This window comes from Haemaphysalis longicornis, unplaced genomic scaffold (genome assembly GCF_048455015.1).
Source record: "Haemaphysalis longicornis isolate Haplotype H1 unplaced genomic scaffold, Haemaphysalis longicornis Haplotype H1 scaffold_2, whole genome shotgun sequence".
NCBI classification, from domain to species: Eukaryota; Metazoa; Arthropoda; class Arachnida; order Ixodida; family Ixodidae; genus Haemaphysalis; species Haemaphysalis longicornis.
In genome coordinates, this window is record NW_027526295.1 from 272,306,751 (window position 1) to 272,366,864 (window position 60,114).

At 48.6% G+C, this 60,114-nt stretch overlaps 1 protein-coding gene across 1 annotated transcript; it reads right to left on the bottom strand.

Moving 5' to 3' along the window:
- Positions 1 to 9,608: 9,608 nt before the first annotated feature.
- LOC144170724 (2-acylglycerol O-acyltransferase 2-like) lies at positions 9,609 to 49,074 on the bottom strand. Its single transcript, XM_077700702.1, has 6 exons — positions 48,907 to 49,074; positions 40,799 to 41,074; positions 34,287 to 34,519; positions 20,123 to 20,297; positions 18,296 to 18,495; positions 9,609 to 9,838 (listed from the first exon to the last, which is right to left on the bottom strand). Exons 1-6 carry the CDS (start codon positions 48,975 to 48,977, stop codon positions 9,687 to 9,689), a joined length of 1,107 nt encoding a protein of 368 aa, XP_077556828.1. The 5' UTR covers positions 48,978 to 49,074; the 3' UTR covers positions 9,609 to 9,686.
- Between the last annotated feature and the right edge of the window lie 11,040 nt (positions 49,075 to 60,114).

Consider the following 60,114-nt stretch of genomic DNA (forward strand, 5'->3'; position numbering starts at 1 on the left):
TTTTGTAATACCTGTTACAACACAACCAAATTGGTATTCAGCAATTTAGAAAGCGCAGTCCCATTCGTGAAACGCAGTGCGCTAAAGGTGGCGTTTCTCTAGGGGCCAGATGTCTGTAAGTGGTCTCTACATTTTTTTCCGCCCTTCAAACCAATCCTCAACGTATCTTTGTCGTGCGACCGCTTAATTACGTCCGGTCCGGGTTACCCAGGAGGGGCTTTCGAACAAGTTAATCAAGCCGTGCGAAGTAAGCGCGCAATGGATGCGGAGCTGCGCCAAAACAGGCCCAACACGGAAGCTAAAGCAGACGACAAAGCCAACGGAAGGGTCCCGCCAACGTCCTCGCGTGGGTGAGCACGGGGAACGCTGGGTAATAGCGCCATATCGCCGCGCTATCTACACTGTACTCCGTGAGTGAAAAGCGCCCTCCACCTCTCCAGCCGCGTTTGGAGTTTCTACGCCACGAAAGAACCGTTGGCTGGTAGAGGTAGAAAGCTTTGCTTTAAAACTTCTTGCAGCGATTCGGAATGCTAAAACTTGGCCCAAACATCGAGGCGAGCTTTGTGGCATTAGCTGAATGAACCTCACTTTTTTAGGCATCAATTTTTTCATTTTTGTTGTATCCTAAATACGCGCGCTAAACCGGGTTAGCGCCGGGCAATGCTGACGCTGAAAGGAGCCATGAAGAGACAATGCAAGTTGGTTTTATTCGAAAGATTTCGTGTTTTATAGTGCCCCCAGCGCTTGTCCGGATACAAACGATGCTTTATTCACTGAGAAATTAAACAATTTAAGTTAAAATTTTGATTTTCCCGCTAAATCGTTTGTTTTCGGGGTCTGCAATGACATCACAGGAACCGACCGCTCTGCAGCCTAGAATACCTTCATTCACGCATCCGCCGTACAGGGTAGAGACACGTATACGCTGACGCCGGCATTTTGGGTCGCTCGCTCGCCGCCGAAACAAGTCATTGTGTCAAAACCGCGCTAAAATTATCGCCGCAACGCGGTTTACTGAAGAATTTTGAATCATATTGTCTGTTTTGCGTTGCCAGGTCTCATGGGAAACGAAAAGAACAACGCGTTGAGCACATTGGCCCAATTGCGGCGGCACGGGACCGTTCAAAGGTTGTCTCCACCCTGTACAGCGGTGTTGGTTTGTTCCCGCGTTTCTTTACGTTACCCGAACCTAGATGGCGCCACCATACCGTGGCAAGCGTTTGGCTTGTTTTTGCACGTATTTAAACCTGGGTAGTTTTTGTTCTGGGAGAAAATATTCGTTCCCTGAAACAGTGCTCGCTCGACAAATGTGGTCACGTAAGACACCGTTGCTCGCGTCAATCGCGAAGTTTACGTTAAAAGTGGTGTCAGTATGATTCTAACGAGGCAATCTTTTGAATGAACCAAACTTGTGTTTTCTCTTCATGGCTCCTTGAAATCACATGGAGTACGCTGCATGAGGTTAGGCTCCCCGACCAGGTACGCCGTAGGGTTATCATGTAGCGACCACAAGGTGTTCCGTAGGACCACTGTCCCAGCAACGGAAATTTATGGTATGGGAATCCCACGATCCTTCCGAACTGCTGATTACGAGAAGTTGCATTTTTAGAATAGCAGATAAAGTTGGCACAAGACCTCAACACACAACAAAGTCGAATTCGTCACGTTGGGTTTAGAGTAAAAATGTGATTTAGACTCAACAAGCCAAAGGAAGAACTATATGACTTAATGAGACAGATTGGGGGAATACTTTGTTTCGTTCGTGCAAATTTTTTGTTGTCCACAATAAAAAGTAAGAACAAAATCCGCAGGACTGTAGCTGTTTCCGCTCATAAAGCTGGAATTAAGAGACCGAGCACAGATGTCTTGGTAAGAAATATAGTGTGTGATAAAATCGCCCAATTTCTTCAGTGCTGTTATCTTACAGTGTGCTCTTTTGTAGCGTGCCCTTTCGTCCCCGTGCTTTTTATCGCTGTGCCCTTTTGGCGCATGTTCTTTTGATGCCGTGCTGTAGTACCGGTGCTTATTGTCGCGGTACCAATGCTTACACATTCAGAGAACGTAAATAGACATTAACGGAATTTTCCCCTGCCAGCTTTACTTCCCAAGGCATATTCAGGATAATTCCTGAATGTTTGTGGGCGTCGATTCATGTCATTTTAAGTGTAATGGGAACCATAAAAACCCACCTGACAAGGGGCGGCGTCTGTGATCCGGAGTTGTATATAGGAATGAAGTACCGGTGGGAAACTTCACGCACTCCGATATTTTACAACGACAAGAAAACTGAGCACAAATTTTCCCCTACAAAACATAAGGGCACAGTTCCGGTCAAAAGGCAACGGGAAATTTACATGGACACATTTATTCTCTTTAACGAAAAGTGAGGTGTAATTCACAAAGCCACTTCCAGACAACCTCTTACCGAACTGCGCCACCGAACATGTCAATGCAGGTGGTAACATGCTCGCCACGTGCCTCGGTGGACACTTACTTGAATGGCCACTTTTAAATTTTGAGGACCGCCGTATTTCGGTTGCGAAAATTTGTAAGCGGAAGGCGCTGAAAACCTCATTGCAAAAAATACAAGCGAATTAGTGGCGTATAGGTTCTGCGTTTTCATAGCACAGAAGTGCATGCATGCCATTCCGGCTACACCGAAACATTACCCAGCAGTGGCAGCAGTGCGCATGGCATCCGCACGATGCTTCGCGTACCAAAGCGCTGGCTCAGAGGCGCAGCGCTCGCCTCGTATGCGGAAGGTACCGGTTTCGAATTCGCGTGCCGCCGGGCACCCACCGATTTCTTTAATGGGTCCCTGGTCGAGGAGCGCGGACCCTTGAAAGAGGAATTCAGGCCTGTAAAGCTGCCTTTACCCTTGAGAGGGGCATCTGACTTATCCACCCGGCGGGCCCCGCCCTTCATGTCCCGTTGCCGCATTGCCAGGGGTGAAAAGTGTGGCGTCTTGTCCTGCCACTGGTGGTTACGAGTTGAGCGTCCACCGTGGCTGTGGGAGCAACCATGTGCATTCGTGTGCCTTCGTGGCGCCGGGCACCCACCGGTAAACTAGGTACAAGCTGCACCCTGGCCTCGCTCTCGGCCCCTGCGAGGGACTACAACGCTTCGAAAGTGAACCCGGCTTGCACAGAAAATCGCCCCTATGGAATGGGGCGGCTGGAAGAATGCGCGCCACTTTTTTTTTGTTTATGGCAGGTAAGCGACCGAATTTCGCTAACGTTAATAATTGCATTTTTACGCAGTGCTGCCAAACTTCAATTGTACTGTTTTGCCAGTGTTGAACCTCGCTACGAGAACAAAGAAGCCATGAAAGTGCTCGAGGATTTCACGAGAAAGCCTCGGGCAGCAATGCGCTCTTTGAAAGATAGCGATTTTTCTTTTATATACGAAACTTATATGTTGTCTGTATGGCCCATTTAGGACACCCATAAAGTGAATACTCTCGATTGTAGACAATCGGTGTGAGCCCATCTGCTAGCCCATCAGTTCTAAAAATGCGAGACCGCATTCGTTAGGGCTTTTCCATTTATGACGTTCCGATGTTCGACAGGGCACTTCTGAATATTTCGTACGCCATGACACCGTCAAACCGTTACACATTTTAAACGCAGCATTTCTCTCCACGTAGGGGTTGGGACGTTGTCAGGGGGCAAGAAAACTAAACTCTACAGTTTCGCCGAAATAACAGGCTTCATTGAAAGAAAATCTTTTGGCAATGTGGGCATAATAGCAGATTAAGAAAGTTACACTATGGATGTTGCGCGGGCGTACACTACTTCAGAAGCCAACCAGAACTGTTACACAATACCTTCCGTGTGACATGAGGTACTTTTTCAGGGAAGCATGGGGAAAATTTTTAAGTCACTTCACGATTGACGCTCAACCACAAGAACAGGGTGCATAGCACAGCTGGTAGAGTCCGGCCGTCACACGCACACGGTTCGACTGCAGCTAGGACTGCGTAATGCATGAATGCATGTATTTAAAAAGATCGTTGGTGCCCAATAAAGGCATCTCATATGTGGGTACACCAATGCAGATCAATGAACTAGGTAGAGATGAATATATCTTAAAACTAAGTTGGCGCAGTGTCGTTGCACCTGCATACGAGCAGCGGAGGGGACGGTGAGGTCAATGGCAGTTCCGGACCCCTTCTGTGAAATAGACACGGAGCAAGAACATATAGGAGAGGAAACGCCCATTGCGGCCGGCGCGATCGAGCGACCAGATAATGTCACAGTGATAACTACGGCGACCTATGGAGCTCCGCCGCTGCGGCGGGGAACAATTTGACAGCGGCACCTGGATGAATGTATTAAAAGCAATACAACTGTTTGCAGCATTCGCCACAAGGCGTGAATCGCTGTGCGCTCGAGCTGCTCCGCTACGCGGGGACGGAGCGCGCGCGCGCGCGTTCACGCGTCATCGTCCCGTAACGTCGGTGATTCTGGCCCTTTTCAGTGCATTGTCGCATAACCAATAAATTGGCCGGTGCACTCAACTCGCTTCGAGCGCATCGCATGCGAGATAAGGCCTTGCGTTTAGAGGTTTGCGTTTACGGGTTTGTAGTTTGGGCTTGCTGCTCGCGCAATATTGCTTACGAATTAAAAGAAAATGCCCCTTTTGTTCGCTCGTCCTGGTCGGTTTAAATTTGACAGAAAATAATCGCGAAGGCGGGCTCTTCAGCCATCGGAAGCGCAGAAGAGTGCACACACTCTCACTTCAGCTACGGAATGTTTCGGCGGCCCGGCGGGCGCGAACAGAACGCGCGCCGGCCGTGACGATGACCGCGCACGTCCTTCGCTTGCCGCCAGATGCCGGAAACTTGACGTTCGCGAAGTGTTTGTGACGTTATCAGGCTGCCACGGGAAGCTAAGTTTCCCCTCCTATTTTATTCTTGCTTTGTGGAAATAGACAAAGTAGTAAGACGCGTATGTACCTGGAATGGGGGGGGGGGGGGGGGGGATTTAGGCGAGGGTTGTGCCGCGCACTGGACGCGTCTGCCGCAGCTGGGGTGAAACGGGAAGCTGGAGGAGACGGAATGCGGTGACGCAGAAGCCGGCGCCAGGATCCAGTGCGCAGCTCTAGCAGACGCTCTTCCGGAGAAGCAAAATTGACCGCGTATCTGCTTACTTCGTTCTAAATGTCGTCGAAAGACTATAGTCGTCTGCCGCCGGGCCAATTAAATAAATGCCTCTCTTCACTTTTTAGCTCATTCCTCCTGCTGTTCCTCTCCCGCCTCGCTCCTCCCACGATGGACACGCTAGAGGTTTGCTCAAGTCGATCCAAACTTACCGCGTTGCACTGTTCCACGCGAGTTCCACGCGCCATCTACTGGAACCTTTCGTTAGTGTTGCCGTTTGACTTCTTGGAACGGCGCCAGGAGAGCTAGTGTCGCGAGGGACCGTTGTTTGTATTTCTCGGGGAGTATTTTTTCATTCAAACACTCCTAATTTAAAACGACACTGCAAATAACACCTATGTATTGATGTTTTGCCTCAAATATGCCTAATGTCTCCTTTTTGCTCAAAAATGTTCGCAAGTATGAAAATTGCCACCAGATTTAGAAGTTTAAAAATGTTTTGCCTATATAAGCGTCGCGCTCATTAACTCATAACTTTGCCCGGGTGGCTGAATCGACGGACATAAGTAGTTTGGAAGAATAAAAATGAGAATGAAGTGCCTCAGCTTATGCCATTGAGTATAACAGCCTTAAACCAATCGTAAAATAAATGGAATGGCCTTACGGCAATTGTTGTGTAGGTGCCCCAAGGTAGAGTTAAAGTAAAGGAGTGGGGCAGCTACTCAGGGACACCACAGCCATGAGAGCGGGCCCGGGCAGACTACCCTGATCTCCTCTGGGAAGTAGCTGGAGAGGTTGGGTTAAAAGGGAATGAGGAATGGGATAAAAGGGAGGGGTCATGGGCGGTTGGAAGGGAATGGAGGCAGCGAGTTCTTTTTACTGGTCCTTAGATTTCTGACGTCTTATTCATTTTCCGAATACTGTTAAGCCTTTCGGCTGTTACAGGGGTGGCACATACTAAGAATGTCAAACATCAATACATTCAAATCATACAGCAATATAAACAATAACACATCAACCTGGAGGTGTTACATGGCATACATTGGAAACACCGATATTGAGGCTAAAGGAAAAACAGTGCAGTCGTAGTAAGCATACAAAGGACAATAAATAAAAATAGTACACCATCCTCACAGAAAAAAATCATTGAGCCTAGGGCTCAAAGCTTCCTCAAGTTTTTCCAGTGAATCACAATGAAGCAGTGGTAATGGCGAAGCATTCCACTGACAAATTGTTTTTGGAAAAAACGAATTCGGATATACATTGACACGCTGTTGCGGAACTTCGTATGTGGAATCGTTTATATCTCTCAGGTTTCTTCCGCGGTGCGGCGTTAAGTCTTTTCTGGTGTTTATGTTTAATCTTTTTTTTTTGACAATAAAAATAAGAACTTCGTCCTTGCCAATTGCCGAAGCACGGCTAAAGTGTGCAGTTGAAGAGAGCGGAACAATTCCATTACTGACTCGGTCGACGAGTGCTTTGAAAGAATAAACCTGGCAGCTCACCTTTGTACTCTTTCCAGCATATTAATGAGGCCGATTTCAGAGGGATCCCAGATAATGCTGGTGTATTCTAATGTTGGCCGGATATACACAAGCTATGCTGCTAGCTTAACGAGAGTCGAAGCAAATCTTAATTTTCGGTAGTCGAAACAAATCTTATGTTTCGCCGCAAGTACCATAGTTTCCTCTCCGCCACCGTAGAAATGTTTTCCAAATGGGCCCTCCAATTTAGATTACTGCATATTGTTACACCTGAACATTTGATTGCATTGACCGTAGACAGGCGGGTAGACCATAGAGTATAATTGGAATCGAAGACACGCTTACTTTTGTTTGGGACGCGCAAAGCAACTGTTTTGGTTTGGCTTATTTCCATTTTAGATCCGGTGCACCAATTACTGACAGCATCAAGAGTGTCATTAAGCGTTTTCTGATGAGCTGCACCGTGTATTTCTTTATACATTAGGTAGTAGTATGCAAAACGTCGCACTGAAGTACTCCTATCTATGCCGCATGAAATGTCATTTATGTAAGTTAAGAATAGGATCGGTCCTAAAGCTGAACCTTCCGGTACCCCTGAGGTAAGATTTAGTGACTGAGATTTGAAGCCATTGATTTCTCCATATTGTGTTCTACCAGTCAGGTACACACCTATCCACTGTATTATGTTATAATTTATGCCTAGGTGTGCTAACTTATTAACTCCCTAGGGAGTGAGTAACCTTGCCAAAGGCTTTGGACAAGTCGAGGCATATTGCGTCAATCTGAACACTAATATTTAAGGCACGCGTGAAGTCGTCGACTGTTTCTATTAGTTGGATTACAGTGGATAAATTTTGCCGGAAACCATGCTGATCAGGAAAAAATGTTTTTGTGCCCTCAAGATACGTATACATAGCTTTGGATATAAGTTGCCGGTCAATGCTGTGAATTGTTCTACGCTGGAATCTTTTGTCAACTGTCTAGAAGAGATTGATTTTTTCTAAAAATGTATGCATGTGAATCGCGAAGTACCCTATGCGTATCAATACTTTTTCTTTTTCTTTTAGTGGAGCGTTATTGTGTTTCGTTTTACCTATGTATCCACTCCTGCAAGGGCCCGGCTACGGCCGGCAGTATGTACAAATAAATAAATAAAATATGCTTTGACAGTTTGCAGCATACACAGGTAAGAAAAATTGGACGGTAATTTTACACCTTTTGTTGGTCTTCACACTTATGCGTTGGTACAAGCTTCGCCACAAGCCAGTCGCCTGGGACACACTTTTGTTCAATTGAGGCATTAAATATTATGTATATATGGATGTCTGAATACCTCACGACTGTGCCAGTTCGAATTTTGGCGGCCCCTGCGAGCGGGTTGCCGCTAACAGCTGGGGTCCGGCTATTGGAGGAGAGAAAAGCTAGAAAATGTGGCTACACTAGGCCCGACTAACTCCCGCTCCTACAACTCACGCATTCAGCAATCCACAACCTAATAAGCACTAAAGAATACTAGAAAACGTTTTCCGCTAGCTACAAACCCCCCATCTCTTTGCCAGTTTTCGGGTTTAGCTATAACCCGCGAAGCCTTTCTCAGTTTTCGGGCTCAAATACTAACACCCCACGCCTTTCCCGGTTTTTGTCTGAGACTTACTAGCCGGTATTTAGCACACAGGACTCTCACCATTCCCTAGACGCCGGAACACATCACAGAGTACGTTTACAATATGCCCTACTAGCCTGTATTAAGCATAAAGGGCTTTCGCTATTGGGCGTAGTCCCTCCCGCTTTCGTCATTTTCTTCACCAGGCCATGGCGTTCCTCCAGCGGGGACTGCCTTCCGAATGGTTTCGAGGCATCGGTCACCATGAGCCCCTCGCGTAGGACCGGATTCTCTGTACCAGGAACCTCCGCGTCTGCGGCAATAGCTGGAGTGTCCCCTGCAAAGGGGACTGCGGCGTCATCTTTAAAAATAAGACATTTTTGCCTCTTTTTATGACTCCAAGAGTAAACCTCGGTTGCGACCCAGGCTGTCCGGGCCTGCCTCCGCATCAGGCGTCAGTCTCTTAGGCAGGAACTGGCCCATACAGTTACGGGGAGTCGCTGCCCTTGGGGCTTTGCCTGCCTCAGTGGGCACTGGCGTACTCACCCACCGCTGCCGTTCTAACTGACCAAAGCTAGGCAGCCGAAGACCAGCCATTTGGCAGGGGCGACCACGGGCAGGTGGCAGTCTAATTTCCCCTCCCTCCCCCCGAATCGACAGACAGACAGACAGACAGACAGACAGACAGACAGACAGACAGACAGACAGACAGACAGACAGACAGACAGACAGACAGACAGACAGACAGACAGACAGACCAAGAATTTCCGTGTTTAATTAGCCATAGAAATACTACCAACTTTAAAAGCTATGCGCCAGTCTAACGCCTATTTATCTATCTATTTATTGTACACATGCTCTCGTTTTTATTTATTGTGCACTTTTGTCACCATGTCTGGAAACCCATATGTATATTCTCTAACCTGTTATGTTCATGTGACAATATTTATGATGTATAAGTTTGCTTGATTTTATACTCATATTGGTTTCACTCGTTTTGTACTAGTCTGAACCACTGAACTCTTTACCGCACCGTTACCCCACCTATTAGATATAGGAGGTCCCCCCGACAGTCGCTGAATTTGGGACCTCCTCCTGCAATGTTTTCATAATTTATTGTTTCTCTGTTCTGCAATAAATTCAGTTCAATTCAATTTAATTTAATCAATGTGGAATTCTGACATTACTCACCTTTCCTAAAGGAATGACTACACCTTTGAGTGTAGTCATTCCCAGTCAAGCCAGCCCCATTTCACTGCGGAACGTTGTGAGAGAGAAACTGACGAGTATGTTCACGAATTCCGTTCACCCGATCGGTGCAGCTGAAGCTGCCCCAAACTTCAGCTTTACAGAGAAACGCAAAAACCAGCCGGTTTTACGGCAACAGAGTCGCATACAACGTCTCCAATGTTGTCTCCAATACGAGTTTCGCCATAAGCGTGTGCATAAATTTCTTGTGAATGCATTATGATCTAAAAATCTGAAGTTCCGGCGGGGCTCAGATGATGACGAGCTCCGATCCAGTGGCGGCGTACTTGTCCTTGTGGTCGTTGAAGAGTTGTATTAGTGCATCTATGTACTGCTGATGCACCCTGTTGACTTCCTCTTCGCTAGGACACTCCACCTTAGGAACCTCCAGGGGCTTCCCCACTGCGCGAAAAAGGGAGCAGTGCAACTTATTTAGAAGCGCGCCAATTTCACTAATGGCATAAACCAACGCCCACATGGTGATATACAGATCACTCTTACGCTTGAGGAAAATTTTGTGTGCAGTGTTTAAGCACGAAAGTACTTCTCTCATGCGCGATCAACCCTTCAGATCCCCTCGATCACCGTCAAGGCGGCCCCTCCATTTTGAACGTTGGAATCTTATCAGGACAGCACACTGTGTAGCTTCCGTTGTGTTTCTCAAGTCGTCCATTTCTATACACCCTTCTTTCTCAGAAAATGTACCCTTAAAATTAGCAGCCCCACAGTATGCAGCATCATGACACACTTATTTTATGTACCAGTCTCCGAGCGCACGTGAGTGCGGGCCTCGGGGCGACCGCTCGGCAGTTAATAAAAGGAATAAATGCCGAGAGCTCCGGTGTGCGTGTTTTGCGACGACCGCCCAGCGTTCCTGGCGCATATTTTTCAAGCCGAGCATACGCACTTAGGGAGATTGGCCAAGATTTCGGTGACCTCCCGGCAGTTATAAAATAAGGAAATGCCGAGGGCTCGTGTGTGCGTGCCTCGAGGGCGACTACTCAGTGTTCCCGACGCACGCTTGCAAACCAAGCGTAGCCACCTAGGAAGATGGGCCAAAATTTCCTCCCCGCCCCCTTGAAAAACAAATCTCCAGCGTTCGCCGTAATCATGGCAACACTTGCTCGAAACGAAAAAAAAAAAAAAACTGCAGTGTTCGCCGTAATTGTGGCAGCGGTTGCTCGGAACAAGAAAGACACGTCATAGCGTACGCCCCTCCAAGGTGATGTCCTATGATTATCACTTCCAAAAAATTAAGAAGGCTCACACTTATAGGAACAATAATAAAGCTCCTCAAAGATACCCAGGCCGTCAAAATTAATCCGGAGCCTAGCTCCCACTACGGCGCGCCTCTTCCCCAGCCTTGCGTCGGCGCCTTGAACCGTACAATCAATCACGTGAGTCTCGGCTAATGCGTACACGTTTATTTCTTCCAGTTCAGGTTGGGTTTGCATTTCCGCCCACTTATCAGTCTTCCTTTCGCATATTCATGTCGCTGATTAAATATATATTCCATTTATTTTTTCCTTTACCTTCCACTTACGGGATTAATTTGCCTTTTACTGAATTGTTCCTTCTATTGTTTTCACTTATATATCTCCTTTGTCTGCGTTCTCAATTATGTCTCTAGGTTCTCCGGTTAGCTCTAGCCCTGTTTGCATCCCATCGCTGACTCTGCCTACGTCCCTCGCTTCCCCATTGTGGCCTAGTTTGCCTTCCTTAGCTTTGCGGGGCCCCCTAAAAAAGGTACCGCTCTCCTACCTAAACGCCACCCCACATTGTTTCGTAGCCTGGGGCTGAAGTGAATCCCGCCCCACTGAAAAGCTTGTATCTGTCTAATGCTGCCCACTACTCTATTTGCATATATCACTTCAAACCCAAGTTCCCTGGCGCTCCTCTGCATCTCGCTGCCTGTTCGGTGATCACGCCCTGCTTTGTCACCTTCGGCACAGTGCAGACTGTTACATCACATCTGGGGCCGTCGCCCGCAGTTCGTTCACCCCTTTTCGCAAGCTCCTGGGCAAGTTTTCCCTCCTCACCCTTGGGAACATTGTTAAACCTCGCGGCAATCACCACAGGATTTCTAGCTTTACTCGACACGGCAAGCTGCCCCTTCACTTTTGTCATCACCGTCTGCATCTTCTGACAGGGGAAACACCCGACCTATACACGCTTATCCCGCTCTACCCTTTCCTACGGCAGCGCTGCTCCTCTTCATGTTTGAATTTCCCGCTATTATTACAACGATATCTTCTGCCACGTGCTGCTCTTTACTGGCACCCTGTTTTTGACTGGATTGTCTGGTGTATCTTGCAGCAAATGCGTCTTTCCTTTTTGTTAATTTACATCCTGGAATAAAGTTTGCTGTTCTTTCGTGCAGGAAACGTCCCTTTTGTTCCGATGAGCGTGACCGTGCCTTACATGCGCATTATCTGTGCCGCATCGGAAGGGCCCGCGTAACAAGAGCGCACGAGCAGATATCGCGAAATTGGCTGCGCGCACCGCCGGGCGTCTACCGTCGGCGCACAAACGCGCTCCAGCGCTCCTAGGGCCCCTCCTTAAGCGCTCTCCGGGCTTACAGCGCCCCGCTGTCGCTGAGGGGAACCACACTCCCGCTCATTGGCAACCGGAACCAGTAAGCCTACGGTCAAACCGCTGCCACCCTTGCGGTATATACCACAACGCCACACCTCGCTTCCAGGGGCGTCCACGGGCGGCGCTGCATGTGCCAGCGGCCACGCGCTGGCAGTGTCGCGTTTCAGTCCATGAGCATTGTACATCAGCAAGGCATGATGCGTCAACTGGTATTCCAAGTTATCCGTTTGCTCCCCAGACCTGCATTCGATTTCTTGTTTGTTGGGGCCAACACCTGGACATTCAAGAACGTGATGTAAAATGCTTCCACCGAATGGAGACACCAAGTCAGATTCCTTAAGGACTTGTTTTCCCGTCAGATGTAGCCAGGCAGAGGGGCCACCACGTGCCAGGAAGAGGTACCGAGAATAGACAAGAGTGACGTCAACGACTGGAGAGTTCTTGTGGAACAATTTGCGACCGACTCTGTCTACGAGAAAGAAGAACACAAGTGGAGACATAATGATCATTCCGTAAGTTCAAATACAGGAGGATCACAAAACCTTGGTGAAGCGGTAACCCAAGTTCTGCGTAGAGCCTCTAACAAAGGTAGTGGAGAGACTGACGATGTCGAGGACCATCACACGACAGGCTCGAGGGGAGCACAGGGCAATGTGCGCCGAGGAGCGCTTTATGAGGGTTACCAGATGCTCCAACCAAAAACCGCCCAATCGTCAAGTCAAACCCGCCCAACGCCAAGAAACTGCGGCTGAATATAGACAAAAATTATCCCAAATGTTTGGAACACATTAAAAAGTTCATTTAAGCTCAAACTTTTCCAGAACGAAGGAAAATCATCTGGAAGTTACGTAACAGGCAACGATCCAGAGAACTAAAACACCTGGCCTCTGTGGCACGCCATAGTGGAGGGCTAGTACACCAGGACATTTTCATCTTTCGCCTTCATAAAAAGAACAGCCGCAGCTGGGATCGGACACAGGTTTCCCATGAGCCTTCACAAAATACAGTAGACACAAGGCGGCAAGAAAGGGCCAAGGTCAGAAACCAGAAACAGCATTGATCAAGGTAAGTACAACACTCAGCGACACAACTTGGTCAATACAGAATACGAGATTCAAACTTGGCTCAAAACTTTTACAACATTCTGTGCTTCTTGCCAAAGCAGATTTAACATGAAGAATACTTTCTAGTGTTTCGTTACACATACGAAATTTTCGTCACTTTTGTCAAAGACACTTGACTGAAAAAGCGTTCCACGGTGGCACTTGATATCGGCAAAGATAAAAGGGAGACGGCAAGCTAAGAGAGGAGAGGAAATATCAAGTTTTCTGCGCTGTTTCTGGCTCTTTTTACGTTTTTAGAGAATTTTATCACGCATATGTCCGACCGGCTATCAATATTTGCGTGCAGAATGGGATATTCAGGCTGAAGCGCTGGAATGGGCGCAGCAGAAATTGGCACACTGCAGGGAATGGCACACAGATTTCACCAGGATGTGGCGGGGGCTGACCTCTAAATCTCGTGTACAGGCTCTTGTTTTGCCTGAACGTAACCTTTTCTCCATCTGTTCCAAAATATCTACGCGGAATTGGTTCACCAAATATCCGTAGGGACGCCTCCAACGCGAACAGGTGTTTTGCTTAAATGCCTAAATTTGGTGCACGTGCTCGAAAATAAAACTCGCCCAACCACCAGAAACTTTTTTTCTAGCCAAACGGAAGTGAATGTCGCCCAATTTAGCGCTTTCTCGCCCAATTTGGTAACCCTGCGGGTTACTGCGGTTGCTGGGTCAATGACTGCAGCGAAAAAAAGCGAAAAAAACCTGCAGCCAATCATAAAGCATCTTGCCAACGAGAAGCTGCGCCTGTTGGTGTCAGATAAAGAAGGCACTTTTTCGTTCCAGCGGAAGGGAAATTCCAGGAAAAGAGAGAAGCTGCGATACCGAACTTCATGTAATTCCTGGACAAAGCCAGAAGACTTAAGTCCGAGCCGTGGAATTAACAAAGAAGCAAAAGACAACAAGATTGCTCTCGGACGTCAAAAAGGCACCTGGCCATTCGTTGAAAGCATTTGTTGTTGCAAAGACGCACAAGCAAGGGTTTAGTACCACTGTTCTCAACACGGCACTTCGCGTCACGCGGTGTCTGGCTATCTACAGAAGTACTCAGTCATTGACAGACCTGTTCGTGGTTCTAACTATATGGAAGTTGGCTAAGGGAAGATAGCACACAGGGTGTTGAGGTGTTCAGCGTTGATTTTGAGGACCTATATTATTTCATTCCGCAGGACCACCTAATTTCGTTGCGTCCGTAACTGCGAATGCGAGGACAGCGACGAACAAGCCTTTATTGACGTGTGCGGAATATCCGTGGAAAGGTTCTTGGAAGTCCTGGAATGCTATCTAAAAGCGACCGTGATCAACTGGAACATCAGGGCGTTTGTCCAACGTTCCGGTGTGTGCATTGGCTTTAGGTTTGCTCCAGTGCTCAGCACCATCTCCCCCGGAAAGGTGCACACAGGAAGACAAAGCCCCATGAACGGAGTGGAGAAAGTCTTCAGGCGCGTGGACGACTATCTGGCAGTAGTGGACGGAATGGATTTCAGCAAGACCCTGGAAAGGGTGGTGCAAGTTATCAAAGAACATCGCTTGGATGTGAAGTTCACCTCTGAGGCCCCGGAGGATAGCCAGATTAAATTCCCGGATCTGGAGGAATTTCAGGGCGGACATGTTTGCTGGTAGTACAACTCAAGGACCAAATTATCGCTTCTCGGCTACCAGTCGGCACACTTCAAGATAGTAACAAATGGCCTCACCACTTCGTGGATTGCAGCGGCGCTGAATAAGAGCTACGTGCAAAACACAGCAGGAAGTGTTTCTGAACAGGTAAAGACTGAATGAAGCCGGGTATCCTTTGTCAATTGTGCGAGCGGAAGCGCAGAATATCCTGAAGCGCTTCAAACAAGAAAAGGAACAGGCACAAAGGACGGGCGAGGACGCACCACGCAAGAAGGTGGCCGTCATATTGTATATACATGTCCTTTTGCACCGGCTAAAGAAGGTCGAAACCCGGTACAGACCCAACGTGGTTCTGTCGGCAAGTAACAGGCTCAGCGGCGGCATTTGTCCAGCCGTTCAAAAGCGATTGCAAGGAGAAAACCAACGCGTGCGGTCAACGTGCGCGGTAAAAGACATGGAGAGGTTCATCAGTTGCGCATGCGGGTTCGTGTACAACATTCCTATCGCATGCGAACGCACGTATATTGGACAGACCGGGAGGTGTTTAAACAAAAGTTTGAGCTAAGTTTGAAAGTAGTCTCCTTCAACTTGCATTTACATACCCAGCTTTCTCGCTCAAAATTCCGACCTCTCAGGAACCTAGGAAAACCACTTCAGTAAAGTGATATTAGGCACAAAGCAAGAAGTCAACGTAGAGATGAAAACACTAGAAGAAGATTCCAGGATTCTGAATATTTTATGTGCAGTTCGGTGTCAAATCTTACTCCCCATGCGTTTCTATGGGATAGTTTCCATGGCTCAGGAACCTAGCCGCAAAGCGTGCAAGACTTGAAACTGTGCGCACAGCACGTTTTCACCCCCAATATTAGCAGCGCAAAATAACTTTCGATTACGCTAAATAACTGCAAAGTAATCGCTGTTGAAAGGACTGCCATGAGCGGGAAAGCTGCACATGAGCGGCGCACTGCAACGATTGCGGGGACCGCGCATGTAGCCCCCCAATCGACCAGAGAACCATGCTGTTTAAAAACAAAGACATTTTGTCAAGAGATATCATGGAAAATATCCTACCGCCTTTGGCTCCCTGGAACCGCCCTTATGTCACGGACTCTACGGCCACCCATGCCGTCCCTCGTAACACCCACCCCGTCCGCGCAGCCCGCATCAGAGCCCTCCGGAACAGTAAACGCACCCACGAAATTGATATTTACACCGACGCAAGCATAGTTCATCCACTAGTTGTCACCGTATGGACATCACCTGATCTCCCCGCCATCCAAGGCAAACGAAACCTTGATATTCCATGTACTACCATTTTGGAAGCGGAACTCAATGCCATCATTCAAGCCATCATCTTCCTCATGTTCGACTTTCACTCCTCCGTCCCTTGACAAATACGCATCCTGACCGACTCATTCGATGCGCTCAAGATTCTACGAAGTCCCACATCGACCAATCTCATTGTCAACAAAATCCTGCATCAGATATCCATCCTACAATCTAGCGGCATCCATCTTCGCATCGACTGGGCGCCTGGCCACGAGGAGTCATCACCGGGGAGCCAGGCAGCCCATACGGGCGCGCGGGAGTGTATAACCTCCAGTCCTCCGCTGCTACCCGACTTGGCTCCTCCGCCTCCAGAGAAATTACCACCGGCCATACAGATTCTACGCTACAAAAAAGAAAAAAAGACCGCCTGAAGACCCTCACTCCAACCGTCTTTTTATCTGCTCTGCCCCCGCTCCCAAGATCAGCCGAAATTTTTATGAACAAATATTTTGCCAATACTAGCTTAACCCCAGAGACATTCCGTAAATGGTACACCCCATCCCTGCCGCCTCGATGTCCCTTCTGCTCCTCCCTCACACCCGCCAATCTCCAGCACCTAATTTGGCACTGTCCGAAATTTACGCGTTACAGAACCTTCAACCCTCCTCTAAATGCCTCCTCCTCATACATCGACCCTCGAACACTGGAACCCTCCACGCTGACTTTAATTGCGCACTACTCCCTAGAAAGCGGTCTAGCGCGAGCAGATTAGAGCCGTGAGCCTGCTCTCCTCACCCCACGTGGCCTCTTCCGCCTTCGTAAGGAGCCAGCCAGCTTCAACTTGAGCGGTTTATTTTCAAGATGTCCCAATCTACGAACATCCCACCCTCTACTCAAGCTTCCCCCTCTTGACCTAGCGTCTTCCTGATGTAATATAGGCTTTCTCCTCCTTTCTGCTCCTTTTACATGCATAAAAAACAAGTTCGTTCGTCCGTCCACCACCCTTCATGAGAGCGAGATAGCACTCTTCTCGATAACAGTTAAGCCGGGGGGGGGGGGGGGGCAGAAAAGATGGAGTTCCGCACGTGTCGAAGTACGACAGCTGTGTTGAACGCAATTCTTGTGAAATTTGTTTTTGATTTGAGTGCACGACGCGGTGAGTGCGCGCAGGCGAGAAAATTTGGCTATTCGTATGAATTATTTCCTGAATAACAATCAGTTGTTAGTCTGTGCCGTGTCCTGTAGTACACGGGCTTCTTTCTGTGTCCTCTTGTTACCGCGCAGTTATATTATGAATTAGTACCAACTCGCCCAATACATTGTACTTATAAAAGAGAACGATGAAACTTTGAATATGGTACGGAGATAGAAAAAAGATTCGGACAAAAAAATACCGCACAACGAGCAAATCAAGAAGCGCTCGCTGCTACTGAAACTATCCCCTCCCGTCTCCACAATAACCGCTGCAGCACGAAGATTACATGCCAAACATATATTCTTCTTTTAACGAAGGCATAGTTGCAGCAGAAGAGGACATAATCCAGACAGACCTAGCGTGATATAGGGTCACGCAGCCTGAAATAAAATGTAAGGCTTTCATTACTCCGCATGCAAGGTCTTAAGTGTTTCCGTGAATTTACAATGCGAAGCTTTTTTCGTCCGAAATGAAATGGCGAAGGGTAGATGCCAAAGCCGCTACAGTCAGAATTCCAAACTGCAGGAAGGTCAAAGCTCAACGAGTCAAAGTCCAAGCCATATGCGAGCCAAAGTCTAAACTTAGAAGGCGACGACCAACGAATCCCTCATTAATAAGCTTCATCGCCACGATCATGCATCCCCAGGAAGTGCATGGTTTTTGGGCTCACCACTATTATGCTGGTGCTGCTGATGACGGCGGGGTGGAGGTGCGGTGATGGCGGGTCCGAAATGTCGGCTCCTACTTGTTGTACGCATGTTTTGCTTGACGTACAGGGATGCATCACATTCTGTGGTAAAAATTTCAGGCCTATCTCTCAGTGATATGGCTCTGGAATTGCGGAAGTTTTCCGCGCGTGTACTGGGAGTAGAGAATAAGATACGTGAATATTGGAAGCAGCGGTATTCGATGGTGGTAAGGGAGCACGACGGATACGGTATCGTACTCCCAACAATGTTGCGGTGATGATGAGTGGAGCTCCATCTCACTGATTTCAAGCGCTGTTCGTATGACCTGTGATTTGTCAGTAGAGGGTATAATAGAACCTTAATACAGTACTCACCGACCACAACGATGCGTTTACGGCGAGGCACCAACCCGAAGGAGTACTGGAAGAAGCCTCGACCCCAGAACAGCGGCGGCGTAAATCCCGTCAAGCGCTGGTACCAGACAATTAGGCGTCGCAGCCATGAGTCGTCGGAGAGTTCTGCTTTCTTGAAGAGTTCGTTCTCACCAAAAGCGAAGACGGGCACTAGAGGAGCCCTGCACGCATGGCAACCATGCTGCCTGCTCAAAAACAATCACCCGCTCAGAGGGCCGCTGAAAGTGATGTTTCCAAGCCTTATTTGTGCATGCTTTGAAACATTTAAGCCATGTAGTCCTATATTTGACCGTTGAACGCAATTCTCGAAGAGTTTTAGCTGATCTGTAAAAAGTGGTGCCTTTCATGGCGGCTACCTACCGTAGTGGTGTCAAAGTGACTTTGCATGTGTCTTCATGCTATCTCAGCATTCAAAATGTGTTTTTTTCACCCATTCTACGTTAAATGTCTACTTTTTGTTGGTTCTGGCACAGGTTATAGATGCGAAAGATGCTAGTAACATCCGAAATTTGGCACCGGCGAATCCCCAGAGTATGCATATTCGACATCAGCGAATCGTTCGAAAGGACGGTTTATGCAAAACTGCATTTTCGAACGCGTTGCCTTTTTAATAATGCGTGTATATAACGGCTGAAAAACTCCAGAATATGACTTGAGAATTTTAATATTACAAAAAGAATTCTAAAATAAAAATTTTTCTTCAGTATCACAGTGTTTGCCTAAATTTTCGGAATTACTTCAGCCGCCATGCTAACGCACTCTGTATAGCGTACTCGAATATGGAAGGCAGACAGATACAAGCTTCACGATACCTAGTGCACACGACTTGGCTTATTATTCAGGGTCTTTTTTAGAGTTTGCAGACCGTATGACGGGTGATTGTAAGAATTGAGAAGCAGAGGTTAGTTTCTGAGCGTATGATTCCACATTTAGTAAATACACCTGTCTGCAGCAACGTACTATCGGCGTCAAATGAAACGCGAACACCAAAATATGAACCATAACACCCAAATAGCGCGATTTCTTTCCATGCAAGCCAAAATGACGAGTGACTTAGTTACGAAAACAAATTTGGGAAATGTGGATCTCCAAATATAGCAATGGCGTGCCATTACAAGAACTCTAACAGTATTTCTCCAGTTTGCACTTTCTGGTTCATATTTTCATGTTGGCGTTTCATTTGACGCCGATAGTACATATCTGCGTGGCATTACGCAGCACTTGTTGCCGATTACTGTTACACGCTTTACTGGGACCACCTTGCATTACGCCATGGTCAAACCGCATTCTCATGTTATTTTGTTCGTCCCTTGTACATTTTAAAGTCTAGCGCCGTATTGAAATACAACTTGAAGAACGAGAAAGGCACATTACAATGACGCGTCAAATAGTTTCCAATGAAGCATGAAGCAACATTGATGCCGTGTAGGGCGCTATAGCAAAAATTGCGCGGAACTACGTAAAATACTCTCCAGGGAACATGTTCTGAACGGGGCCGGAGGTGCCGATATTTTTTTATCTTTACCACCCCTCCCCCTTTTCTTTTTTCTTTTCTCCGAATGCAGCAACTTTAAATGAATACTAAAAAAAGCGCGATCACGGTGGCCCGTAAATGCCATGGTCCTGCATGAAAAACCTGCATGAAAAAAAAACCTGCATAAAAAAAAAACGCATATTCAAAACAAGCAATTGATGACATCCATGTTTCCTCCTCTCCCACCCCAACGCGCGATGCGCTTTCGGATGACAGGGCACACATATCTGGCCATGTCCCGGTCCCCCACATACCCGTGCTTCATCGCCGCGCGAATGAAGCCCTTGCGTTTGGTCAGGATCAGCTTGTAGCTCCCGGGGCGGGTTAGGCGCGCTTCGGCGTCTCCGCCCACAGATAGAACAGCCGCCTCTCCCGGCGTTTTGCTGCCGAGGATGCAGTCTAAGCTTTCCCGGGATGCGACACCTGCGCCTGCGATCAAGCGTCGGTGAGCGGTGGTTAGCGCATTTAGACGGCAATTAAGGATGACAAATTTTATTTATTTATTTAATTATTTATTATTTTTTTACAATATTGCCAGTCTCTGACGAAACCGAAACAGGGGGCCAGTTCTTGAATACAGTGAACACTAGTTAGATTCTTTCACGCGGGAAATAAGCAGTACCTTTTAAAGGCAGAAAATAACGACGCCAATTACGCACAAAGAGTGGACCGTACATAAATTCTTTCATGCATCACATAAGACTGCAACACTTTAAATTATTGAGACTGAATTGAAGTATGGCAACGTTTAAATAACTTTCGGGAAATTTAATTTAGGCCTGTGCTGCAATCCTTGACGGTGGCTACGGTTAAAAAGTGTAGTGAAAATTATGCACAATATCTCAGGAACATCTTGAAGTAATTCAAGTATGGCGGAAGCTGTAGCGCCGCCATCCCCAATTAATTCGATTCATTCTTCTTCTTAGAAAGGCCCGTTGCGTTGACAACTGTGTTGACCTAGGCAGCCTGTGTGTTTCCACAGTGTGCGGTTTGCCTCTGGGAATGATTATGGCGTGAAATATTAGGAGCACTTTGGTGAGAAAATCACGCTGTCTCGACGGACCGACAGCTAACAAAGAACAGAGAAAGACCGAGCGCGTGTAGAGAGCGGTGACGTCAAGCCGGTCTAAAGCTGGCGGCGCCTTTGGCGTGTTGGCTATGGTGGCTTTGGTGGCACTGCATTCGCGCCGCTGAAGACCACAAGCTGCGTGCAGTACTGTAGAGGCTGCATACCTCTCAGTCAATCCTCATCTAACTCACCGTGGCAATCTACGGATGCAGGCCAGTGATAGGCGACCAGAGTCGTTGAGGCCTCGGACGCCATTTCCGCCCCGCTGCACGATCCAGATGGACCAGCGTCAGTACGCTGCCTCCGTAGAATGTACGGTGAATTTGACGCGAGATAGCTGCGAGCTGCGTAGTCCTAAGGGGTTTCTTGCAGCTTATGAAATGAACTACAATAGCTAGGGAGACGTAAAGTCGAGGCGCTGCCTGCTTGTATCCGGTCTAGCCCCACGCGGCCATTGTGCGGCTTCCGGACCCGTCCTGTCACGTGTTGCAAAATGAAGTGTGTAGCGTGAGCAGGCGGAAAAAGACGACAAAAAGCCGATACTGGCGGGCCGCAAAAAGAGCGACAGGCAGCCAATTGTGCTGCTGAAGCGAAAACGGGACCACAAAGACGATTCAAACGCAAAGCATGGTCGTCAGGGTGTGCGAGGGGAATTGGAGTGAGTGAGTGAATAAACTTTATTGTGCCAAAAACTGGGGGAGGAGAGGGGTGATATGAGGTGTTCCGCGGGTTCTTTCCCACCAGATGGCAGCCAGGAGCCCGTGCGCTCTAGCGGCATCCTCAGGTAGTCGGACGGCTTGTAGTTGGGACTTCGCGTCGGAGCTGAGCAGCATTGCCCCCCACTGCTCCATATTATTTAGGATAAATCTCTGTGATGTGGGTGTTGTACGAATGGTGTGCTTTGGGCAGGTCCAAGTGATATGATGGAGGTTAGCTTTGGTGGAGGACCAGTGGCACCAGTCTTTATCGAGGTGAGGATAGAGGCGGTTGTAGGCGGCGGGGTTGGGGAATGTGTTAGACTGTAAAAGCCTCCATGTCACAGATTACCACCTAGTCAGGGAGTGATGTGGCGCCAGACAGGTGAGGTAACCTAAACGGTAATGATTGGTTATTTTCTTACATGGGACTAGCCTCTCCCTGCCCCCCTGGTGAGCACACGCTCGAAAGAGTCAAGGTGGTTCTGACAGCTAAACACTCGGGCCACCTCATGAGCGCACTCTTTTCCCGGCAGAGACGAATGGGCTGGAGTCCATATAAGTTGGACATTACGTAAGCAGAAACCCTTGTACCGGTGAAGTGCGCGTTCAGCTTCTGGGGGGATTCTACCCATGGCAAAGTTTCGGAGTGCCGTTTTGGAGTCGCTGAATATTATCTTGGCAGATGCGGAAGGGAGCGCTAGTGCAATGAACATTTGTTCCCCTGTTTCCGGGTGAATCGTGCCTATTGATCCAGATACGTCAGAGTTGCCCTCTCGGTCTGCGACTGCGATGTCCATGGCTTTCTGGTCTGGGTAGTCGGCCGCACCGACGTAGAGCACGCGTAGAGGCGCCGTTGTAAGGCTTGCGACCGTGGTTTGACGTTGTGCTGGGGATGCATATTTCGAGGATAAGAGGATATGTGTATATGCCCCCTTCGATCATTCGTTAGTGCCACCTTGTCTCCGTGCTGTGTGAGGTGCTTGATGTTTAGCGGTTGCAGAATTAAGTGGCCGGTCAAGCTCCCGCGAGGCGCTGAAGTTGCGCAGTGCGTTGCGCTTCCACAAGTTCATCGAGAATATCCAGAGCTAGGAAGCGTTCCGTAGAAGCTGCGATGGGGATGCCTAAGGCCTGTTTTAGGCTTTGCAAAAAATTCAGTCTAGCTTGTATCTCTCAGTTTTCTTGAGATCCAGAAATGGAGCCACGTAGGGGATGCGGCTAATGATGCAGGCTTGCACCAGGTGCAGTAAGTTCGCTTCCTTTGTACCGTGGTGGCGGCGGAATACGAGCCGGGCTATCTGCTGCCTACTTGATTGAAGTGGCCGAATAGTTTCTGCGTTGGAGCAATTTTCCTGTAAGCGTAAGCCAAGAACTCGGAGGCATTCCACCAATGCGATACGATGAGCCCCGATATGTAGTCGAATATCAGGTGGTGTGCTGACTAGGTCGTAGCCCCGCAGATGATGTTGGTATACAAGTAACTCAGATTTTTGTGGAGAACAAGTTAAGCCCCTTGGGGTAACGTAGGCAGCAACGATGTTTATGGCTTCTTGCAGAATGTGCTCTATCTCGCCGTCGTTGCCGCCAGCCATCCAGAGAATGACATAATCTGCATAAACGCTGTGGTGGAGGCCAGGTAGAGAGGCAGGCTTTGAAGGAAGGTTGATGATAGCCACGTTAGAAAGAAAAGGTGATAAAACCCAGCCTTGACGTGGTTTTGCTACCGATGTTAATGAATGGAGATTCAATACCACCGACAGTTAGTTTAGCGGTGCGGTGGGAGAGGAATTCTCGAACGTAATTGTATGCCTGGTCTCCGACCCCGAGAGCGGCTAGTTTCTGAAGGATGGCCAAATGACGAACGTTGTCGAAAGCTTTCGTAAGGTGCAAACCTACAATGGCCCGGGTGTCGAGTTGTAAACATCCCTGGTGATCAATCATATTATGCTTAAGGCAAAGCATCACGTCTTGTGTGGATAACTTCGAGAGGAACCCTGTCATTACATGCGGAGAGAGTTGGCAGGACTCCATGTAATTGTTCAGCCACCCCAGTACTACATGTTCGAACAATTCACCCACACACGAGGTGAGGGAGGTAGCCAGGAGGTTTCCAAGATGTAGCTGCTTCTGTGTCGTCGTAATAAGCGTTATATTTGCAGTCTTCTAGCCAGCTGGGACAGCGCCCGTTTCCCAGCAATGATTAAAGTAGCTTGTGAAAGCTTCAATGAAGCTATCATCCAGGTTCCTGAGTGTCGTATTGGTAACCCCATCGGGGCCCGGGAAAGACTCGACGCGTAATTCACGTATAGCCGCCAGCACCTCCGCTGTCGTGATGGGGCAACCGATGTCCGTATTCATAACACTGATATATGGGGGCAGAGGGTGGGAAGTGCCAGATTTAAATTTGCTATTCTACAGGTCCTGGAGTAGCTCATTGTCACTGCCATCACATGAATGGAGGAGAGCTCGAAGGTTGCTTGCTACGCTGTGTTATCTTGCTCTTCTCTGGGTCGAGAAGACAATGTAATGTATACCATGTCCGGGAGACGCACATCTAAGTGTCCATGCGGTGGAAGGGGGTTTACCAGTTCTGCCGAGTGAGGCGGGTGGCGTGAGATTCAATATTCTGATTGAGTCTGGCCAAGCGGCGACGTAAGGAACGATTATTCAGTTTCTGTTTCTGGAGGCAGGCCAGTTAAATTTCGCCCCTCCATCTTCTTGGCGAACTGATGGAGACGAAATAGTGATGTTCTTTTGATGGGCGAGCCGAGAGGACGATCTCGACTCGCTCCGATGACCGACGACCGAGGCTTGGAGCGGGTGAGGGATGAGGACTGCCTTCCTTGCTGGATATTAGGTTTATTTACACTATTTACATTACTCCAAGTTTACATCAGGTCAGAGTGACGGTTACATTGTCACTCTGACAGCAGCAGCCTGTTCGGCCGAGATCAATGCTGAACTAGATCCCCTCTCGACCGACCCCCGAGAAAATCCAACACTCCGGTTTTGATAACAAAAACCCCGCCTCCAAGAAGGGGGCGTACAAGAAAGAAAGAAAAACCCTTTAAACAATTAATAGAAACCATTGATTGGCCACAGGAACCAGCCAATCACACATGTGTCCCCACCTGCGGTCACGTGACCCAACTCTCTCTCCTATGCACTCATAGTGCGTTTCCCACGCACGCTGTTGCACCCGGCCAGAAAATACAGGACATCTGCGGCCTAAAGTGAACCAACCATTACTTTCAGCGGGCGGCATCTGCCCAAAAGCCAAGCCGAGGGCCCGGAGCGGTCCTCGCGCGGCTGACCTCCCTCCGCGCGGCGCCACCCGCGACGCCGTGCGTCTGCGCGCGCGGCGGGACAACGAGGGTTGCTAATTCCCTCCCAGACGAAGGGCGCCGCCGCCTGCCGCCAGTCCCACCGGAAGACGCGCTTCAGGCCCACTCGGTGGTCTCCGAGGCGATTGACCCGTCAACGACCAACGCCGCCGCCGGAGTCAAAGATTTTCCAAACTTACACCGCGCGCGCTTTCAACACTAAGAGATACGATAATCTGGCTTCCCGTCAGCTTGTTATGACGAGCGACCCAGCCACCTTCGACGCGACAGATGTACGAGGCTAAGCATCCCCGTCCTTTGACACACAAAAGGACGGGCACAACACAAGCTCTCCGCGGCTCCGAACTTGGCGTCCGTGCGGCTACATGAAAGGGACACAGGATCGTAGCTACCAGCGGAGGCGACGCCAATACATGAGCCACTGGCGGCCTTCATTAATTACATGCGGAGCCCGAACTTAACACCTCCGCACTAAGAAAGTTGTGCGTACACTAGCTGTACGTACAACATTAACTCTCACTGCACGTTATGTCTTACTGCAGAGCCAGAACTAAAAAAAACACTCAAGCAGTTACGCGAGTACAATTCAAAGTAAATACAAATTACATAACAGTACAACAATACAAAATTAACCCGGTACACACCAACCCAACTAGCACAACGCGCCGGCCAACTGCACCAAAAACGGATACAACACGGCATACTAAGTGCCTTGGCCTAGCCATGGCTTGCGCAACATCAAACAATTAACGAAGGCGCTCAACTACAGGGCCCGTGAGAACAAACTCGTGGCACCCTCTACCATTAAAGGCAACCAACCCCACGAAGGGTATAAATGTTCAAACTTGGCAACTGAATGAATGACACCATCCACTCTTAAACGTTACGTGCATGCGGGAACATTCCTTCACCATAAGGAAAGAACAGACACACGAACAAACCCAAACGTACAAAATGAGGCTAGTCATGTACAAATAAAAAAAACGTCTAAGGAAGTTCAGCGTCTCTTCACGCACTCGCGGACGCCTGTTCTTTCAGAATGTACCAGATTGTTCATCCCGGTTGCGGTTCACTTACTGTCCACATGCGATGTACTGAAAGTCCATTTTTCAGTACTTCAGACACTAGTTCGCACACAAGCGCCACAAGGGGGCCCCACTTGCACATTCCATGGCCCACCATGACCACATGCCAACGAGCGCAAATAATGAGAGAAACTCGCCTTTGTGCGCAGAGAATAAACTCCCTACCACGCTGTAACAGCGGCTCGGCTTTAGTTCTCAAGGAGACAGTTAAAACCGCCAAGCTGCGCTACTCGTAAATCACACGCCTAACGACAGCTGAACACAACCAACACATGCACAAACACACACACAAAAAAAACTAACCAGGGGGAGAACGACAGTACAGGTAACTAACATTAATTCTCATCTGAGCGATCCCTACACACCCAAAGAAAAACACACACACACAAAAAAAAAAACAACTAAGTGTGCGCCAAACAACACTGACCCGTTCCTGCCTAGCACTGCACACTATTCAGCGCAACCCCCCTTCAAAGGCGGCACACAACGACCGTCGCACGGAAACTGATTCCGTTTCGCGCGCCACCAACTGATTCTACACGAACCCTGGTTTGGCTTTCGGTGTCTTCTGCTCCCGGGAGAAAAGGAACACCCTACTCGGCGGTAGCGCGTACGACGATGTCGCACCTGCGCCGCCACACCTGCCCCCGCCTTCCGCGTTCTTGGGCCCGTCGGAATCGCCCTACGCGCAAGACGCCGCGGGCCGCCTGCACCTTCATGCTTTCCGCACGGAAGCTCAACAATTAGACACGCCGTTCCGCTGCCCTTGCATGCCCCTTGTGCTGCCTCGGCGACAGACGGCTGTTAATTGTCCGCCTCTACAGAAAGAACTTCGGCAGCTAAGACATCTGCCTCGCGAGATTCCACGATCTCATCTGTAGCAGTGGGAACGCTGCGGTGTTGCTCAACAACTGGGGTGGCTTCGGCCACCTCAACTGCATTCCCACTCTCCTTATCTCGTGGCGTCCGAAGCGCCCATGAGGGGACAAAAACTGTGAAAACATTGGTATCCTCCTCGAGTTTACCAATCCTGCGGAGCTTCGCTTTTTCGTAAGCGATCTCCGCTCTCCCTTGGGCTAATTGAGCGCTAAGCTCTTCAGCTGTCCATTCGGACCAGCTACCCGCGCCCCTGCTACCCGCTAGCCTTGCTTTTTCGAAAGCGTGCTGCGCATTTTTGAGAGCTAACTCCGCTCTCAACTCCTCAATCTCGAGCACAATGGCACTAACCTTTCGGTCGGTGCCGCGACATCCCGTTAGCATAGTGGCCATGGTGAACCCAGAGAAAACAAATCAGGGCCCACCTGTGCCCTCCCCGGATTCGGCCGGGTCGCAGTGTTGCTGGTGCAGCAGCTCGTGGACCCGATGCGCCGCTCTCGCCACTGGGATGGGGCCGTGCTCCCTGGGCCGGAGCCCACGAGGTCTTGCATTGAGGTTCGCCTCGTTCAACCGCGGCTTTCGCCGCCCTGGGCCAGAGCCCACGAGGCCTCCCGCTGAGGTGTCGCCCCGTTGAACCACGGCTTAGCCGCCCTGAACCAGAGCCCACAAGGCCTCCCGCTGAGGTGTCGCCCCGTTGAACTGCGGCTTACGCCGCCCTAGGCCGGAGCCCACGAGGCCTCCCGCTGCGGTGTCGCCCCGTTGAACCACGGCTTTCGCCGCCCTGGGCCAGAGCCCACGAGGCCTCCCGCTGAGGTGTCGCCTCGTTGAACCGCGGCCTACGCCGCCCTGGGACGGAGCCCACGAGGCCTCCCGCTGAGGTGTCGCCCCGTTGCCGTTGAATCACGGCTGCTGCCGCACTGAGCCGGAGCTCACCAGGCCTCCCGCTGAGGTGTCGCCCCGTCGATGTTTGGAGTTGGGCTCGTTGTTGGTCGGAGCCGAACCTTGCGTTGAAGGAGTCTCTCCGCAATGCCCCACCAGCTCCAGCCGATGGTCGTGGTCATCCTGCCGACTGCGCCAGTTAAATTTCGCCCCTCCATCTTCTTGGCGAACTGATGGAGACGAAATACTGATGTGCTTTTGATGGGCGAGCCGAGAGGACGATCTCGACTCACTCCGATGACCGACGACCGATGCTTGGAGCGGGTGAGGGATGAGGACTGCCTTCCTTGCTGGATATTAGGTTTATTTACACTATTTACATTACTCCAAGTTTACATCAGGTCAGAGTGACGGTTACATTGTCACTCTGACAGCAGCAGCCTGTTCGGCCGAGATCTATACTGAACTAGATCCCCTCTCGACCGACCCCCGAGAAAACCCAACACTCCGGTTTTGATAACAAAAACCCCGCCTCCAAAAAGGGGACGTACAAGAAAGAGAGAAAAACCCTTTAAACAATTAATAGAAACCCATTGATTGGCCACAAGAACCAGCCAATCACACATGTGTCCCCACCTGCGGTCACGTGACCCAACCCTCTCTCTTATGCACTCAAAGTGTGTTTCCCACGCACGCTGTTGCACCCGGCCAGAAAATACAGGACATCTGCGGCCTAAAGGGAACCAACCATTACGTTCAGCGGGCGGCATCTGCACAAAAGCCAAGCCGAGGGCCCGGAGCGGTCCTCGCGCGGCTGACCTCCCTCCGCGCGGCGCCACCCGCGACGCCGTGCGTCTGCGCGCGCGGCGGGACAACGAGGGTTGCTAATTCCCTCCCAGACGAAGGGCGCCGCCGCCTGCCGCCAGTCCCACCGGAAGACGCGCTTCAGGCCCACTCGGTGGTCTCCGAGGCGATTGACCCGTCAACGACCAACGCCGCCGCCGGAGTGGAAGATTTTCCAAACTTACACCGCGCGCGCTTTCAACACTAAGAGATACGATAATCTGGCTTCCCGTCAGCTTGTTATGACGAGCGACCCAGCCACCTTCGACGCGACAGATGTACCAGGCTAAGCACCCCCGTCCTTTGACACACAAAAGGACGGGCACAACACACACTCTCCGCGGCTCCGAACTTGGCGTCCGTGCGGCTACATGAAAGGGACACATGATCGTAGCTACCAGCGGAGGCGACACCAATACATGAGCCACCGGCGGCCTTCATCAATTACATGCGGAGCCCGAACTTAACAGGGCTTAATATGTTTTTTTCTTCACACAGGTGCAGTGGCCTAGCGTCTGCCTGATCTAACTCTGCCTCCTCCGGAGTTCTGCCGGGGGCGAGATGAACATGTTCCTGAAGTTCGCCTATCCAGTCTTCTATCTATTGTATGCTGATGACCTCGGCATCGGGTTTATCCTGGATATTCGCAGGCGTCGAAAGGTGTCGCAGTTGACAACCTTCAGTTGCCGGCTTCGCGCTCAGGTGGGACCGGAACGAACTGTACGTGGTTGTTAGAATATAATGATCGCTGCCTAGGTTTTCATATGTTTTCCCCTGTAGCCTCACTGGTATTCTTGGTAAATGTGAGATCTGGAGTAGTATCACGGAAACACTATTTCCCGGTCGAGTGGGATAAGTGAGGAGCGTTATACCGAGTTTCGGCGCATCTTCCCATAGTATCATGCCTTTTTTGGTGTCCTTGCGGAAACTCCATGCTCGGTGTGGTGAATTAAGATACCCTATTATTACCATTGGGTGTTTTTGAGCAATATCGATCGTTTTTCGAAGGAGTATAGAAAAGCCATGATATTGCGGCTGCTGTAAATATTTCGTATAGATAAGCTGCCGCCCCCCATCTTTGCGATGCGGGATAGTTTCGAGGAGAACATGCTCGACCACCGGGATGGCAGTGAAGTGCTGAATGGCCGGAACGTTACGTTTGGTGAGTGGGATAACAAGAGTTTGATTTGCTCCTGGAAACGGTGCACTATACGGTAGCCATATATCTGAGCGAGGCCTCGGGATTCTTGAAGAGCAATGATGTCAGGTTCATCCGATCCTAGAGGGTCGAGATACTGTCGAAGGTTGCCCCATTTGCGGTGAAGCACACAGTATAGTTTCATTTCCATACGCAGTACTGCTTATGTGTTTTCGTCCGATCCATTTTGGCCGCTAGGAGATTCAAGCTGCTTAGTTCGTTCGCCAGAATAGGGCCTGAAGTAACATTTTATTTTATAAAGGCCCTCTACGGGGACCTGTCTGGAAAGCGTGTGCGAGGAATTCATAGTCAGAATCTTGAAATTTAGGATGGCATGTTGCTTGGTTGGAGAAACGCTGCGTTGAGGGCTTCTAGTGCCGGAACAAGTCATGTGCATAGCACACAACCTTAAGTTCGCGAGGAATGAATTGCTCAGGCATTCCGAAAGATACACCAATAGCTATTCTAATATTTTGATGTGGCTTCCGTTAAGCGGGCCTACGATACGCCTTTAAGCGTTACATAGCTTCTCTGAATGAGGTACGTATAGTTCAGTTTCTTTAAACGTGCTACGCGTCGCACATATTTTGGACGCATTGAGTTGTCTTACGGTGGTCTGTCACCAACTCTTTCGCTACTTTATACCCTTACCAGTCTTCGCTCTCCGGTATGGAGGTTAGAAAGTGTGCTCGCCATATTCAGAAGGCTCGCTGTTAAGGGAAAACGCTCGAGGGGACTAGACCTGTGCAGACACGACCAAGCACGTTGTTAAGCGAGCGTACCTTTTGGCTGGCACTATCGACAAAAGACTACCCATCGTAAGTGCAACTACACGCCTCGAGCTTCGCGATGCTGCGCCTCCCGCCGCCGCTTCTCCGCGGCGTTTACGGGAGCAACGCGGGGTTGCTGATAGGGGCTCATGCAATGTTTTGGTCCTTTTAAATGCAGAGCATTTCTTAGGCTCGCCTCTTCCTGCGTTGGAAGGTGTCAACAGCTCCGCGTCCGCAGCAGGTGCGCCTCTCCTCCGTCCCTCCTCTCTCTCAACAGTAGCTGGCGCGCGCATGCGTCGTAGTCAGCCCGTTCGCTCCGTCGCGGTCTCGGCGTAACAGGTGCGTGATAGCAGCGCGGTGGGGCGTGGAAGGGCGTGCGCTGCTTGCGCATGCGCGCTCTCCCCCCCGTACTGCTCTCCCTCTACTGCGCGCGCTGCAAATATAAAGCGTCTAGCGGTCGCTCGTGCTTCAGTCACTGCGTTGCTCCTTCCTTCCTTGGTTGACGCTCGCCCCCACGTTTACTCGTGTCTGCTACTCCAGCATCACGGAAGAAGCGATGGAAGCAACACTAACTTCAACCAGTACTGAGGCCCCAATGCTCTGCATTTACTCGTGTTCCCCTCGCGGGAAGGCGCGGGAATTTTTTTTCGCTTCAGTGTACCTTTCCGCGTCCTAAACAACTTGTTATGAACACGTCTGTAAGCAAATAGTACGTTTAGGGCACATCAAAAAACAGCTACGGCTTGGCAGGGTGCTCTAACGCCAGACAAAGCTATCTGGAGACGTGGTTCTATGCGCTCCCAGAGCACTCTTACGGCATATCACCACTGTAACCTCCGAACACGTCAGGCATAAGTGAATTGTATTGCGGCCTCATTAAGACGAGATACTGGCAAAGTGAGAGGTTGGTTTCATCTTGCAGCGCGTACACCGAATGCGGCTCCGTTTCGAATATATATACGGAGTAGCAAAGTATGTCTCGCGGAAATGATTATCCCACTACCAGACAACCGCTTCTGCCTTTTAAGGGAATATAAGCCACGCGAAAATGTTGAGCAGAGTGCGATGGTCTGCTTCATAAATATGTGCACACTCACGCCTTCTAGCGAGAACCAGGGAATGGTAATAGAACCACGTAAGCCTGAGCGGACCGTCGCGGCCCTCTCCGCTAGCGTGGCGGGGCGATGCGGGCGCCCTCTCGCGCGCTTGCGACGACTTTGCTTAGTCTAAGATGGCTGCCACACCTTCGACGAGCGCCGCGGCTTCAGGTTCTTGTTTGACGCGCAAACCACGAAAGCGGTTCTGCATCGACGAGGGCTTGTGCTTGCTGCGAGAAGTGGCGACTGCGAACCGATTTAAAAACTACACAGAACTACTGAAGCTCACTGCAACAAAACGCGGCGTTGGATCGTTGCCGTCGAAAAGGATTCGTATGGATCTGGGGCGCAACTTTGTTGGCTATGATGTGGCTATCGTCAAGTCGAAAATTTATTTTCATTCATTGTAATCGACCAGTAACGCAATACGATTGCAGGTGTCAATACTTAATAAACAAATAAGCTATACGTACTGGTTTTACTTTGTTAAAGTGGCGAAATGGTTTTCGATTCTGTTTCATTACGCCAAACTTGGCCAGACGGCGCTGCCAGTCCGAAAGGACTGGTCCGCTGCGCATTACGCGTAACTAAAACGAGAAAATCGTTTGCCGCTCCGCTGAAGCTTAGCGGGGCTTCCCGGAGCGGAGCGGAGCGTAAAAACGCTTAATTAAAACTCTCTAATAATAACTGGTTTGCAAGTTGGGAATAAACAGAGTAGCTCGTAATGAAATATATAAAAAAACAGTGAAGTTCTGGAAATGCTAAAGACCTGCGTCTTTAGGTAGGACTCACCAGACTTAACTAGCCGTGAAATGCACTGATATTTCGCAGGGAAGGGCGGGGGCCCTTAACTATGATTGTGTCCGTATGCGGAACGAAATCAAGGAATGAAAGTTTTAGTAATTCCACACACAAGCTGCACGTTCTTTCCTTTTGTTTTTCAACTTGAACAAACAGCTGGTCTGTCGGTGGACGAATTTCTCGAAGTACAGGGTAGGCATTTCGCAAAGAATAAAAGGTGTTGTAAGATTGTGGTATCTGATGAGGCCCTCTGATTTTAGTTTGTGATAGTTTCTGCAGGCTCCCGGAGTCGTATCGTGATGTTTCAAAGAAGCGTTTTGTCACTGCGCTCCTCATGGAGGACATTTGTAGCAGTTGATGAATGTTTGCGAGCGCTCACCTCAAGGCAAGACAAAGTAGCATTAAATTTTCTGTTTTGTGCTGATACCATGGCGTAATTTTGTTTTATCCACCGTGCTTCATTCGTAGAAAGTTCACGAAATTTATGCCAGACTGCTGGTCCTGGCTAAGGATCAGTATCCGACGTATGATATTGGCTAGTGTAACTGGCGTGCCGTCAGGTATCAGGGTTTCGCTAGATTATATAAGCGCACAAAACTGACTTACATCAGTGTATAGCCGTACCATGGCCATCTGAGGAAACGTTGCTTGCGGAGACACCGTTAGTAAATTTCAGGGTAGTGGAATTATAATCCACGCAATGCATATGCCGGCATCATGACGTTGGTCCTGTGACACAAATTATGCGCTCATACGGGCCAAATGTCCCACACAAAGTTCGCATCAGAAACGTTTACACTCTCGCAAATGCATCATATTTGTGAATAAAGTGGCTTCCGCGCATTTGCCCGCATTTCGAACGGGTTAAATGTCAGTCGTGAACGTGCCCCGAAAGCAGTGGTGACAGTAGGAAGCGGACCGGAGCGTGCCGCGGCTGCTTGCGAAACGGGCCGCTAGGGGGATTTTAGTGGCGTCGATACAGGCAAAGCTCGAGGCGTATAGCTACATAATGACACTGGTGGCTATTCAAGACCTTGTTGATAGATTGCAGTTCTGCTTTGCGATCTGCAGAGTCCAACTCTAGTATATGCCGCCCTGTACTGCTGTTATCGCGGACAAAAGCTGTGTGAGCGTTGCTAATGGCCCTAGTGGTGGTGATGGGGGGGGGGGGGGGGGGGGGGGGGCTTGATGACTCGAGACTGCATTCAAGATATACACGACAAAAGGGCCGTCGTTTGAAGACTTTAACACAGACATTGCCCACTCGGTAGAGGCGCGACACCCTTCTTAGATTGTCCAGTGAAGGTGGCACTGAAGAATTCCTTACAATTCTTACTTGTGTTTCGAAAACTCATACTCAAAGTGTTTGAATAGCTTCTGGGTTCCTTCGCGCATCCTTCAACGAAGGAGAACGCTATACGAGTACTTTACCTGAACGTGCTCTTCCAGATCGATCAAGCTGCGGGGTCCTTTGCTCGAGGTGGACCGCGTACGTTTAACGACAAGTCTCTCGCGGTACGATTGACAACTGCCAATTACTCTGTTTTTAACTCGAGTGGGAGCGACCGGATCTCAGTGCCGTTACTGACGAGGATTTTTCAACCGGATGTAGGTGTTATATTCATCAGTGCAAAACGCCAAGCAGCGATGCAGGCAACCGTTACTGGAACGCCTTCGTTGTGTCGCCTCATCGTTGTTACCTTCACGATACTTCAAAACCGTGAGTGCCACCCAACCAAAGTGGTCGGCAAGGAAACGTACCACTTGCAAGCAACACCTCCCGCTGGATAGGCTGGTAGAACAGAACCTGCAGCGCGAGGAGGTGCGTACGAATTCCGGGAAAAAGCTGTCTGAAGTTTGTCGCGTCCGAAGCGAAGACGCAAGCTCCCCCCATAACCATGAGTCCATGCGGGTGGTAGCCGAACAGGTAGTTTCGGTCCGCCGGGAGGTCACACGTCTTCACCAGCTGGACCGGAAAGTAATTCCGAAAGTATCTGCGTTAAATAAACATTTTGCGGGGTTTACGGCATGGACTTTAGCAGGGAGTGACTAATTTGTTCTACCATACGCACTGCATGGTCAGCTCTACAAAGGGCTTCTCTCTGGCCTAATCTCCCACATCCACCTCACTGCGTTGTGATCGTACTTCTATGGTGAAGCGAGCACGGCTGCTAGCACAGCTTGCCTATCCACTCAACATTAAAAAGTTTTCTATCTCTCTCTCTTTCTCTCACTACAATAAGAGAAATAAAAAAAGGCCAGCTTTATTTTTGTGCGTTTGAGGGCCTGCACGCAGTTGTAGCCTTTAACAGCGGAGGTGTTGTACGAGCCGTAACTTCGGTGTTGCAGAAAAAAATACCAAGAAAATGTGGAGCGCTCGTGAGTTGTTGCCTCGCGGTGAACGCCGAGCGTTCACGTCACGCACAGTGGCTTTAGCAAAAAAAAAAATGAGAAAAAACAAGACGAGCGAGAAACTGTCCAGCTCTTGTGACAGCGTACCTCGCGGTGACTGTTGATTCCCCAGATCTCGCAGTGGCTTTAGCAAAAAAGAAAAAAAGAAAAAAACTGCAGCGCTTTCGTCAAACGCTACCGCGCACGTAATGCTTGGCATGAGGATCACGGCGATATCAACACATATGACGATTACTACTACTAGCACAGTACAAAGAAACGACGGAACATATAAAAATTAGTGCCCTTTCACTCTGTGAAGAAGGATGACCTGCAAAGCAGGACGCAGTCCACGGAGTGCACGAACCAAAGCACGTTTTTTTTTTAAATTTGCGATGGAGCATACTAGCTAGCCCATTAATCGAATGAACATCTGAAGGATCCAAGCTTTGTTTTTAAGACAAACATGGAGCTGCCTGCATCCCCCCGGCACCGTAGCATCTCACTGTTTGTGTAACACAAGCCCAATCCACTCTACCACTAAGGACTCCGGACAGGTCCCATTGGGCCGTTTAACGTCCGCGTTTCAAGCTCGCACCAGCACAATGGACATGCCATCCACCAGTACAAGCATGAAACCTATAGCTGCGCGTGGAAACCACCTTCTCCCTCGTACTATTCTCCACTATACAAACCTTCGCATGCATTAACTAGCAACCGGTGCGCGGACTTAGAAGCGACAGACGCGGTCGAAAATATCTCCTGAAAGCACTGTGAAGATATATTGATATTGAATGAATATTGAATTGATATTGATATTGATATTGAATATATTGATATTGATATTGAATGAAGTGATATTGGCTCACGGCAGCGTTTCCAGCGGGCAAATTGCTGTTCATCCGGGAGCGATTCGCCGCTACTCGATGAGCTGAATTTAAGGCGGTAACGGCGGTGCCAGTAGCTATTCTTTATTCTTGCGACCGTTCGCGTTTGTGTTCGGGCCGACGCTTCAGTTGTAGCTCTACTTCCTGCAAACGAACGGCATGCATCCGTCCCGTAACGATTTAAAACCTGGAAGCCCTTAAGCTCCATTATCGCGTACAAACATGTGGCTGCCCGTTTCCCTTGCACCTCGTATGCATCTTACTGTGTGTGTAAGATGTCTGTGTAACACATCGACCCACACCCCAACCACTTGATTGAGGAAGACAGCCGACTAACCGCATTGAGCCATGTAATTTCGACATCTAAATACCAGCACAACCAGCATTTCATCGGTAGCGGCATGACGCCTAGCTAGCTGCGCGTGCACACTCCGTTTTTTCTACCCGCAAACCATGCACGCATAAACCGGAGACCGGTGATGGCGTATACTTAGGCGTGAAAGACACCGGCGAAAATGTCGCTCGGAGGGCATTCTAAGCTGAAAAAGGAATATGCTCTCAAGCCGGCGTTCCAACTGGGGAAGTTTCTCGTCTACCGGGACGAATTCGCTGCTACGTGGTGAAGTGGAATTTCAGTTGAAACGGCGACGGCGGGTTTCGGTAGTTTTAGTAGGCAGCCCTTTGGCGGCCGTTACCATTGTTTCCTGGGAGCGGTGTCTGTTTATGTCCGCGTAACCGAGTGAGCGAACGCAGCAGCGACGAAAGAAAGAAAACGAAGAGGAGCGTGTAGCGAAGGGTGAGGTGGAGTACCACACGTGCGGCTACGGTGCCATCTCTCTCACTGCCTCTCCCTCACACATGTGTCATGCATCGCTACCAAGGAGTGCCCTCCCCGTGACACTTTCCCCAGACGCTGTTCCATTCTCCACTAATACAAACCACATGAAGTTTGCGCGAGAGGTTCAAACACAATACGCAACAACATGCTCGCAGCTCCCTTGTGCGGGGCTAATCCGAACCACGTGACATTTGCGCGGGATGTTCAAACACGCTTTGCAACATGCGGGCCGGCGTTGGGGGCACGCTGCGTGGTAGCAGCAGAGTATCGCACGCCGCCGTGCATTCGCTGATCACACGAACACTTCCTGAGGCGCACCAGAGATGCGCCGTGACCGAAAAGATTGCAGCTCGCGCTGCGCACACATTTCATATTAGGGAGTATAGTAATCGTCATTGCATTTTTTACGCCCATTCGTGCTTCTGTTTATTTTTCGCAACCATCTGATAACCGCCGTTAACTGCCGACTGCGCAACTTTCCAAAGGGCAATCGTTGGAGGCAAGAGAAAAAATTGTGAAAGTAGTGTCCGTGGGGGTGATGAGGAGCCCCGCCGCTGCGCCGAATAAATCGATGACACCGGAATGAAAACGGGGGGGTTGGACATATACTGCTTTGCAGTAATAAACAATTTTAAACTTGCGTGGTGATGTGTCCTTGCGTAGTGATGTGTCCTTGCGGGGTGATGCGTCCTTGAGTACTCGCGTGTAAAGAAATCCCGGAGCTTCGCTATGGTTCAAGTCTTGCGCGACTTAGTGCAAGCTTCTCCAGTTTAGCTGTTGGTAGTCTACAATGCTGAGGATGGCTTTTCATCCACCACTCGCCACAAAGAAGACGACGACGTCCTCCATGCATATGACGACGCTAACTAGGATCGTAACTATGCAAATAAACAATAATACTGAAGCATAACTATGTGTCCGGCAATGCCCACCTACAACAGCTTCCCCATTCAAGACTTGCGCGTGAGTGCAGTCTTCCAGGAATTTTTTTTGCCTGGTTTACTGTTGTCTTGTATCTCTTGGTTTCATACACTTTGGATGGGAGCGCGGATCACGCAAGCACAGCTTGCGTGATGGTAATTCTTCGAGTAGTTTGTTGAACATGTCTTTTGCATTGTTCTACTGTGTGTTTTAGGCAACAGATAAAAGCAGATTCTGTAAGAAAATGAGTAAGAGCGGAAATTGCCCAAAAGCGTGCCGCAGTTTGACTGGGTGGAGGGTGTCCTCATAAAGCTTTGGCTAGTCCTAGCGGAGTCTAGACCAAAATATTCCTTACGCGGGCATGCTTGCCATGAGACTACGACACACGCGTGTAATCTGTTTTCTTTCCTCGCTCGAATTAAGCTCGTCGGTCCTGTACGTAACTCTATTGGGTGCAAGAGCTGGAACTGTACTGTGATCAGATGTTCATTTTTTCCCATCTCGCAAAAAGTTTCAGGCGCAGCCCCGTCACAGCAGGAGACAGCACTGTGTAGGCTATAGACATACATACGTATATACACACACACGTACGCACGTGTACACGTGCACGTATACATAGGCACGTACACGCGGGGTCAAACGTTCAGAGGACACGATGTTGACTCTCAACATTGATTTCTCTGCTCTCGGGAGGTTAATGTCATGCTACTCGAATGGTGATGGTACCCTGAAACGGCCTGTTTCGCTTACAAATTCGAATCAAGCGTGCAGCTCCTAGAAAGTTGTGAAATTGACTCTGAAAATAGAAATCGTGCCCTGTAAACTTTTGACCCCAGGTGTACGTGCGGCAAAAGGGTTGTCTATTACGCTCGAGCGGCGTGCTCCGGACTGCGCGGGAGACATCTTGTGATAACGCCTGGTTTGAGACCGGTAGAATGTGAGAATGCGCTACTCGCATCAGTGCGATGGCTGTTTCCATTGTCGCTGTGCCCGTCGCCTTGGCTTCCGCACCTTGTTTCGCCGTGAGAAGCGCTGCCTGCGCTGCCGGGCCGTGAAACAAAAGTGGAGATTAGCTAGTGTTAGTACAGCGTTGGCTGCGCTTAAATAAGTGCAACGCGGAATTTTCGCTTCGCCGTACGCAATTTATACAGGGTATTTTTTTCTGAATGCGAGAAAACGAACAACAGTCGCCGAAAACGCATCGCTGCCAGTGTTCTAGAGGGACTCGGTCAATGATCGCTTGCACAGTGCATTAAGTACTGCGGCGTTAGCCCGTCGGCAGTGACGTGCAAAGCCGGGCGCAGAAACCGGATAGTGGTGCACGTGGTACTCATGCAGCGTATTGGCTGAACGATCATGACGCAACGAACAGATTTGCGCCGAAGCTAATGCAGGCGGAAAACTCGCACAGCGCGCGCTAAGGCGGGTGATCTCTTCTGTTGTTTCCTGGCCTGGCATCGCACGCATGCAGCGCTTATCATGGTCAAAGAAGGTGCAGAAGCAAAGGCGACGGGCACAACGACAAGGGACGCTGCCATTGCGTTGATGCGGGCCGCGCATGCTCACATTCTACCTGTTTCAAACCAGGCGTTATCACTAGGTGTCTCCCGCGCAGTTCGGAGCACGCTGTTCGAGCGTTACAGACAAGCCTTTTGCCGAGTGTGCGTGACACATACCTATACACATACATTTGCTTTTATTTTTTATGCTGTTTACATAGACCACCCCACTGGAAACCTGGTTTTCTTAAACGATATACAAAATTCCGTGCGGGAATTCAACAATCCAACACCGGTGGTCACGGTGAATTTTAACCTGGATGGCATTGACTGGGACCGCCTCCGTGCCCGCGCTGATTCTTTCCCCGACATTAATTCGTGTTTCTACAAAATGCTTTGTTACAAGCTTGCCCAGGTAATGCATCAGCCTACTCGGGTTACCCGTGTAGGCTGATGCACCCGATCGTTGCCTGTACTTCTGTTCTTATATCGTTCTGTGGTCGATAACGGTGTTTCTGTCGAGCCCGGATATCCCACCACAAAGTTGTAGCGGTGGGATGTAGTTAAATAAGCGTGAGTTTGTGCCCTTACTTAGAAAGGCGAAAAACGTTTCGCATGATAATGATAAAGGTGGGGTGGAACATCTAGAAAAACACTCTTTAGTTTTTGCCGTGACAATGCTAGTCTTATCGGACAAGTTAACAATACCTGTTTCCGCTGCACTGGCAGTTTTAATCATAGCACAATAAAAAAAAACAGCGAAGTGTACACTACAAAAAATGAAGTCGTTGTACATTTGAAACGCAAGGCTAAACGGCTACTTCGTAAATGCAAGACTCCTTCAAACCTACAAATATTCGTGCAGCTATGTCGCACGCAATTACTCATGCCAAAGAATACTATTTCGTTATTACTTTGCCTATAGCTTCATTATGGATAACCCAGCGAAATTATGTAATTAGTTTGTGTCCAGAAAAAAAATGGTGAGCTGATTGCGATACCACTGATTATTTTTTAATAAGTGCTTTCAAGTAGTTATTTTCAGACTGTTCCCTGCCGCTCAAAAATAATCAGACATAATTTTTCTTTGTGTTTTTTTTTCATGTAATGGCATCTCGTATTGTGATCTCTCGAACTGCTCCTTAGGTTAAAATCAAAATCAACCGCGGTACCCGATGCCACACATAACGTTTTTCTTCGGCGTTATGCCATAACCCTGGCTAGCTTTCTCGTTCTTAACTTGGAAACCTCCATCGAATGAGATTTTTTCCCCTGCTTCAAGATGGCGGCGTTGTTGCCATTCAGAAAAAAAAGATATCCTCTCCTCATTCAGAACTATCACAATTTAATAGTCTTTCGTGCTAGAACATGTTGTAGCAACTAGCAAATGTCCTAAAACCTTCCATAACATGTTGTAGCAACTTGTATCCTGGAATTTTCCACCAGGACAAAATAGCGACCCCTTTAAACGCAGATTCTCGAAATGCATGCGTACAGTTACCCAACAATAAAAAATAATCAACTATTTTGCCTTCATTTTAGATAAAGGAGACTAGGTAGACGACGTGATTTTTGTTGATTTCAGCAAAGCCTTTGACTGCGTTTCTCATGACAAACTTATTCATGACCCAGGTGTTTCCGGGATTCCTACTTTCCTTGCAACGTTGGCTTCGCCTTATTGACAGTAAGCAGTTCGTCAGTACTGCATTTGTAAAGAGCCGCCAACAGTGAACGTACCTCCAGGCGGTGCACGAACGAATCCAGTTGCTCCAACGGCCTCCACGGGTACACGTCTTCCTGTCCCAGTACATCCAGGCCGCGTAGGCCAGGGACAGTGGGTAGTAGCGCGTGCATAGGAAAATGTACACAAGGAAGAGCAGGGTGACGCAACCTAAAAACCAGAATTGGATAGTGTAAGTCAACACCACCAGTGTCTCGAGGCGTCGGCGCAGGGGAAGCCTCAGGGGAGTCCATTTCACACCAAAGGACTGCATGATTACTCTGGATACCACCCTGCAGGAAAAAAAAAAAGACTTCTGCATGAGTCATGCTGATGTGCTCTGCTTAAACGGTGATGTTCGCTACCACCACCACTTGAGCTGTTTGGCGGGGTGTAGGAAAAAATGGTCCCGGAAAAAATGGTCCCAGAAGAAATGGTGCCGGAAAAATTGGTCCCGGAAAAAATGGTCCCAAAGCGAAGGTAGGAAAAAATGGTCCCAAAGCCAAGGTAGGAAGAGAGCGAGAGAGACAAAAATTTATTGTACTAATGAGCAGAATGTTCTTAGGGGGTGTATCACGATTGCCCCGCACATAGAATCCCCGCGGCAAAAACCCCGCGACGTTAGCCCCGTGTCTCATTTGCCCCGCGTGCAGTATCCCCGTGCCATGTTCCCCGCGTGCCATTTGCCCCGATGCCAGTTTACCCGACCCATTCTCCCGGGGCGATATTATGGCGCATCATTTTCTTTTCAGTGACTGCATTTTTTTTTTAGAGTAAAGTAAGGTTGGACGATCTTCTGAAGAAGAAGGAAGAAGAAGATTGGGTCTACCGCTTTCCCGAAGTAGCACTGCGGCATTATTCCTTCTTCCCTTACCAGCGATAATTTAGAGGCGGGTTCAAAGTACGATGGCGGTAAACGCTATCCCTCCCCCTGCGTTCCATCTCCGCTCGGGTCTAGGACGTTTCGGTACACGGACAGTTCGGTGTACGGACAATTGGGTGCATGAACGTTTCGGTGCGCAAGCTTTCCGGCAAACGAATTATCTGATGTTTACTTATTTTAAACAGTCATTCTATATTTCCGCGTAACTTGGGTTATGGAGCCCAGTAATCTACTTCAGTGCTTGCACATTTACATTGATGCCATTTTTATTGGCGCCAGTTATTTGAATACATTGGGCATTTCAGTATTTCTGTTTGTACCTTCTTCAGGAAACCTTATTACGCAGCCAACTAATTAAGTCTTTCTGCAGACCCTTTTATTTACTACAACACTTTATATTGCAGTTTCTCTCTTTTTTGCTTTTTGCTGCATTCACAGTAGCTAAGGAAATCAGCCGATGTTTACGATGCATTTTGCGAGTAATTTTCTCTAAATGAAAGGCACACTCCCACTACCGTAAGACAGCACCTTTACAAACCTTCTGTTGCTCCCAAAATGCAGGAAATATGAAGTGTTTCATGCCGGCAGCGCTGTGACGCTAAAATAAACTTGAGTCGGCAGCTTTTTCTTTCTGAGTATAGAATATCATGAAGGAAGAATGGGCTATTTTGAAGACAGCTGCAGCTTCTATCTTTCTTAAATCTTGCTAAATCGTTTATGGACTGTTCCAGGCCTCGCAGTTGTTTGTGCGGTTTTAATCCAATTACTTGCATTAAAATTTTTAATCCATGCTCATCCCTACCATCCATCCATCCATCCATCCATCCATCCATCCATCCATCCATCCATCCATCCATCCATCCATCCATCCATCCATCCATCCATCCATCCATCCATCCATCCATCCATCCATCCATCCATCCATCCATCCATCCATCTATCCGTCCGTCCGTCCGTCTACACAATTTTCTGTTAGATTTTAGCCTCCAAAGGCGTTAATTTCGGCCCCCCCTAATAGGAATAATAAAGCATTCCATATCTTTCTGAACCCTTTAGCTAAAACTCAAAGAGACAAAATAAAACCGCGAAAGAGTTCACATCCGACTAACTTGAAGACAAACACGTTGACTGGGCCATGGGACCATTTTTTCCTAGATGGTCACTGGGACCATTTTTTCCGGGACCATTTTTTCCGTTTCCGGTTTGGCGTAGAGCAGTATTGACACAAAATTGATCTGTTTCCTTTCTTTCGCTTCTGTTGGTAGACGCGGCGCTAAAACCATACAACAAAACGCATGGGTGATTTCATTAAAATAATACTCATAGTCATAAAAAAAAACACCCTTGTTTCATCACTCTTCCAGTCGGGGGCACCCGTGACACAGGTAGCCCCAGCTACAGATTGTCGCTGCTAGTGAGAGTAGAACGTTTGGGCCAAACAATGTTACACATGCTCAAAAATTAGTGATATCATAGCAGTCAGATTGTGAACAATGGATCCGTACTGATTCCGAAACGTAAATGTTTTTTGCAACATTGGTCAGTGTCCTGCTCTTTATACAAGAGTAGTCAGCTGCTTTGTGAATCTTTATCCGTGGCGCTAGTGAAAGCGGACATCAAATACCCACCGCAATGCTGAGATTAAACCCATCTAGGCTGGGAGGTCTGGCTACTGTGTTCTTTTTGATACCGCCGGCCTGTCTGCACCCCTGCCTTTTGGTGGAGCCCGTCAGACTCCGCTCACACTTCAGCAGCTCAATTTGCGAGCCGTGACGTGCACGCTGATTGATTGGAGCAGGTTGGATGGTTGGCTCCCATTACCTCACGCTGATGGTTATGTCGAAAGTGGCGCAGTGGTTAAATTATTATGCGTGAGAATACTGAAAGTTAATTCTAAACTTAAAAGTGCGGAGCTCAGTACTACATAAATACTCATGCAGAACACTTACAGATAAAGCGGAGTCTGCTCCATAGTCATAACGAATGCGTACACATAAAAACATTGACCGCGTATCTGCTCTCTTTGCTGCAAATGTTGTAAAAAGACGATAGTCTTCTGCCACCGCTGCCACGCAAATTCTTTTATTATCTCCCCCGCATACCTTTCATGCTCTTCTCCTTCCTTTCGGTTGTCTCGCGATAAACACGGAGGAGGTTCGCGTCAATTCAATTTTCCCGCGTTTCGCTTCTCGCGAGCTATTTATTAAATCTTTCGTTACTGTTGAACTTGGAATGTCGCCACGAGTTGCTGGATCGCGCGTGAGCGCTTTTTGTAGTTTTGGGTGGAAATATTGATTTAACGTTTATATTTGCCACCGCAAATATCGAGCACACATTTATTCTCAATTTAAAAAAACACTACGAGTGCCAATTGTGCCTTGATGTTTTGCCTCAAACATGCCTGTTTTGCTGTTGCTCAACGATGCTGACGAGTATACATGAAGTATGTCTCCAGATATTGGGTGGTTAGGAAAGGTTTTTGGCTGTACAAACTTCTTGTTCAAGATTTTTTTTAACATGTGGCAGGAAGCAGAATCGAGGGACAGACAGACATACATGCATATGCACATACAGACAAGCCAAAATTTTGGGGGTTTCAGTCGTTCAAGAAAGACTATGGTCTTTAAAATAGAGTCTGAACGTGGCGATAAAACGTAGAAAATTCTGAAGGTGCCGTAAGTATAAGGAACTGCAAGAGACTTGGGGAGGAGCAATGGTGATAGCGTTCGCACTTTGAAATAATGTGCTATTCTTAAAGTAAAAAAGCAAGCCAGAGGTGATAGTGAAACACAAAGTACACATAGTCAAAAATTTAACTGAGCTAAGGAACAAATACAAGTAAGGACACAGACGACCTTCGCGCAGTGAAATCTTTTGCGTTATGAACTCGTTCCAACTCGCCCAAGTTTTGATTCAAACAGAATATGGCCGGTATTCAATGGCGTGGAATGCATGCAGACAACCAAGTGTGTGCCGCCATATCTGTGGCCAAGCGTCTGTTGCTAGGCGACGTTGTGCGCACGGCCCGAAGATCAGGCACCCCTCTTTTCCTCCATGCAACTGTGCGAGTGCGCCCACGGCCGGACTGGAGGAGCGGCGAGCGCGAAGTGCGCGCCCGCCGCTCCTCCAGCCCGGCCGTGGTGCGCCGTCACTCGTTACGTCGGGCTCCGCGGGATGGCGGCACTTGTCCTTGCTAAGCACGACTGTGAAACACATGACTGTGTTTCACATTACAAACTCTACCTCAGCAAACGCAAAGTACTGCCTCAAGTTCAATGTGAATGCGATTAATAAGATCTCTGTTGACGCCACCGTTTAGAACATCTCTGTTGACGCCCCCGTTTAGAATCGGATACGAACGGAGCAGATGACGCACGCCGGTGTTTTTTTTCTTCGGCGTGCGGGCGCAGTGGCCCAAGCCGCGCCATGTCCGTGGCGCATCGGCCATGTCTGCGGCCGTTTATAGTGTTGCCAAGCGAAGAAATTGGCCGTTAAACTTTTCAACGGATACCGCCTATAGTTGGCCAACTAGCAATAGGAGTTCATGGTAAGACCACTAATGTTGCAGTAGAGGGCAATATGAGCTAAACGCCATTAAATACTGAGATCTAACTATGTGGGATGTCTAGAGTCAATATTTCTTGAAACTCAGAAATGAAAGCCACTATTTTACGGATGGCTTACTGATGACACATTTACAATCTGGCAGGACGTGGAAGCTGAACATCTGACCTTGTTTGGGCGTTGAATTTTGCTTATACTATTATTTGCCTGTAGCATTAAAGTTATCAGAGCTGGGCAAATTTCCCAGGTGTTACAATAGCATTTTCCCAGAATAGGTTTAAAAAAATGGCCGCGTATCTGGTTACTTCACTGCAAATTTCGTAAAACGACAAGAGGCGTGTTTCACCCCTACCACGTGACTCCTTCTTCACCTCAAATCAAATCAAACCGAATTTATTTTCAACATTACAATATTGAAGGTCACCCTGGCATAAAAGCTGCTAGACGCAGCTTGACGGGGCCAGGGGCCCCATATAAACTTCGACGACATGCGTGGATACTGTGAAAATTAAAAACAACAAAATTTATACAATCACGTAATATACCAAGTCTATTTAAAAAAAGGCATCTGTGTAACAGCAGTATTGGATTTGCAACAAAAGGGGAGCAGGAAATGGCAGACAAAACTTTTCCCGCACTTCACACTTACTAAAAGCATTCAACACAACAGACCGACAAAATATGCAAATAAAACTCTGTACACGACATTTACCTATTGACATAAGCATCACGAAGGGCTTGTCGCGTAAACCTCCGCCCTGAAAATTCGCCGCTGTTTCTGTTTAATATGGACGGAATGTTATGTGCCAATATATCAGGTTTGCGAGTTGAGTAATTCTGGGTCCGCATGTAGGCAAGATAATCGTTTCAGGAACTGCTGATAGAGAGCATCAGAAAAGTGGAATTTGAAGAGCGGGTGGTAATCATATAGATTATCGATTCTTATTAATCTATGCTGTGCAAAAAGTGCTCGAGTGGGATGAAGGTAGTGTACGTTGTTAATGCAGCGAATGGCCTTCTTTTCTAATAACAATAGGGTGGTAGTATTCTTTTTTGTTGTAGTGCCCCAAACCGACGTGCAATAGTTTAAACGTGATCTAAAAATACAGTGGTGAATTTGAAGTTTGGTACTGAGTGGGAAGAAGTCCCGACACCGATTGAGTACACCCACAGGAAAAGATAATTGCTTGGTCAACAGTTGAATGTGTGTATCCCAGCTCATGCGATGTGAAAGCACCACCCCCAAAATTTTGTGTTGCTCTTCTAGATCGATCGTAGAATTGCCTAGATAAAACCCTTGCGTAACGGATACACGTTTATTTTTTTGGTGTGAACAAGATAGCTTTTGACTTTTTTGTGTTTATTTTTAAACATTTTTCTTCGGACCACTCCCGCAGTTTACCTAGAGCAGCATTTGCAGCAGAGAACAAGTCGGTAACGTTTTCTGAGGACAGAAACATGCTCGTGCCGTCAGCATATAAAACAAACTGTGAACGGCTATCGATACAAATGAGGTCATTCACGTATACATTAAATAAAAAAGGGCCTAAAACACTTCCTTGTGGTACACCGCACCGTATTTGTTGAAATGACGACTGATACCCATTTATCGCCACACATTGTTCACGTCCGTTGATATAAGATTGCATAAGTGAATGCGGTATCCCACGAATGCCGTACTGATTTAATTTCTGAAGTTATATATTGTGATTTATTGCATCAGAAGCTTTGCTGCAGTTAACAAATATTCCAAGAGTTAGTCTACTAGCTTCAATGTTTTTTATTACTAACTCATTTTGTACTAAGAGGGCGGACTTGGTCGAATCGCCTTTCCGGAAGTCATGCTGGCATTCAGACAAAATTTTGTGTTTTGGAAAGAAAGCATTCAGGAGGGACAAAATACTTTTTTCTAAACCCTTTGAAAAGATTAGAAGGAGCGATATAGGCCTGTAGTTGGCGGCATCATTCTTGACTCCTCCTTTGAATACAACCGACACTTTCGCTCGTTTCATGTTATCTGGGAAGCATCCCGTTTGCAGGGCAATGTTACAAATATGAAGTAGGTAATAGCAGATGACGTCGAAGACATGTTTGACAGGGCGTATTTTTATATTGTCAACATGGACACTTTTGCTATTTTTGAGGGACTCAAAAGTGCGTTGCAATTCAGAACAGTCTGTTGGCTGCAAAACGAGGTATCCCGAAGGTCGCGCTGAACACGGTATGATGAAACACTGGGAGGTACGGTACTAGGAATGGCGTTGATGTAGTGAGCATTGAAGTGTTCAGAGACAGCAGTATTATTCAGCGCCTGGCCGTTAACAATCATTTCAAATCTACCATTTGGCACTGCGCGGTAATTCAGGGCATCATTGATGATTTTCCAGACTCGATCTGGACGCGAACTCTGAGCATCATGAAATAGCTTTTGGTAATTAATGGTTTTCGCCTTGCGCAGCGCAACAGTCACCCGGTTGCGAATTTTCTTAAAGGAAGCGAAGGTGGAAATGTTTCGTGTTTTTAAGAATGAGCCATACAGTTTGTTATTTTCTTCAATCATTTTTATCAGTTCAACACTGATCCAGGGTTTTCTTACGCGCCTTGGGGCTTGAAATTTTTCATTGGAAAGCAAGTATTCTAGTGCTCAGTGAATATGGTCATGAAAGAATTGCAGTAATCGTCTGCATTGGCGATGTTCATAACTGGTGTCCAGTGGCTAAAGAGTATATCATTTCTGAACTTTTCCAGGCCGCAATCACTGACGCTTTGATAGATAATCTTAGGAGCTATGGGTTTAGGTCGTGATGCGCATTCCGAGTAGGCCAGGAACACCGGGCAATGATCACTTAATGCAGAGTTAATCATGCTCGCTGCCGTAACAGGCGTGTCATAATTAGTAATGAGAAGGTCCAGAATAGAAGAACTTGTAATGTTTACACGAGTCGGTGTTTGAATGACGTTTTTAAACCCGCAAGCAATAATGCGGTGAATCATGACGGTTGAACATGAACTGTCGCGAAGAAGATTGATGTTGAAATCTCCACCAAGGAACAACCGAAGCCTCTTGTAGGACGCTTTCTCAAGTAAACCATCTACAAAGCTTTTAAATTGTTCGGTATTACCTGAAGGAGGCTGATGCAACACAGAATAAAGCACGTCATGTTGCTGTACACAAACAGCTTCACAATATTCGGTTACCCAAGTGAACTGGGGCACTTCCTCGAAAACACCTGCGTCGCCAGAAATATAGATGGCGATGCCACCACCGCGCGAATTGGTGCGGTTGGCAAACAAACAGTGGTAACCTGGTAATGTAGGTGCTCTATTAAGGGAATTCAACCAAGTCTCCGTGAACATAATGACGTAAAATCTAAATGAAAACTGCTCAAGGAAGAAAACAAATTCGTCGTATTTTTACTAATGAATGGGTGTTGAGATGAATAAGAGAGGTGATCTTTTTCGCACGAGCACACAACTTAATACAACGTGGTTGCACGAATTCCTGATAGAAGACGTCATTACACGCCGACATCACGCCGACAAGACAAGCTATGCATGTGAGGGATACGTACCACGGCCTACGAAATTTTAGATAGGTGATCTACCGAGTCGATGTGAATGAAATCTGCCCCATGAGATTTTCGCGCCAATATTTTGCCATTTCGGGTCCATACGTACCGGCAGTTGGTTTCTCGCTTCTTTGCAGGCCAAGGATAGTAGGCGTTTCTGGCTTTGGCATAGATGTTCATTAACAAAGACAGGAGCACAGTTATCTACGGGGGAACAGCCATCCGCATTCACGCTTGGTTCACCACATAGCCCCAAAGAGCCGTCAGTGATGCGCTTCTTTCTGCACAATGGGATGAGGCAAGCGTTACAGCTGCGCTCCAGTATCAACCACCCCCTCTCTCACCGCTCACGTTATTCCTTTCCACTTCTGCGCATGAAGGTTCGTTCAACGCAATTCTATTTTCGCGCTGTCGAATTGCTCGCCCGCCATCCGATATTTTTATATTTTGTTTCTTGTTCTGCCTGGAACAGCATGAGCCTGTGCAATTCATGTGGGGTGTCAAGGCGAAAGCATGAATGCCTAGTTGAACGCCTGAGTCACCTCGCGTCTGCGTCGCGTTGTCGAAGGGCCTTGTAATGTTGCCGCTTAAGGCTCTTTGCTATGCTATCCACCTTAACGCGATCCGCCGTTGCTTTGCAATCCGCTTTAGACAATCTATATATAACGGACCAACAAAAACTAAAGAGTCCTTCCTCTCTGTGAAGGGGGATGAGGAGCGAAGCGGTGAACAGGGATACATGCATTTTCATCATTTGATTTGGGTAGTAATGATAGCCTTCTTTTTACTTTGCGATACACAGATTAGTTTTGTTGCAACGTTAGGCAGAGTCTCCGCCACAGGTAAACCTATAAACGACCGTTGTTGAGCTGTAAGTGACTTCGAGTGGTGTGTCACTTCAAAACAAACCTTTATAACACTAGCTAAGTGAACCAGTTCTTGAATTGTCTGCGTTGAAGCCTTCAAAATAGTGTCAGTACGGTGAACGCATGCAAATGGCGTGTTTATAAACTTTCAGGTATCAGAGAATGGTATAAAGCAGAGGTGTATACCATATATGCTAGAGATATATACGCAGTGGCATCAGCATTCGGTATATTGTTTGTATGGCATCTACATCCCCACAGTCGGTATCATTGTCGTGATTACTTGACAAGGAATTTCAATTTCTTATCCGCTAGCAGATTATGTAACATATTGGATGCCGAACTTCATCGCGTGCCACAACATTTAAAGATCTCAATTTGTTGTCGCTCACACGCTCTGTCCGTGTTATCTGTTCACGTGATAGTATGTTTTTTGTGTATAAATACGTGTTTTCTTTCTACTAAACTTTACGTTTCGAGTTCAGCGCTGTGCGTCGTCTACTCTTCTTTTGTCACTGTATTCCTTGCGCTGTTTTTCACCAGGTATCATTGTCCTCTGGCTAGTCAAGGGTGTTAGAGTACTTTGGGAAATTCGATTGATTGATTGTGGGGTTTAACGCGCCGACGCAACGCAGGCGATGAGGCGCGCCGTAGTGGAGGGCTCCGGATTAATTTTGACCACCTGGGGATCTTTATCGTGCGCCGAAATCTCGTACACACGGGCGTTTCTGCTTTGGGAAATTTAACTCTACGGACGACATATGCAATGTGGTCGGTTTGTGTGACTCGTTATTGTACCTCAGTCCAAGCTCTCCCGACGTACACCGTACAAACGGCTTCTTGTCTGGTTTGGAGAAAAGAAAAATATGGCGCAGTAGAGTGGGACCGCAAAGAGGATATGACGAGACAAGCATTCACTGTGTGGTATAGTTTATTGAAAAATAATCTAATCCTGTATAAATGCGAGTACGCCACATGCGCATCTGCACAGACACCATCTACGCGAAAAAAAAAAAACCAGCCGCATGCTTGCTTGCTATGGCTATCGTCCACGGCATAACAGCCTATAATCACTCCCCCGCAAAGACACTGACATTTGACTGACACAATCTGCGCTCTCTTTTTAAATTTGAAATACCTCGACTAGTTTGCTTGCCGCAGCTATCCACTACAGCACAGAAAATTTAATTTAGAAGACATAGGCAAACAGTCGCCACCTGCACAGTGCGCAGGCATGTGGGCATGTCGGTCTGTGCCGCAGCAGAAAACTTTTTCTTTCTATCTCCATGAAAAGATAAGCACAGCGTGCGTCCGTCAAATGTCAGCCTGCTAGCGGGAGAATGAGTGTGGGTTATTTTGCCTTGAACGATACAGAAACATGTGGCTGATGCTTTTAACTTGATCATGTGTGGGCAAAAGCTCCACTGGAATCTCTATAGGATGAAGTTAGTGGTGCATAAACTAGTTGATGTTGAATGCTCACCGGCTTATTTCTTTTTTATGTCGCCCTCTCACCCGCTTACTGTTTGTTTATTTCAATAGATGTAATCTCAAAGCAAAGATTTCTGCTGGTTCCGTTAAATCGATATATCAGCTTCTGAGAGAATATCATGGAGCATTAAGTTTCTAGATTATAATTAATGTAATGTGGTTAGTATGAATCATTGCATTGTAGTTCGAACTTTAAAACATGATTTGAACCAACCACATTTTGTCGAGCTTGTAGAAATACAGACTAGATTCATCTGTTCCTTATTACCTGATCGCTTCTCACACAGTGTGCAACGTGGTGAGTCGTGAAAAAAATTGCATCCAAGTCGGAAACTTCAAAATAATCTAAGCAAGATACTCGATACTTCACATACTCGATAGAGAAGACGGCACATTCAAGTGTTTTTTTTTGTTCGGAGATTATATTTTATCGTCTTCTGCAAGGGACCTCAAACCGAGTTTAGAAAAAAGAAGCCTGCATGAACGTTGCACTCTTGTGACACCGAGAACGTCTTCCGAGTAAAATCCACTAAGCGCTATATACCCCACAATCTTAACAAAAACCACGTACAAGGGTAGTAGCGGCTGTATTTACTAACTCCTTACGAACTTTAATGCCCTACAGAACGGAACGTAGGTCCTGCCGCTAAGTGTGGAACCGTTACTAGTCTAGGCCGTGCACTTAATAACTGCTGCGTGTTAGATACTAACATTCACTGATAGTACAAAATTCTATGAATGATTGAACATAATAAGTACAGCACTTTTGCCACTCCAAATCACGATTCAAACGTTTTTGCAAATCCACATGCTGACTAGTATATGCTCACTTTAAAATTCATAATTCTAAAGTTATCGCTAAAATATTTGATTTTTGCGACAAGCCCTCCGACTCTATCAGGACTTTCCGCTGCTGGCTATAAAAGCAAAAAAGAGCAGATGTATGTTTAAGTTAACTAAGTTATACTCGCTTTCTTCGTGCATCTCGTTGGGTAATTTATTTGTTAGTTGTCTATGTGTGATATGTGCGTGTTGAATGTGTGTATATCATGGTGTGCGCTCAGCAGATCCACATTGTCACGCGTAGCTTTTTCCTGGATTATGCATGAAAAGTTTGCAAAGGCACTAAGTACCTATAGCTTATACTGGGGCAAGTAACTGGTTAGTGTTCTGTTACTAAGTGCCCCGACCTTTTTTTTAAGAGTGCAGGGACAGAGAAGTTTCGTATCCTCAACGTTTGGTCAGCTCTTCTGTGAACCTGTGGAAGCCTGCTGTAACTTCTAACAGCGAAACTGTTGAGAAAATCGCGTGTGTATGGCGTCTGCACTAAAAGTACCATGAAAATGCCGAGCGCTCGTATACGCATGCCTCGAGCTCACAAAAAAAAAAACTGGGCGCGAAAAAAAACCGTTTTCTTACGTATGCGTAAAAAGCTCTAGCGCCCGCCAAATCGTGGCTACACTAGCTCGGTAGGAGAAACACATGTCGTAGCGTACTGGTGAGCGCGTGCCTCGCGCCGAAAGAAGTAACGAAACCTCACACCAGGAGTGAGACGAGTAGTTGCAGCGAAGCTGTGCGTAAACCGATGTGCAAAGCGTGACACTTGAAAGGCAAAGACGGCACAGAATTAAACCCCAGCAACGACCACGACGTCAGAATCGGTCTAGCAGAGTCAGTCACCCACTCGACCAAAACCGTGAGTTAATACCCTAGAGTCATACCGCTTAGTCACTCGGCCGCCACTGTGGGGAGAGGAATCCCGCCACCTGCGCGAGCAGCCAGAGCACGGGATAGTGTACATGTGGCACCTGCAGCGCCTATAGTTTAATTATGCGCGTTCCGTTCGTTACTTCGTAGAAGAGGGAGGAAGACGAAGACGAAGAGCCAACGCCTGGTTCACCTCGATCGTCTCTTATTGTGTTAATTTTCTTCCTTCTGGGTTTCAGTTGAATCAGATCTCTGGTTATCTAGTGTTTTGAGCGTCAGAGATGCTCCCCGCGACGGCCACGGCCCCGGGATTTCCGCCCTCCACGCCGTGCATCGGTCAACCGCCTGATCAACCGCCAGGCCCTGTCATGGAGCCGGAACCTCCGGCCGCCCAGCTGTTCGTAGCCTCGTTCGTCAGGCCCATCGCAAGATACCGGTCACCCCTGTTCTGATCTTGGGTCCTACGGGTCGGCGCTTCCGCCGGGTCAAGTGAGTCCGTTGGTGATACCATCCGATCAACCTCTGCCAGATGACGCAGACAACATGTCTGATCTTTCCGACTCATCATCTGCAACGGTCATCTACGGAAATGAAACCGTTCTTTCACTTGAGAGGTCAAAGCCATTTGAGCCTGTGATTCCTGCAAAGCGCTGCCGTGACTCTAAGCATGTCTACAGGCCACTTGATGTGAGCACAATCGCAAGTCCCCTGAGACATGGCGTCGGTGTGGTGATCAAACCTGTCGACTCCTCGAAGGATATCCCTCGCTACGACGCCATTGCTGTCAAGGAAGGATTAGAGACTCTGGCTCCAGATGGCGTGCTACAGGTACGCCCAAATTATCGCCTCAACCTGCTCGCCATTGACACTCGCAACGCTGATGCCACTGAGCGTCTCCTGAAAATCTCTACCATTGCTGGCGTGAAAGCCCAGGCGTATGAACCACGACCGAGCAATTTCGGAGACGGCGTGATCAGGGGAGTAGCTAAGGAGCTCTCCGACCCTGAAATCCTTAGTGCGCTACGAGTCAGAGCGCCTGTCAAATCCGCCCGGAGACTGGGAAAATCATCAGAGAGTGTGCAGATTGTGTTCGCCACAGAAACTGTAGCAGAGCATGTAGTCATCGGTTACACGCGCTATGGCGTATATGATTATATAAAGACACCGATCCAATGCGAAAACTGCCAGCGATTCGGGCACGTGGCGAACATGTGCAAACTCCCGCTCCGGTGTTCACGGTGCGGTGGCACTCATGACTGAGAATCCTGCTCAGTTGAAAATCCTAAATGCCCAAACTGCAGCAAAAAGCATGAATCGACATTTGGTCATTGTTCTGTCGGCCGTGATGAGAAGGCTATTTTCAAAATAAAGGCTAGAAACAACACTGACTACAAGTCAGCGAAATACGCTCTATTGGAACGCCGTAAGGCTGGGCATAAGGAACACGGGAGAAAGCAAGAGTACACATCTGCGGGTCTCGGGTTCATCAACAATGAGGAGGATTTCCCAGCTCTGCCAGTCCTCCATCGTGAATCGCAGCAGAAGAATCCCCCTACAGCAGCTCTGCCAGTACGAGCTACCGCAGCAACGGTTGAGTCCCCCTCAAAAGATGCCGCCACGCCTGCATCGACAGCCGCGCCTGCTCAGCCATCAGACGAGACTCCGACTCCAGCTGTACGAACTTCGAAGCCTGCTCGTCGAACATCTCTGCGCGAGCAGCATGAGTCAAAGGATCACCAGAGTTCCGGGGGCTTGCGTTCTGTGATATCAGCTGTAGTAGAGGCGGTGCGCCTCTTCCTCGCACCGCTTTCATCACCGATTGCCGTGGCTATCCTGACACTCCTGGACTATGTTTCACCTCTCCTTATCCAAGGGCGTTAGCTGCAACTGCTGGTGCAATCACAGTTCCCAGAGTACAAGAAATTAGAGATAAAGCTACAATCTTACAGTGGAACGCTTGCGGACTCAAGCAGCGCCTTTCGGACCTACGCCAATTCACACGAAAACATGGTTTCCCGGTGATCGCTATTTCCGAATCACGGTTGATGGAAGACATACGCCTTTCTGGATACACAGTTCTGCGGTCGCTGACTGGCGTAGAAACTGGCCAGTCAGCGCTGACTGGCGCTGACTGGCGTAGATCAAGAGTTTTAATGGCCGTGAAAAATTACCTCACCATAATAGAGCATGGTCTTTCACCGGATGCACGGAATGAATACGTGGCAGCCACAGTTCGCGGCGCTGGGTTGTCCTTCACCATAAACGCCGCCTATATTCCACCTCGTGTAGCCCTGGACTTAAATCGCTTAGAAGGCATCACCAGTACTACACCAGCCCCACACATTTTGAACGGTGACTTCAACGCCCATCCTCCAATCTGGGGCAGCAGGAAAACGACGGCTAAAGGGAGGCACCTTCTGCATTGCCCACCGGCACGGCATGTGCGTTGTCAATTCTGGAGAGCCCACCTTCTACCGGGGAAAGATGTCAAGCGCCCTCGACGTCACGTTTGTTTCGTCACAACTCCTCCCTAGGACGAGCTGGGCAGTGGACATCGAACTGCATGGCAGCGATCATGCGTCCACTTACATTGCAGTGGACAGTCTCTCGGGCTGTCGTCCACAGCGTGTGAGCCGCTCCTCTGACTGGGAGGCATTTAGAACTGTGGTGGAGGAAGCCGTGGACTCGGTGAGCTCATATGAAGCCTTCGTGGACACGATGTCAAAAGCTCGAAAGTCAAGCGCCACTGTACTGAGGCTTCCGCATAGATACACCGCCGCCGACTCGGAGTATGAGAGTCTTCGCGCGGTGCGTCGAAGAGCAGAAAGACGAGCGCGCCGGACACAAGCGCCTGAAGATATCCGTACGTCAAGACGAGCCCAGAAGGCGATTCGGAGGCATATGAATAAGCTCGTCAAACGGGAGTGGGAACCCTTCTGCTCCAAGCTGGACCCACGTAAGCCGCTCTCCAGAATATGGCTCTTGCTCCGAAGTTTGCGGACCCCGCAGATTCAACTGCACCCGTTCAAATCCATCTCACTGAGCACGAACACAAGTGACCTCCAAGTCGCTGACGCATTCTGCAGGAGAATTACTGCAGCGCCAGCAGCTCTTTTTCCGCCACACTCTCCCCCCAAGGAGGCATGCTCAGGCCCGGTGTCCCCAATGGACGAGCCATTCTCCATGGTAGAGTTGCTCGCTGCACTGGCTTCTGTCAAGAAATCCAGCTGCCCAGGCCCGGATGACATCACCTACACAACCCTCTCGCATCTAGGTGAAAAGGGAAAAAGTTGCCTCCTGCATGCCTTCAATCTTTCGTGGGAAACTGATCGTCTAGAGCTAAGGTGGAAACACGCTCGCCTTGTCCCAGTCCTAAAGCTCCCACCGCCATCGAGTCCGACCGACCCATAGCGCTCCTGAGTTGTGTCGGGAAACTGATCGAAAAGATAGTGCTGCTCCGCTTGGACTGGGATTTGACCATCCGAGATATATACCCTGCTCAGATGTCTGGTTTCCGCAAGGGTCATAGCAGCCTCGACAACGTCATCGCCCTTGCAAATAGCATTTGAGAGGCAAAGTGTCAGAGGAACAGTGCTGTTGCCGTGTTCCTCGACATCAAGTCAGCGTATGACTGCGTCGAGCATGAAGCCATCCGCTCGGCGCTGAAGTCTTTAGACATCAGGGGCCGCATGTACGCATGGCTATCGGACTACCTTTCCGATAGGTATGTGTACATGTCTACCGACATGGGCGACTCATCGCTACATCACGTGACCCGAGGTGTTGCCCAGGGTGGGGTGCTGAGCCCTACACTCTTCAACATTGCCATAGTTGGCCTGGAGAAATGCGTGCCACAGTCGGTATAAGTCTCTCTGTACGCCGACGACATCTATATATGAAGTTCTGGCCGCAATAGGCGAGTGTTACGGTCAAGACTGCAGCGAGCAATTGACTCCATTGCAGCATTTCTGGCTACTACAGGATTAGTGATTTCAAGGAACAAATGTGCTGCGATAGCCTTTACAAAGCGTGACCTTACGCGCTACGGCCTCGCTGTTGGAGGGATCGCAATTCCATACGTCCCGACCCACAAGTTCTTGGGAGTGCCATTTGATAGCAATCTCACCTGTTCGCCTCATGTTCGCCACCTCAAGGACAATATTACTTCATTCGCCCGCATATTCCGCATGCTCTCCACCAACACTGGTGGTTGTTCAGTGAATTCTCTTCTACGGGTATACAAAGCGCTTTGCGTTGGCCTGATGAGTTACAGCATCCCTGCTTTGGTCCCTCTATCAAAAGGTACTGTCAAAGCGCTAGAGAGCATGCAAGCACAAATCCTGCGGGTCTGCATTGGCGTTCCAAAGACAACCTCTACCATAGGAACGCTGACAGAATGCAGGCAGCTCTCACCACTGGCTCTAAGCACGCAGGAGTTGCTTCGTGCGCGTCTGCGGATTGTGGCAAGACAGCGTGGCCATCCTCTAGCGACAAGCTGGGCCACAGAAGTGCGTGAATTTCTGCCGAAGGTGTATCAAGAGCCTGCTCCTCCTGAGCACCCGCCATGGGTGAACCTGCCCATACCGATCATGACTACTGTACCCGGTATCACGAAAAAGGAGCACATTCCGGCTCCCGCACTAACGTTCTTCGCCCTGGACTACCTTTCGCGGATATACAGAGACCACACTCATGTGTACACTGATGGGTCGGTGTCATCAACATTATCTACTATCGGGTGGGGATACCGTCATCACGTACCAGCATCAGTGCAATGCTCAGTCACAGAACGTCAACTACGGCTACCGAACTTGCAGCTCTGAGGGTGGCTTTCGCTCATATCGTCAAGCAACCCGCACGAGAGTGGGCCATCTTTACAGACTCAAGGGCTGCCCTTCAATGTTTAGCGTCTTTTCCAAGAGACCAACTTGTGTCTGACAGACACGCTTTACATCTTCAAGCTCTACAAGCGCACCATCACATTGCAGTTCAGTGGATTCCAGCCCATTGTGGGATAACTGGCAATGTGAAGGCGGACATTGCTGCATCCGTTGCGCATAAGCATCGTGCATCGGCAATAGCTATACCATTTTCCAGGAAAGATGCATCTGTACTTGCATGCAGCGTGGCATGGAACATGCAGCGTGCAGCCTGGGATGACGTATCACGTCATTACGCGCCGCTGTCGTTCATCGATCCCAACTGCAAATTTAAAATGCCACCATGACTTTCCAAGCGGGTAGAAGCAATTCTACATCGCATGCGGTTGAATGTCACATTCACGCGCAACTTCCTCTTTAAGATACAACAGGCTACACTGCCACTCTGCCCACACTGTGATGTGCGAGAAACCCTGCAGCACCTGCTTTGTGAATGCGCTCGATTCAGTGCTCAAAGAGTGACCCTCGCAGTGGCTTTGGGACTGCCGCTCTACGTGGACATGTAGCTAAAGGACGTTTTAGGACCATGGGCTTGTCCCAAACGTGCTTTACGGGCTACCAAAGCTCTGATAGAGTGCCTGCAACTTACAGGACTAGACCAGTCGCTGTGAATAGCTCGCCGTCTCTGTGCACATCAAGCTCTTGAACATCATCGCCATCATCTTCATCACGTCATCAACTGGCGTAGCAAGTTAGGCATTTTAGCCCAGCTAACATCGCCAGACTTCATTAAAGATTGCTCTCTCTCTCTCTCTCGTAGAAGAAGACCCCCTCCTCGCGTCGACCACGACTGCAGCCGATTTGCTTCTTCTTCGCCATTACAGCAACAAATACAGAGCAAAGGCCGCTGCGGCAACGAAGAAAAGCAAATTGGCTGCAATTGTGGACTTAAACTGTCGTGATGGTCATGAATGTTCCATACAGCTTCGCTACCTTGAATACTTATTGTGGTTTAGAGTGAGCTTCCTTCATTATTTTACTGCTTGATTTTGGCTGTTCTTAAGCTAGGCTTTAGGTCGGTTTTTTACAGTCTGACTTAAACATTGTCTGTTTTTTTTTTTTCAGTTAATTCCCATCATGTTTGCAACGTTCCCCGTTTCGGTGGGAGATCCGCTGTAGTGGGATAGCTTCCGTTATGGGCACGACTGGTAACCGTGTTTGCTGAGCACCATAGGAGCTACGACGAGAGGGGGGGGGGGCGGAGAGAGAGAGAGAGAGAGAGAGAGAGAGAGAGAGAGAGAGAGAGAGAGAGAGAGAGAGAGAGAGAGAGAGAGAGAACGAGCTTCAATGCGCAGACCAGACGCTTGTCAAAATCACGCAGTCTTTCTTCACCGTAGTATCCTTGTCGGCCAGCCTCTCTGCACGCCAACCCCTTCTTTTCCCACTACGGTTGCAACTGCGCCAGATCCAAGCTCCAAGCGAGTGGTGGCTTCTGGCGTCCACACCATGGGTTACTTTTGGCGGTGATGATGTATTAGCAACAGAGCTGTTTAGGTGGAGCAGTATCCGCCCGTCACACCAAAAAACCTCCCAGTGTGAAGGAAAGGGGCGAGGAGGCAAGGAGCCCATGAGCAAGTATTGCGAGTGCGCGCCTCAAGAAAAAAAACTAAAATTAGGGAGGTCCCGAGAGCTTTTAAGCCGTTAAACTGGCAACCTGGCCACTGGGCCACCCCGAAGGCCCGAGGAGTACGGGGTTAGCAACAGCGGGGAGCAATAACATGTGCAGTCAATTAAAAAGAAAAACACACCCTTCCCGTTGTCGCAATCGGAACGGGGTACCTCGCGTTATGAAATCGGCGCCTGTCCGATTGAGCTACCATCGCACTCCGGGCGCACAGCATTTCCTTTGTATTCGTACCGCGAGCGTTGACTTTGGACTTGGCGGCGGTTTCTAGTGCGTGCAACGCGGTCCACTTTGCGAGAGATGTGAAAGCCTGCGGGTGAAACAATCCGGGCCTGCCTGCCGTGGAAATCTTTCCGCGGCAAGTTCGGAAATAAATGCGAGGTGCAACAGGCGGGTCTCTGACGAAGGGGGAGGGGCCGCCAGCTCTGCTGTTTTGCTAGCCTTGCACGACTTCAGCAAGCTGCGTCAATTTTTTCTACTTGCGCTTGAAAAGCTCGACTGATAACCCCGGCAGCTAAGAACGGCTATTGCCAATTAATACCCCCCCCCCCCCATAACTCGATTTTAATATGCCTTGGTCGCACTTCACATGATTGTGTTGTAGAACGTAATGCAAAAAATAACATGACATGCATCATTCTAGTTCGATGATACGCCTAGTAGTTACGTGTCTCCAGGCTCCTGCAGGC

Excerpts from the sequence above, each read along its gene's own strand:
- LOC144170724 (XM_077700702.1), bottom strand. The coding sequence starts at position 48,977 with ATGAACATCTATGCCAAAGCCAGAAACGCCTACTATCCTTGGCCTGCA. Across the intron at positions 34,520-40,798 it reads CGTTCGTGCACCGCCTGGAG|ATACTTTCGGAATTACTTTC; the intron begins GTACGTTCACTG and ends TATTTAACGCAG. Across the intron at positions 18,496-20,122 it reads CGCGCGGCGATGAAGCACGG|GGCTCCTCTAGTGCCCGTCT; the intron begins GTATGTGGGGGA and ends CCATGCGTGCAG.